The sequence below is a fragment of the Macrotis lagotis genome, chromosome 5, assembly GCF_037893015.1.
Source record: "Macrotis lagotis isolate mMagLag1 chromosome 5, bilby.v1.9.chrom.fasta, whole genome shotgun sequence".
Lineage (NCBI taxonomy): Eukaryota > Metazoa > Chordata > Mammalia > Peramelemorphia > Peramelidae > Macrotis > Macrotis lagotis.
The window spans coordinates 125054046-125126134 of NC_133662.1; positions in this window are offsets into that span (position 1 = coordinate 125054046).

The window sequence follows — 72089 nt, forward strand, 5'->3', positions numbered from 1 at the left end:
AGAAATTTAACTCCCTAAGGAAAAAAAGTCTCTAGGGCTAGTTGTATTTATATCAAACATTTAAACATTAATTTCAATACTAAATAAATTGTTTGAAGAAAAATAAGCAATGAAAGAGCACTATCAAATTCTTTTCATGACAGAAATATTGCACTTATACCTAGGCCAGAAAGAAATAAGGCCAAAAAAGAAAACTATAGACTAATTTCTCCAATGAACAGTGATGCAAAAAGTTTTAAGGAAATTGCAGCAAAGAAATTACAGCAATTTATCACCAAGATAATGAATTATGATCAGGTAGTATTTATAAGAAAATATTAAAAACAAAAATATATCATGGAGAACAGAATGTCAAGTATGTTAAGGAATTAATGAAAAATGCTTAGTTATACCAAATACAAAATTATATTTTAAAGTGGCAGTTATTCAAACTATTGGGTGCTAGCTAAGAAATAGAATGTTGGATTAATGGAATTGGTTAGTTTACAAGACAGTTGTAAATAACTATAATAATCTACTATTTGATAAACCCATATCTAGCTTCTAGGCTAAGAACTCACTATTTAACAAAAATTTCTGAAAAAAAAACTGGAAAATGCTATGGCAGAAATAAGCCATAGATCAACATCTCATATCCTTTATCAAGATAAGTTCCAAATTGGTACATAATTTTGACATAAATGTTGATACCATTAAACAATTAGAAGTGCAGTGAATTGTTTACCTATGGGATCTATGGAAAGGGGAAGTTATTATCAAAAATGGTTGATTTTGATTTTTTACATAAATAAAATCAGTTGATAAAAGTCTAATTTCTAAAATACATAAAGGCACTTAAATTTATAAGGGCACAAGTCATTTCCCAATTGATAAATGGTGAAAGGATATAAACAGGCACTTTTCAGGTAAAGAGATTAAAATTGTCTATAGTTATATGAAAAAATGCTTTCAATCCCTATTAGTAAGAAAAATGCAAATTGCTCTGAAGTACCACCTCACACCTATTAGGCCATCTAATATGATAGTAAAAGAAAATGAAAAATGATGGAACTGATAGCCATTAATGTTCAGTTGGTGAAGTTGTGAACTGATCTAAATATCCTGTAAAGCAAAGGATTAAAACCAAAGGATTAAAAGACATTGCACACCCTTTCATCCAGCAATACTACTAGGAGGTCTATTAACCAAAGATATCATTAAAAGGGGGAAAGACCTACATGTAAAACAATATTTGAAACAACTCTTTTTCAAAGTCTTTCATAATCTGGTTTTTTCTTCCTAACCACTTACCTTATACTCTGTTCCTCTCCATGTACTCTCGAATATGGTGATACTGGAACTTTGATCTTCATTAAACAGGGACCATGAAACTTGAGAAATCAGATATTGTCTTCTTGATTAAAATTGTTTAAGATATATAGTTTCTGAATAATTCAATGATTTTATTAAGGTCAGCATGTTATTTACAAAAAACATGGCCATTTAACCATCTGTCCTAGTCCAGGGACCATCATGCTCTCTGATTTAGGGTTTCTATGTTCTTTTGGAAGGGCAGTGACAATGAATTCTAATTGATTAGCCTAATAGGAAGGGAACTACATTAAAATGAAGTATATAGAGTGATGTCATGTCATCCTTGGGAGAGAAACTATATACCATAAGCATTCCATTTGGGCTTTGGACCATCTATTCAAAGAAGGTATGCCCCATCCAAGTCTGAGCAGAACACAACGAATGTTCCATCAACATGCGGTTTTAGTTCAATCTCATCAGCAATGTTCTTCTAGAGACTGTGCTTTTAAAATAAGTAGAATAAATAAAGAGGTGGGGCAGCTAAGTGGCGCAGTGGATAAAGCACTGGCCCTGGAGTCAGGAGTATCTGGGTTCAAATCTGGTCTCAGACAGTTAATAATTACCTAGCCGTGTGGCCTCGGGCAAACCACTTAACCCCATTTGCCTTGAAAAAATCTAAAAAAAAAATAAAGAGGAGGATTCTGGATCTCCCTGAACTATTGATTATTAATAATCCTTTCAGTCCAATGACAGAGTTTATATTTGAGTCTAGTAGAAAATGAGTTAATACTAAATTGGTTTTAATCTGAGGAATATTTCACTCATAGCTATTCTACAAGAATCGTCCACCAAGTCAGTGAACCTCATGACAGTGAATTTTTACTAACTGTCTCACATACTTTGAATTTTCTTTTTCCACTTGTTTACCTCCTGTTCTCTCTGGTATCCTTCAAATTTCACCTAAAAGTTCAACATCTGCTAAAAGCCTTTTCTAACCAGCCTTAATATTAATACTTCCTTTTCAAGATAATCTCCAATTTTCCAACTTTGCTTATAATCTATAATCTATTACCTCATAATCTATTGTCACCCAGGTGATAACCCCATCCCCAATTGCCTTTCATTGTATCACAGTACTTACACAGTTACTGGAATATAGTAAGTATATTAACTTACTAGTTAACTGGTTAAATTGGTGAAATTTATTTCTTTTATAAAACTAAAAATCATAATTTTTTGGTTCCTTCATGTTTGTCTTATATATTGCATGTACTGTTAGCAGTCATCAAAACAGACTGAATTATTCATTCACTTCAAGAATTCAAGACTCTGATTTAATTGGGAAGTTCATGTCAACCAATCATAAAGGTTGCAACACCTCTCAAACTTGGTGAATGATCTTCATATAATAGTTATATGTAAAAGATTCCTCACCTTGTTCCCTGCTTAGTATTGACTAATTTTGTAATTCATTCAGATATAAAATCTGTCATTAGATCAATATTCAATGCTTTTCTAGCTTAGTTGGGCCATCAAAAAATTTATAACTGCCTTGTATAACCTGCAGGAAGAGAATATCTGGTACTCAACTATGATATGGATACCAGATTCCAAATATATTACTCTTTTAAGCCCTGACAAAATTAAAAGATTTCCCTTGGAATTTAAGCTACTTGACTAACTGAAATTCATATCTGACCCATAATATGAATTCTAGATCCTTTTGGTTTCCAATTTAAAATTCAGGCCTTGTAGGAACCCTTAAAGTAAAATTTATATGGAAAGTGATAGGAAATGTATTACATTCCAAGAATGATATTTAGGTTAAAACAAAACAGCAGAATAGAATCAATATTATTCCTGCTCACTCACCTGTGACAGCATGGGAACTCTTCTCCATAAAGTAAGTTTGATTTTCAAATCAATGCACTGAGATAACTCTGAGATCATTATAATTTAAATTCATTCACACCAGTCTTTTGGGTTATATCTGTATATAAACTCAAAACAATCACCCTCATAGGTTCCTCATCAAATACACATTACTTTAATAGATGCTTTAAAAGCTTGAAGGTTAGTTTCTAACCTGTATTAGAATTAGGTGAATTGCTTTCTATTTAATTTGTGAGATTTTTGTTTCTCAAAAGTGATCTGTAATGGCATGGTAAAAATATGAAACAAGTACTTACTCTATAGGTGTTCTTTTTTTTTGGCTAAATTTCTGCAAAGAATTCACAATTATCAGAGTTTCTTCTTGAAGATAATGCCATAACAGCTACAAGTGTACTTGTAAAAGAACAAAGTAGACTCAGAAAACCACATTTTGGAAGAGTACCAGACATACTTTATTATTTTTTAGAAAGATTTTATTTGAGTTTTACAATTTTCCCCCATTCTTGTATCCCTCCACCCCTCACAGAAGGCATTCTGTTAAGTCTTTACATTGTTTCCATGGTAAGTCTTTACATGGTTTTCACTGATCCAAATTGAATGTTATGAGAGACAAATCATATCCTTAAGAAAGATACATAAACTATAAGAGATAGCAAGATCAGACAATAAGGTATTAGTTTTTTTCTAAATTAAAGGTAATAGTTCTTAGTTTTTGTTCAAACTCCACAGCTTTTTCTCTAGATGCAGATGGTATTTTCCCTTGCTGATAGTCGCAAATTGTCCTGGATTGTTGCACTGATGGAATGAGCAAGTCCTTCAAGGTTGATCATCACCCCCCGTGTTGCTGTTAGGGTGTACAATCTTTTTCTAGTTCTGCTCATCTCACTCAGCATCAGTTAATGTGAATCCTTCCAGGTTTCCCTGAATTCCTATCCCTCATGGTTTCTAATAGAACAATAGTGTTCCATGACATACATATGCCACAGTTTGTTAAGCCATTCTGCAATTGAAGGACATTTGCTTAATTTCTAATTCTTTGCCATCAAAAACAGGGCTGCTATGAATAATTTTGTACAAGTGGTGTTTTTACCCTTTTTCAAAATCTCTTCAGGCTATAGAACCAGTAGAGGTATTGCTGGATCAAAGGGTACTCACATTTTTGTTGCCTTTTGAGCCTAATTCCAAATTGCTCTCCAGAAAGGGTGGATGAGTTTATAGCTCCACCAATAATGTATTAGTGTCCCAGATTTCCCACGTCCCTTCTAATATTGATCATTGTCCTTTCTGGTCATATTGAGCAGTCTGAGAGGTGTGAGGTGGTACCTCAGAGAAGCTTTAATTTGCATTTATCTAATAAGTAATGATTTAGAGCAATTTTTCATATGACTATGGACTGCTTTGGTTTCCTCATCTGTAAATTGCCGTTGTATATCCTTTGATCATTTGTCAATTGAGGAATGGCTTGTTTTTTTTGAAAATTTGACTTAGTTGTTCTCTATATTTTAGAAATGAGTCTTTTGTCAGAAATAATAGTTATAAAAATTGTTTCCTAGTTTACTACATTTCTTTTGAAATTGTTTACAGTGGTTTTGTCTGTGCAAAAGCCTTTTAATTTAATGTAATCAAAATTATCTAGTTTGTTTTTAATGATGTTCTCCATCTCTTTCTTGGTCATAAACTACTTCCCTTTCTAGTTTTTTTAATAATATTTTTTATGTCTAGATGCTGTATCCATTTTGATCTTATCTTGGTATAGGGTGTGAAGTAATGGTTTAATCTAAGTTTCTTCCTTACTAACTTCCAATTTTTCTAATATTTTTTTATCAAAGAGAGAGTTTTTATCCCAATAGCTGGACTCTGGGTTTATAATACAGCAGATTATTATAATAACTTCCTGCTACTTCACCTAGTCTATTCCATTGATCCAGCATTTATTTCTTAGCCAGTACCAGACAGTTTTGAGGACTGATGCTTTATAGTATAATTTTAGATCTGGTAAGGCTAAGCCATCTTCTTTTGTACTTTTTTCATTGAATCCCTGGAAATTTTTTTTACTTTTTATTTCTCCAAATAAATTTATTTACAGCTTTTTTCTAACTCATTAACATAATTTTCTGGAATTTTTATTGGTAGGCCATTAAACAAGTAGTTTAGTTTTGGTAGAATTGTCATTTTTATTATTTTATCTCAGTCTATCCACGATCAGTTGATGTTTGTGCAGTTATTTAAATCTTATTTTATTTGTGTGAAAAGTGTTTTGTAATTGTTTTCAAAAAGTTTTTGATTCTGCCTTGGCAGGAAGACTCCCTGGTAATTTGTTTTGTCTGAAGTTATTTTGAATGGGATTTCTCTTTCTAGCTCTTTCTGCTGCATCTTACTCATCATATTTAGAAACATTGAGGATTTATGAGGTCTTATTTTTTATCCTATGATTTTGCTAAATTTGCTAATTATTTCTAGTTGCTTTTTAGATGACTTGTTGGGATTCTCTAGGTATACCATCATGTCATCTGCAAAGAGTGAGAGTTTTGTCTCTGCCTTCCCAATTCTTTTTCCTTCAATTTCTTTTTCTTCTCTGATTGCTGAAGCTGACATTTCTGTTTTTAAATTAATTTTTATTAAAGATATTATTTGAATTTATAATTTTCCCCCCAATCTTACTTCCCTCCCCACCCCCACACGGAAAGTAGTATGTCAGTCTATACTTCGTTTCCATGTTGCACCTTGATCCAAATTGGGTGCGAGGAGAGAGAAATCATATCTTTAGAGAAGAGACAAGAATTCTAAGAGGTAACAAGACCATACAATAGGATATCTGTTTTTTTCTAAATTAAAGGGAATAGTCCTTGAACTTTGGTCAAACTACACAGCTCCTTAACTGGATACATATGGCGCTCTCCTTTGCAGACAGCCCCAAATTGCTTCCAATTGTTGCACTGATGGAATGAGCAAGTCCTTCAAGGTTGATCATCACTCCCATGTTGCTGTTAGGGTATACAGTGTTTTTCTGGTTCTGCTCATCTCACTCAGCATCAGTTCATGCAAATCCCTCCAGGCTTCCCTGAAATCCTGTCCCTCCTGGTTTCTAATAGAACAATAGTATTCCATGACATACATATACCACAGTTTGCTAAGCCATTCCCCAATTGAAGGACATTTATTGATTTCCAGTTGTTTGCCAACACAAACAGGGCTGCTATAAATATTTTTGTACAAGTAATGTTTTTACCCTTTTTCTTAATCTCCTCAGGATATAGACCTAGCAATAGTATTGCTGGATCAAAGGGTATGCACATTTTTGTTGCCCTTTGGGCTTAGTTCCAAATAGCTCTCCAGAAAGGTTGGATGAGTTCACAGCTCCACCAACAGTGTAATAATGCCCCGGATTTCCCACATCCCTTCCAACAATGATCATTATCCTTTCTGGTCATATTGGCCAATCTGAGAGGTGTGAGGTTGTACCTCAGAGAAGCTTTAATTTCCATTTCTGTAATAATGATTTAGACCATTTTTTTTCACATGGCTATGAATTGCTTTGATCTCCTCATCTGCCTTTGCACATCCTTTGACCATTTGTCAATTGGAGAATGGCTTTTTGACTTAAAAATATGGCTCAGTTCTCTGTATATTTAAGAAATGAGGCCTTTGTCAGAATCACTACTAGTAAAGATTGTTTACCAATTTACTACATTTCTTTTGATCTTGGTTACAGTGGTTTTATCTGTGCAAAAGCCTTTTAATTTAATGTAATCAAAATCACCTTATTGGTTTTTGGTGATGTTCTCCAACTCTTCCTTAGTCATAAACTGCTCCCCTTTCCATATATCAGAAAGGTAAACTAGTCCTTGATATTCTAATTTGCTTATAGTATTGTTTTTTATGTCTAAGTTCTGTAACCATTTGGATCTAATCATTGTAAAGGGTGTCAGGTGTTGATTTAATCTTAGTTTCTTCCATACTAACTTCCAATTATTCCAGCAGTTTTTATCACAATGGCTGGACTCTTTGTGTTTATGGAACAGCAGAGTACTATAATCCTCTCCTGCTTTTACACCTAGTCTATTCCACTAGTCCACCACTCTATTTCTTAGCCAATACCAAACAGTTTTGATGACTGATGCTTTATAATATAACTTTAGATCAGGTAGGGCTAAGCCACCTTCTTTTGCACTTTTTTTTCATTAAGCTCCTGGAAATTCTTGACTTTTTATTTCTCCATATGAATTTACTTACAATTTTTTCTAACTCATTAAAGTAATTTTTTGGAATTTTGATTGGTAGGGTACTAAAAAGATAGCTTAGTTTTGGTAGAATTTTCATTTTTTATTATATTAGCCCTACCTATCCATGAGCAGTTGGTATTTGCCCAGTTATTTAAATCTGATTTAATTTGTGTGAGAAGTGTTTTATATTTGTTTTCAAAAAGATTCTTAGTCTGTCTTGGCAAATAGATTATTTTATATTGGCTGAGGTTACTTTGAATGGGATTTCTCTTTCTAACCCTTCCTGTTGTATCCTGCTAGACATATAGAAAAGTTTTGGATTCATGAGGGTTTATTTTACAACCTGTGACTTTGGTAAAATTGCTAATTGGTTCCAGTAGTTTTTTGGATGATTTCCTTCCCAATTCTAATTCCTTCAACTTATTTTTCTTCTCTAATTGCTGACACTAACATTTCTAATACAATATTGAATAGTAGTGGTGAGAATGGGCACCCTTGTTTCACCCCTGATCTTATTGGGAATGCCTCTAGCCTCTCCCCATTGAATATAATGCTTGTTGATGGTTTCAAATAGATACTGCTAATTATTTTAAGGAACATTTATTCCTACACTCTCTAGTGTTTTTTAATAGGAATGGATGCTGTATGTTGTCAAAAGCTTTTTCAGCATCTATTGATATGATCATATCATTTCTGATAGATTTGTTTTGATATAATTGAGTATACTAGAAGTTTTCCTTATACTGAACCAACCTTGCATTCCTGGAATAAATCCTACTTGATCATAATGTATTATCCTGGTGATAACTTGTAATCAGTTTGCTAATATTTTATTTAAGATTTTTGCATCTATATTCATCAAGGAAATAGGTCTATAATTTTCTTTCTCAGTTTTAACTCTTCCTGGTTTAGGTAACAGCACCATATTGGTTTCATAGAAAGAGTAAGGCAGAGTTCCATCTTTCGCTATTTTTCCAATACAGTTTATATAAAATTGGAACCAATTGTTCCTTAAATATTTGGTAGAATTCACTTGTGAATCCATCAGGCCCTGGAGATTTTTTTTAGGGAGTTCGATGATGGCTTGCTGTATTTCTTTTTCTGAGATAGGGTTATTTAGGTATTTAATCTCTTCTTCATTTAACCTGGGCAAGTTATATTTTTGTAAATATTCATTGATTTAATTTAGATTATCAAATTTATTGGCATAGAGTTGGGCAAAATAATTTTGAATTATAACTTTAATTTCCTTCTCATTGGTGGTGAGTTCATCTTTTTTGTTTATGATACTAGCAATTTGGTTTTCTTCTTTCTTTTTTTAATCAAATTGACCAGAGGTTTATCAATTTTTTTGGTTTTTTCATAATACCAAATTTGATTTTATTTATTAATTTAATAATTTTTTTGCTTTCGATTTTATTAATTTTTCCTTTAATTTTTAGAATTTCTAATTTGGTATTTAATTGGGTATTTTTGATTTGTTCTTTATCTAATTTATTTAGTTGCATGTTTAGGTCATTGATTTCCTCTTTCTCCAACTTATTCATTGCTCTTTGAAATATCTCGTTCCAGGCCCTTCTATACCTTAATGTTGGTGCAGCCAGGTCCTGCGTGATCCTTCCTGTGGCTCCTTGATATTTAAATTGTTTCTTTCTGGCTGCTTGCAGGATTTTCTCTTTTAACTGATAATTCTGGAGTTTGACCACAACATTTCTTGGTGTTTTCATTTTAGGATTTCTTTCTGGTGGGGATCAATGTACTCTTTCAATAACTACTTTGCCCTCCGATTCCATGATATCAGGGCAGTTTTCCATCACTAGATCCTTTAATATTAAGTCCAGGCTTTTTTTTTTCTCTTTAGTGTTTTCAGGAAGTCCTATAATTTTCAGGTTGCCCCTCCTCGATCTATCCTCGAGGTCAGTCGTTTTGTTGATGAGCTATTTTACATTTTCTTCTATTTTTTCATTTTGTTTAACTGATTCTTGCTGTCTCATAGAGTCATTAGTTTCTGTAGACTCAATTGTTTTTTTGGGGGAGGACTTTTCTTCATTAATCTTTTGTAACTCCTTTTTAAATTGGTCAATTATACTTTTGAAAGAGCTTTCCATTTGACCAATTGAGGTTTTGAGAGAATTATTTTCTTTTTGCATTTGCCCAATTGAGAATCTGAGAGAATTATTCTCATTTTGCATTTGTCCAATTGATGCTGTGAGAGATTTATTCTCATTTTGTATTTGTCCAATTGATGATCTGAAAGATTTATTCTCCTTTTGTATTTGTCCAATTGTACTTTCTAAGGTTTTGTTTTCTTGATGCAAGGTATTAATTTTCTCTCCCAAATTTTTAAGCTCCTTCCTTATTTCTTCAAGGAAGTCTTTCTCTGCTGAAGACCAGATCATATGCTCCTCAGAGGTTCCAGGTCCCTCTCTGAGTTAGGGTCTTTCCCTTCCAAGAATTTTTCTATAGATCCATCATTCCACTGACCCTTCTTCATTTTGCTAATACCTGAGTTGGGGAGGGGCTGGTTCACTAGAGTCTTTACTCACTGAGTGCAATTTCTCTGCCTGGCCAATAGGAGGTGTTGGTTGCTTTCTCTGGAGTGTCTTTTACCTTGATTGAGGTCTTCTCCCTTTGCTTGAAGGGAGGAGTTGGAGCTATTGAATTCTTTTGCTTTCAATCAATGGTGCTCTTTACCCTGGCCTGAGTTCATTCCTCAGCTGGGCTGGTTCTTCTGCTCACACACCTGGGCCTGAGGCAGCAGTAGTTTGCATATGTTTGCTCTGGGAGGAGGTCTGAGATGTAATGGGACTGTGTTCCTCAGAGCAGAGGAGCTCAGGGATGGTGTCCACAGCTCTCCAGCTTTGGAACTCTCCCCCCAGCCCCATCTGCTAGCTCCCAGGGGACAGCACCAACACCAGTGTCTCTGCTCCCTAGTTGATTCAAGCCCCTGCTGTCTAGCCCCACCACTGATCCAGCAGGTCCACCTCTGGGGCCCTCAGACTCCCCGGCTCCAATTAAGCTGTTAATCTGGTTCATACAGGGCTGATCCTCCCTCTGAGCCCAGACTCACCCGCCCAAATTCTACCAGTGTTGCTGCTGGAGACAAATCCTGAGGTAGATGTTCTTTCTCCTGGCTTTTCTTTCTGGGTTTTGTGGGTCAGATTTCTTTTTTAAGAGGTTTATTTCATGTGATAGATTGGGAAGACATCAGGAGACTTTAGAACTGTGCCTGTCTTCTCTTTGCCCTCTTGGCCAGAAGTCCCCTAAAGCTGACATTTCTAATACAATACTGAATAGTAGTGGTGATAATGGACATCCTTGTTTCACCCCTATTCTTATTGGAAATGCCTCTAGCCTATCCATGTTGAATATAATGCTTGTTGATGGTTTCAGATAGCTACTGCTTATTATTCTAAGGTACAGCCCATTTATTCCTATGCTCCATAGTGTATTTAGTAGGAATGGGTGCTGTATTTTGTCAAAAGCTTTTTCAGCACCTATTGATTTGATCATATGATTTCTGATAGGATTGTTATTTATTTAATTAATGTATTATCCTAATGATAATTTGTTGTAGTGATTTTGCTAAGATTTTATATAAGATTTTTGAATCTGTATTCACCAGAGAGATAGGTCTATAGTTTTCTTTCATTTTTTTAACTCTTCCTGGTTTAAGTATCAGCACCATATTGGTGTCATAGAAAGAGTTAGGCAAAGTTCCATCTTCACCTATTTTTCTAGAGTTTCTCTAGAATTGGCACCAGTTGTTCCTTAAAATGTTTGATAGAATTCCCTTATGAATCCATCTGACCATGGAGACTTTTTCTTAGGGGGTACAATAATGACTTGTTGAATTTCTTTTTCTGAGATAGTTATTTAGGTTTTTAATTTCTTCTTCATTTAATCTGGGCAACTTATATTTTTATAAATATTCATTCATTTCACTTAGATTTTCAAATTTATTAGAATAGAGTTGGGCAAAATAATTCTGAATTACTACTTTAATTTCTGCCTCATTGGTGGTGAGTTTACCTTTTTCATTTGTGATCCTAGCAATTTTGCTTTCTTTTTTCTTTTGTTAAATCAAATTGACCAGAGGTTTATCAATTTTATTGTTTTTTTTTCATAAAATAAGCCCTTGGTTTTATTTATTATTTTAATAGTTTTCTTACTTTCAATTTTATTAATTTCTCCTTTAATTTTTAGAATTTCCAATTTGGTATTTAATTGGGAGTTTTTAATTTGTTCTTTCTCTAATTTTTTAGTTGTATATTTAGTTCATTGATTTCTTCTTTCTGTAATTTTTTCATGTAAGCATTTAAAGATATGATAAATCCCCTGACAGCTGCCTTGAGTATATTGCATAGGTTTTGGTATGTTTTTTCATTATTGCCATCTGGGATGAAATAATTATTTTTTTCTATAATTTGTTGCTTGATCTACTCATTCTTTAAAATGAGATTATTTAGTTTCCAATTATTTCTAGATCTATATCTTCCTGGTCTAATATTGCATATGGTTTTTATTGCATTATGATCTGAGAAAGATGTATTCACTATTTCTGCCTTTCAGCAATTGATCAATAGTTTTTTATGCCCTTGAACATGGCCAATTTTTGTGTAAGTGACATGTACTGCTGAAAAAAAGGATATTCCTTTCTATCCCCATTCAGTTTCTTCCATAAATCTATAAGATTAAGGGTTTCTAAAAATCTGTTTACCTCCTTGCCTTCCTTCTTGTTTATTTTATGGTTAGATACATCTAAATCTGAGAGTGGGAGTTTGAGGTCTCCCACTAGTAGGGTTTTGCTTTCTTTGTCTTCCTCTAGCTCTTTCATCTTCTCCTCTTAGAAATTGGATACTATACCACTGGGTGCATACATATTTAGTATTGAAATTACATTATTGTATATGGTACCTTTTAGGAGGATATAATTTCCTATCTTGTCTCTTTTAATGCTTTCTTTTTTTTGCAGCTTGTTTTTCTGAGGTAAGGATCGCTACCCCTGTTTTTGTTCACTTCAGCTGAAGCAAAATATATTTTGCTCCTACCTTTGGCCTTTATTCTATATGTATCTCTCTTCTTCAAATGCGTTTCCTGTAAGCAGCTATTGCAGGATTCTGGTTTTTAGTCCATTTTGTTATTTGCTTATGTATTTTTTTGGTTTTTGTTTTTATAGGTTTTTGCAAGGCAAACGGGGTTAAATGGCTTGCCCAAGGCCACACATCTAGGTAATTATAAAGTGTCTGAGACCGGATTTGAACCCAGGTACTCCTGACTCCAGGGCCTGTGCTTTATCCACTATGCCACCTAGCCGCCCCTATTTGCTTATGTTTTAAGGGAGATTTCATCCCATTCACATTCATAGTTCTAATTACTAACTTTTTATTGCCCCCTATGCTATGTTCTCTCTGTATTTTCCCCTTTTCCCCTTTATCCATATTCCCCAGTGTTTTGTTTCTGCATACTACTACCTTCAGTGTGCTTGTCCTCCTATATCAACCCACCTCTTGTTTCTTTATCCTTTCCCTTTTCCCCATTCTTCCCTTCTTTCTGCTAGTTCCCCTTTTTCTCCCCCTCCCCTATTCTACTTTTAATACTTGAAACTGAGTGTATGTAAGTTAACTTCAAGTCAAGTCTGATGAGATGAAGATTCAGGTTATTCTCAACTCCTCCCTTTTTCCACCTCTATTACAATAGTTCTTTTGTACCTCTTGATATAATGAGATTTACTCCATTCAATCTCCTCCATCCTCCTATCTCCTTACTGTCCCCCTTTTTAAAGGAAGTATTATTTTTAATTCATGGAATAGACACATAATTTTTTTTTAAAAATCTGGCCTCTACCTCTTACAATGTAATTTCCATTCACTTCTTGAAAATACAGTAATTAAAGATAAAGTTGAATACATAGGAATTAGTTTTAAAGTATAGTTCACTGGGAGAGTTATGAAGGTAATATTTACTCACAATTTAGTGTGAATTGCTTTAATAGGATTTTTTCTTTCCTGTTATAACACTTAGTCTTAACTAGAGGTTCTCAAACTGTTTTGGCGTCTTAAGAATCTTAGAAAGTTGCCTAGAATAATGGTCTCAAAGTATAATCCAGAAACCTCAGAGGGTCTGGGACCCCAAAGACCCTTTTAGGAGGTCCATGAAGTCAAAGCTCTTGTCTTAATAAACTAAGATATTATAATATCTAATACAGTAAATATTGATGGGTCTAACTCACATAAAAATCTCTTTGGAGAATGGGTCTTCCTTCAATCATTTTTAAGCTTCAGAGAAGCTTATAGGTGAACTTTACATAATGAACAGACCAACAATCATTTATTACATGTTTATTATGAGCCCAAAACTATGATAAGTATAGGGCATAGACATTTTAAAAATTGGGACAGCTACTGACTTTAAGGAGTTAACATTATCTGAGCTTTATGAAAAAAATGTTCATAGTTAAATAAATTAATTAGTTAAATATGCAAAATACATGGTTCTGGGGTAGGGAGAAAAATGGAATACTTTTCTTTTTTATGGTACCCCAATAATGGTTGATGTTATTTTTAAAATTACTATTCATAATATATCATTGTCAGAATATAAATCAACCTTTTTTTAGCTGCTTTGCTTTATTGAAATTGGTTTTGAAAGTACTTCAGTTAGAATCATATTCTACCTGAGTGACTTATGAGAAATGTAAAATAGTTTTCAAAATGAATTTTTCCAGAGTAATAGTATCAGTATGAGTACAGTAGGAAAACCAATGATCTCCCTATTGATTTGAGGAGAAATTTTATTAAAGTAATGTGGTGGTTCACCTGGCAAGGGCACAGTGATAGATGTGCTGCAGTTTCTTATTGGATCTTTGTAGGTAGTGATGCCCTGTATTGGAAGGCTAGGACAAATAGCCAGACTATTGTCAATTATTTACTTGGATAAAATGAAGACAGACTTTCTATTGGTATGAGCCCCCTGAAATATATTTATTATTACTTCAAAACAGTTTTCCAAAATTAAATGTCCACTGTTGTCAATGTTATTTTGTGTTGTCTCAGGAATTACTTTCACTATTAAATTTCATATCTTCATTTATTTGTTCAATCACTTAACTCTTTCAGTGTTTTATGTTGAAAAATAAATGTTTTCTATAATTTTTAATGATTAGTTTTTGGGTTCATTTATTGAGTACTTAGGAAGAAACTAAAATAAATATTTGATCCCTTGTTAAACTTGAGACAAAATGTTCAGCATGAATTTAGGGAAAAAAGGAAAAAAACCATACCAATAGAGTTCAGAAACATTTAGTAAATACCTAATATGTACAATGCATCCTTCAAGGAAGTAAAAAAGATATACAAGATCCAGTGTCTATTCTCAAGGAACTTAGAATCTAAAAGAGAAAGAAAAGACATTTACATAGGCAAGTATAATACAATTTTGCCTTTGCTAAGTACATGACAATAAGAATTTATAATGCAAAATGCATTTCATTCTTTGTCTTATTTGAATGTCAAAATACTATGTGAGGCAGGTTACTCTTTCCCTTTTACAAATGAGGAAAATGAAGTGCAGCAAAGTTATATACCATATCCATGGTTCTATAGCTAATAAGTGTCAGAGGCAGAATTTGAATTCAGGTCTTTAAATCCAGAACTTTAGATATTATGCCAACCAGTTACTAGGATATATGCATATATATATATATATGAGTTGAGGACAGAATACATGAAAAAATTTATAAATGTCTTTAATATATTTTTCAATATGCATACATATGTCTTTATATGTAAAAATAGGAGTGAGCATATGAAATTTAGTAATTCTCTAAAGGACAATTGAGATCCTATCTAAAAGGTCAAAATACAAATCACTTCTTACCCTGAATAACTTTTGTCACCCCTATTGACTTGAGCCACATAAATTAATAAGAGCAAATTTTCCTGAGAACTCTCATCAGAGAAAAATAATTTGAAATTAGTCTCTTTAGTCAACAAATGTTTGTGGTGACTGCATACATATTGAAACATATAGAACCCTTCTTTTAGGTTACCTGAAAATAATTGAGTGTGAGAGGACAGAGATTATGTAAAAGTGAAAGGCATAACATGTACAATGAAAACAACTTAAAATTTCAAATTGATTTTATGAAAATATATACAATGTAATTCATTGGGGAATTTGTGTAGAGTTGATGTTACCTGTGGTCTATATGGTATGATTTCAAAGACCTTAAAAGAAACAAGTGTCAATGCTTTGATCTGTTTTCTATAATGCCTGATCTTCTCTTCACTTCTTGAAATAGTAATGTGAAAGGTGAGTTTAAATTCATTAGGTTTATTTTTGTTCAAGGAATATTTCACTTGGAAAATTATGGAACTATCTTTCACCTAAGATTTGTGTGAATTAGTTTGTCTTATAATACTGAGCTTCATGTGATCTTCCATTCTAGGAAATTGAGCATTATTAGTGAAGTAAGTAGAAGTAGGTGGTAGGAGTCATGGTAGAAGTAGTGCGGGTCTCAGAGGGGAGCTACTGTAATATAAAACTGACTGTTATACAACAACTGAAGGCAGTGCCAGAGTGGAAGTAGATCATGCTTCAGAGGTATTGACTGCATCTGATGCATTCTTGTCTCCATAGTTCAGTTATCTTATGATCCTAGGTGGCCTGACAGAGATAAGACTATAGATTAGGATATTGGAAGGCCCTAAATGCCCTCTTTGTGTACTAGGAAATAGAGCTTAAGGTCAATGATTAGGGATAAACAAGTAAGGGAGGTGTCAGAGTCAGCTCTATTTCCCATAATAATGAAATTAGGTTTAGGGCCCAGATATCATGTCAGTATTTTGGCAGTATTCTCTCCCTTAGAGAGCAGCTCATTAAGTATTTATTCTCCTGACTATCTTGAAATAAGTACTGACATGGAGATTTATCACTCTAATCCTGGCAATAGTCATCCTTCTGGGTGTCATGCACTTTGGCCACTGAAATATTTTTGTTAATTGAGTGCAGTAACTTCTCATTTCTAATAGATTGTCATTTTGAATTCTATTATTTCTCTATCATTTGGGGGTTTAACTCAAGAAAGCTAAAATTTTTTAAGGTTTCCTTCTTAAGAGAAGCTTGTATGTTTAATAATTAAATATTTTGAGAAATTAGCTTGTATTGACTGCATTATCCTCACTTATAATTCAATATTGCCACATCTCTCAATTTTCACTACCCTAGTTTCTTATAATTTCTACTAAAAATGGTAAAGCATCAGTACACTGAATTTAAATAAGCTCCTGAATTTCAATGATTACTTATCTCTTTGGCTGTTTGCTGGAAGCAAACACTCAATAGATTGAAGCCATTTTAAAATCATATCTTTCTGACTGGGCACCCTAGAGATAAACAATAGACCTGTGGTCTGGTGCATTTTTGCTATTAAAAATTACATATAACCCCCCAATCTCCTGCTATGAAGGAGAAGTGTACACTTTGAGACCTTAAAGGATTGTTCTATTTAAATGCAGATTACAGTTTTGCTCAGACTTACTTGAAGGTCATTAATCCTTAAACTATGGTGAAACAAGACTAGAAAGTTAGACCTTGAAGTATTTCGATGTAGTACTTTTTTGTTGCAGATATTCTCAATAGAATTGTCACTCTTGGAAAGGGTAGAAATAAAAGGAACATACAGTCTCTGGGTGAAGGCAACCAGTTTTACTGCAAATCAGGGAGGTACCAAGTCATGAAGGGAATTAAAAAAGAATTTCTAGCAAAGGAACTAAATCAACATGCCCCCAAGAGAGATGATGACTTTGCCACAATTAGGTATATTCCAATACTTTAGTTCCAGATAGAAAGACAAAAGAAAGATCCAATTCTTTTTAAAAAAAATATTATTTTTAAATTTATTTACTTTTATTTATTTATACATTACTAAAATATTCTTGTTGTAAGATTAAACATAATCCACCTCCCCACACAAAAATAGAAATAAAAATTCTCATGAGAAATAAAGTGAAAGAAAGAGAAAAAAGTGCTTCAGTCTATGTTCTAATACCATCAGCTCTGTTTGTGTATCCCATTCTTTATCATAAGTCCACCATAGAAGTTACTTTCATATTTTTCCACAGTTGCTGTTGCTGATTGTAATTCCCTCCATTCATTCCTCCCCACAACCATTTATTATATTTTCTCTCACCTTTCACTCTGTCTCTCTTCAGAAATATACTGTGAGTTAGCCGAGTAGTGCAATGGACAGAGTATTGGTCCTGGGGTCAGGAAGCCCCAAGGCCACCCCAGAGACCCAGCAACCCTTAAGCCCCTTGGTCCCAGACAGTCCACTGAATGCTACCACCTTACAAAAAGTAAAAAAGAAAATGTGTTATATCTGATTATCCTCTCCCACGATCTATTTTCTTCTCTATCACCCACATCTCCCCTCCCCTCCCCTCCCCTCCTCCCCTGTTCCCTTTCTCTTTTTCTCTCCTAGATTTCTATACTATAATATTTGGCATACACACACACACACACACACACACACACACACACACACACAAACACATACATATATATGTGTATATACATATATATATGTACTGTTTCCTCTCTGAGCCATTTCTAAAGAGAATGAAGGCTCCCTCATTCCCCCCTCATCTTCCCTTCTTCCATACCATTGCCAAAGCTATTTCTTGACTCTTTTACAAGAAATATCTTAGTTTATTCTACATCTCCTTTCTCTTTCTCCCAGTATATTTCCCTTTCACCTATTGACTATATTTTTGCCACATATTATACCTTCAAATTCAGCTTTCACCTGAGCCTTATCTACATATGCTCTTTTCAACTGCTGTAATAAATGAGAAGTTCACATGAATATTATCAGTATAATCTTCCCATGCTGGAATACAGACAGTTCATCATCATTAAATCCTTCATAATTTACCCTTCTTTTCCACTCTCTCTATGTTTCACCTGAGTCCTGTCCTTGAAAATCAAACCTGCTGTTCAGTTCTGGTCATTTCACAGGAACATTTGACTTTCCCCCCATTTCATTGAAAGTCAATCTTTTCCCCTTGAAGAGGATGCTCAATTTTTCAGGGTAGTGGATTCTTGGCTGCATTCCAAGGTCTTTTTCATTCCAGAATATTATATTTCAAGCCCTATGAGCCCTTAATATGGATGCTGCTAAGTAATGTGTGATACTAACTAGGATTACCATGATATTTGAATTGTTTCCTTCTGGCTGATTATACTATTTTCTCTTTGACTTGGGAGTTCTGGAACTTGGTTATAATATTCCTGGAGGTTATTTTTTTGCATTTCTTTCAGGAGGAGGTCTGTGGATTTTCTCAATTTCTATTTTACCCTCTGCTTCTAGAATATCAGGGCAATTTTCCTGTAGAAAAATCTTTAAAAATGAAGTCAAGTCTCTTTTCCTGATCATGACTTTCAAGTAGCCTAATAATTTTTAAATTGTCTCTTCTGGATCTCTTTTCCAGGTCAGTTCTTTTTTGCATTGAGATATTTCACATTTTTTTCTGATTTTTCATTCTTTTGATATTGTTTTATTTTGCATTAATTCCTTGCCAAGTCATCAACTTACTTTAACTCCATTCTACATTTGAAGGAATTGTTTTCCTCAGAGAGCTTTCTTATCTCTTTTTTCATCTGGCCAATTCTGTTTTTTTTTAATTTATTTTTTATTGTCATTTTGTACAAATGTTTTTCTTTACATTAATAAAATATACTTGTTTACAAGTAAACAAAATACCCCTCCCCCCATGAATATAGATAGACTTGCTTGGCCAAAAATGTAAAGGGGGGAGGAAAAAAAATTAAAATTAAAAAAATAATAGTAATAATTTGCCTGCTTCTGTTTCCTGGAATCTGGGCTACACTGAGGGCTTGAAGCATTGCTGATGAGGGCCATGCTGGCCTGGCCTTCTTGCTCACTCTGGCAGTTTTACCTGCTAATCTTCCAAGATGTACTTGGTGCTCCCTGGCTTGGCAGGTCAAGAAACTACTTCTGCTGCCAGGAGTCAGCACTTCCAGGCACCCTGCAGGCTATTCCTGGAAGGTTGGAGCTCCTTAGCTTTGCCAAGCTACTGTCCCTTCCAACCACATGGAACAGAGCATTCCTATGATTTTCAAGGTTACCTTAGGATGTAGAATTGCCTCACTGGATCTTTGTATGGGTTCTGTCTCTCAAAAATTTGGTTAGAATCATAATTTTAAGGGTTTTGAATATTTTGGAGAGACCTTCTAGGAAAGGCTGTTCTCCTGCCACCATCTTGGCCCCACCCCCTAAGTGCCAATGTTTGACTACATGAAAGACCAAAACTCTATGTTTTCTTGCAGCAACAGGACCCTATCATCTCCCAAGACAGGGCCTCTATATTAGATGATCTGAGCATGTGCAAAAATACCATTATACAAGAAAAGAAAAATCTGATAGAACTTTTAATACATCAGTGATTAAAGAAGCTAAGCTTTTGTCAGTTTCATTCAGTATTGTAAAATGATATCAGAATTCTTTTGTAAGGAAGAGGGACATACAGACTTTTGTTAATGACATTTCATTTATTCCTATATCCAAGTCCCACCTAATATCCAGAAGCCAACTAGCAACTGAAAGACTCAGCAAACAAGGTTTTGTGTTGAACCAAAGCCTTGACTAGTTTCTACAAAAGCTAAATGTCTGCTCCCAATGGAGCATGCTCTCCTTGATCCTCACAAGGAATTGGAAACAGACAAATTCTCACTCTGCTCCAAACTCTGAACCTACTACCATCTTATACTGGTTGCACAGGGACCTTATGCTCCCCAAAGTGCACTTGGTCTTGTCATATGCCCTGACAATTTTCTTGAGACTCCTAAGCATTTCAAACCTTTCTGAACCAAAGTTTCCTAAATGTATTTTCTCCTCTAGATAAGATGTAAATGTCTTGAGGACAGGGGCTGTCTGGATTTTCTATTTCTATAACCAGTGGTTAGCACAAATCATCTAATAATATCTTTTATCATTCCATTTTCTTTGTCCAGCAGATCACTTGTTTTTTGATTCTTGTTCTTTGAAGGAATGAGAGTAAGGAAGAAAATGACAATAGACCATTGTCCTTTCTCTATGGATGTTACTATCAGAATGCTTTTACTTAAGTAATAAGGGAAATGGGATTTCAGAGGATCCTATGTGGAACAAAACCTGCTGTGACTAGGGATTGATTTAGTTTGTAGAATCTATTAAGAATTAGCAGTGGACAGGCACAGCTAGGTGATACAGTGGATAGGGAACTGGCCTTGGAGTCAGGAGTCCCTGAGTTCAAATCCAGCTTCAGACACTTAATAATTACCTAGCTGTGTGGCCTTGGGCAAGCCACTTAATCCCATTTGCCTTGCAAAAACCTAAAAAAAAAAAGAATTAGCAGAGGAGGGAGATGCAGCCAAGATGAGAAAGAAAAGGTAGTAACTCACCCAGGCTCTTCCAAAATCCCTCCAATAACCTCTAAATAATACCATAAAGCAATTCCTAGAGTGGCAGAACCCATAAAAGGGTAAGATGAAATAATTTCCCATTCACAAATTTAGAAGGTTGGCAAGAAAGGTTTGTTCACCTGGGTAAGAATGGAATATAGTCCAGATTAGTCCACACCAGTACAGACCTGATCCCAGCAAATCAGGATCAGACTTTGGGAACCTTTTATTCAGCAATGGCAACAGATGCTTCTGGAGTTCTTGTCAGAAGGAGATTACAGGGGTCTCTTTGCTAGTACTTTGCCCATCTTTGGATCTGGATCACAGTGTTAGCACAGGAAGGAGGACTAGCACACCACTGTTTTTGACTACAGGGAATAGGGACCTTTGTCATACTTTGAGTCAGGAAGGAGTGTTTGTGGTCACTCACAGACCAGAACATAGGCCAGGAAAATAGTAAATACACCTCTACTTAGATCACACTACTTTGGAAGAATTGAAAATTTATAGAACCCTAAACATATCTCTAAAAACAGTTGCACAAAAACCTCCATCTTTAGCAAAAGATAAATGTCAAGAAATATCCCATCAAAATGGGCTCACAAGAGAAAATATTCTGACCAAAGAAACTTACTATGTGACAATGATGTCACTCAGTCCCAAAGATCAAAGCATACACTCAGAAGAAGGTAACAAAGACAAAATTCCAAAATACAGAGCCTGCAAGAAACATATGAATTGGTCTAAGACAATGAAATTGCTCAAAAAGGATTTTGAAAATGAAGAGAGAGAGAGAGAGAGAGAGAGAGAGAGAGAGAGAGAGAGAGGAAAAATTAGAAAGAGTAATGAAGGTGTTGTAAGAAAATCATGTAAAAAGAGTCAACACCTTGGAAAAGAACAAAGAATGCCAAAGAAAATATAGCACCTTAAAAAACACACTTGTCACTTATGGCCAAGATGGTGGGGAGAAGACAGGCACAGGTCCAAAATCTCCTGATCTTTCCCCATATATGATATGAAACAAACCTCTTAACAGAAATCCAATCAACAAAACCCAGAATGAAAAGCCAGGAGAAAGGACATCTACCTTAGGATGTGTCTTCTGCAGTCATGGATGAGTCTAAGGGCAGGAGGTAGATCAGCTGCAGATCCGCCTGATTACCAGTGGGGTTAGACTCTGGAAGCCTGAGGACCCAAGAACTAGACCTTCTTGATGAACAGTGGGGCTAGACTACGGGGACTTGGGTCAACTAGGGAGCAGAGGAATTGGTGTTGGTGATGACCTTCTGGAGCTTGCTGACAGGGCTGGGGGGGAGAGTTCCAGTGCAGGAGAGCTGCAGACATCATCCTGGGGCTCCTCTCTTCAGAAGAAACTTTAAGTCCAGTTAGGACTGAAGCCTCTTCCCAGAACAAACACAATTACAGACTGCTTCTGCCCCAGGCACAGGTGTGTGAGCAGAAGAACCAGCTCAGCTGATAATAGGGCTAGGGATGACCTCACCCCAGGGTAAAACCCACCATTGATTGAAGACGAAAGTATTTAACAACTTCAATCATTCTCTCCAGGCCAAGGGAGAAGGACTCAATTGAGGTCACAGACACTCCAGAGAAAGCAACCAGCACTCCCTACTGGCCAACTGGAGATATTGCACTCAGTGAGTAAAACCTCTAGGGATCCCAACACCAAACCTCTGTGAACCAGTCCATCCCCAATTCAAGGTCTTAGCAAAATGAAGAAAGGTCGGTGGAAAGGTGGATCCATAGAAAAATTCTTGGAAGGAAAAGACCCTAATTCAGAGAGACCTAGAACATCTGAGGAGAATATGATTTGATTTCCAACACAGAAAGTCTTCCTTGAAGAAATAAGGAAGGAGTTTAAAAATCAATTGGAAAATTCAGGAAAAGAAATCCAAAAGAATGTTAACACCTTACAACAAGAAAATAAATCAAATGGAAAGCTCTTTCAAAAATAAAATGGACCATTTGGAAAAGGAGTTGCAAAAGGTAAATGAAGAAAACTCCTCTCTAAAAAAACGAATGGAGTCCATGGAAACTATTGACTTCATGAGACAGCAAGAGCCTGTTACACAAAACCAAAAAAATAGAAGAAAATATAAAATATCTCATCAGCAAAACCACTGACATCAAGAATAGACCGAGGAGGGGAAACCTAAGAATTATTGGACTTCCTGAAAACTTTGAAGAGAATAAAAGGCTGGACTTAATATTACAGGATCTAGTGATGGAAAATTGCCCTGATATCCTGGAACCAGAGGGCAAAGTACTTATTGAAGGAATACATTGATTCCCTCTGGAAAGAGATCCTAAAATGAAAACACCAGGCAATGTTGTGTCCAAATTCCAAAACTATCAGATAAAAGAGAAAATCCTGCAAGAACTCAGAAAGAAACAATTTAAATACCAAGGAGCCATAGTAAGGATTATGCAGGACCTAGTTGCATTAATATGAAGGGAACAAAGGGCCTGGAATGGGATATTCCAAAGAGCAAGGGACCTTGGAATGCAGTCAAGAATCCACTATCCTGCAAGGATGAGCCTTCTTTTTCAGGGGGAAAAGATGGACATTTAATGAAATGGAAGAATTAAAAAAATTCCTAATTAAAAGACCAGAGCTAAATAGAAAATCTGGACATGAAACAGGGGGTTCAAGAGATACATGAAAAGTGCAAAAGATGGCTGCTGTAGGAGAAAGTTGCTTCTACATCAATGTCCAAATGCTGGTTGCCTGGTTCTCTGGTGTGTTGTTGAGGACTCTTGTTTGGGAATAAATTGGACTCCATAGACTCTGGGATTCCTTTCACTTGTCACTTGCTATAACTCTGTGAGTCTGCTCCTGCAGATTTTTTGTTCTTACCTTTGATGCTTTACTCATGTCACTTGTGATCTTGGATCTTCTAATCAATTGTTTCTATGAGATCTAGATCCTAGCAAAGCAAATGGAATTCATGTTGGAATAACTGAATATGCCTGGATCTTTCTGATCTGCAACATATTTATCTGTCTTACTAAGTGCAATTCATTAGGCATTTAATGTCCTATTAAGGGAATTCTTTATTGCTTAAAGAATTTAAATTAATTATGGACCCTACTATGAAGTCCATGCAGTACCTTTTCACAAAGTTTTCTTATTTGGACAAATACTCAGCATTAGGATAAGTATATGTAGTTATTGAATAAGGGCTGATTAAGTGCTTGTGTAAATATAAACTTAGAAACAATATTCTCTTTTTAAATGCAGAATAATTAAATAATAATTCCTTAAAACATGACATCAGTACCTGAACACATTCTTTTTAAAAAATCCAGAGTGATTTCCTTAGGTTAAACTTTAAAACATTCATGTTTCTCATTCATTACTTTAGTTACTTTATTCCAACCTACAATAACATTTTCCCTTTGCTTAATAATTTTCAAATCTAGTACCAAATAGCTTTGTTATTGAGAAAAGTAGGTCTTGTTATTCCTGTTTCTGTTATTTTTTTTTTTGTATAAGATACATTGAAGGAGACTGAATGACTCTTCTCTGATCACACCACTCCCATAGCCCACATTTTAGGAAAGCTGTTGAGAAATGAAGAAAATTTAGAAGTTGACAACCAGTATCGTAAAGGTGAACATTGGACTGATTGGGAGAATTATATATTTTTTAGAATATTCTTGAGCAGTAATTTTCCTCAATTTTATAAAGAACTTTCCCATGAAAGAAGAGTAAGAATACATTTTTTTTCTAATCTACATCTTAGAAATATACAATTTAACCTTCTCACTTATTGAATGAGTAAATGGAGACTCCACAAGTCTTAGGGACTTGTGCAAGGATTTAAAACTTAAAGGACTTAAGAAATCACTCATTCCAATCCTTTGATTTTACAAATAAAGAAGTTCAAGCACAGAGACATTAAGTGCCTGGGGCTGGATGTGAAATCAGGACATCTTGATTCTAGGATCACTACACCATGATACCCTTCAGTAAGTGAATTGGGGTTAAAACTCAGATCGTTTGAGTCTAAATTCAATTCTTTTTGCAACTTACCGCCCTACTTTCTAGATTTTTTTAAGAGGGTAGAATTTGGAATAATGGGTAAAGGATGAAGAAAAGTAAATATAGACTTGAGGTAAGAATGAAAAAAAAATACCCTGGCAAGTCAAACCATGAGGAAGTAGACTGAGTTTCTCTAGAAGGTGATGAAATACTACTCTCAGTAGAAGTCTTGAAGTGAAAACTCAATGACTGTTCAGGTGGAGGAAATGCTTTGTCAGTTACAAGTTGGACATAATGCCCCTTGTAAGATGTTTCCAACTCTGGGAGCTTGATTCTGATTTAAAAATAAAGAAACAGAAATGCTTGAAAAAAAAACTCATACAAATGGAAAAAGAAATATATATAGTTAATGAGAAGAAGCTTGCCTTGAAAAGCAGAACTGATCAAAATGAAGAGGTAAAAAAATTAAATGAAGAAGGAGTGGCTAGGTGGCACAGTGGAAAGAACACTGGCCCTGGAATCAGGAGTACCTGAGTTCAAATACAGCCTCAGACACTTAATTACCTAGCTGTGTGGCCTTGGGCAAGCCACTTAACCCAATTGCCTTGCCAAACAAACAAACAAAAAAACAAAGAAAAATTAAATGTAGAAAAAAATCTTAAAAAAAGAGAACTGACCAAATGGAAAAAAAGAAGTACAAAAGCTCGTTGAAGAAAATAATTTGTCAATACTTAGAATTAAGCAAATGGAAACTAATGACTTTTTGGGTAACCAAGAAACAATAATACAAAAACAAAAGAATGAAACAAAGAAGAAAATGTGAAATATCTCAATGGAAAAACAATTGACCTGCAAAACAGTTCCAGGAAGCATAATTTAAAAATTATTAAATTATCTGAAAGTCATCATCAAAAAAGGGCCTAGACTTCATCTTCCAAGAAATTATAAAGAAAAACTGCCTCAATATTGTACAACCAGAGGTAAAATAGAAATTGATAGAATCTACTGGTCACCTCCTGAGATTCCAAAAAGAAATCTCCCAGAAATACGTAAACAAATTCCAGTGATCCAAGATTAAGGAGAAAATATTGCAAGCAGCCAGAAAAAGCACTATATACATATATATATATATATATATATATATATATATATATATATATATATATATATATATATATATTTTTTTTTTTTTTAGGTTTTTGCCAGGCAAATGGGGTTAAGTTGCTTGCCCAAGACCACACAGCTAGGTAATTATTAACTGTATGAGACCAGAATTGAATCCAGGTTCCCCTGACTCCAAGTCCAGTGCTCTATCCACTGTGCCACCTAGCAACCCTGTAATACTTTATTATATATTCACATTTGCCGTAATTGAATTATCATAACCTTTCCCCAATGCATTCAGTAAAAGTATAAAAAAAAGACAAGAGCTTTAATAATTCACCCAAGTTATTTATTTAAAACTATTTATTGATAGAACAAGGGCTTGGATCCAGGTCTTTTGTCTATAAACCTCTTCACCCTCCCTGCTGGACAGGAGGACATGACATTTGGTACCCTTCAGGTGGGGGCAGGTATTGGAACCTGAAGTCATCCTGAGGCTGAGTCTTTCAGGAGAAGAAACCTCTTGATGAAGTTGTAATAAGTTCTGGGATGAGACAAGGTGAGGACATGACTTGATGAGAAGCCAATTAGCGGTGCAGCTTTTAGTTTAATATTCCAAGGGAGTACAGAGGTTGTAACAGGGAAGGAACTATCTAAAGAACTAAAAAAGCTAGGACAGGATCTAAATAGTTTATAGAAACTGACTAAAGGGAAGGGCTTAGAAATTATCAAAAAACAATTAGATAAGGTTTTATGGACTCTTTACAAATATTCTCTGTGGTTCCCAAGGAAAGGAAAATTGAGATTAGAAGGTACTTTGAATCTCATTTATTGTAGAAGAGTGTGTGAACAAGTAAATGAATATTAATATGATAAAATACAGTTGACTTTTTCACTTCCCTGCTTCTTCACTGTGAGTCTGCCAGAATGCTTTCCCGCATCCTCTCATCCTCTCCATGTCCATAGCTTTTCCGCTTGCAGTTCTGACTCTTCTGTCTCATCCTTGAAGTTAGCAGAAAGTGGATTTTTAGAAAAAGGACTAGCTAGTCAGAGAGAGAGAGAGAGAGAGAGAGAGAGAGAGAGAGAGAGAGAGAGAATTACTTCATGAAGACTTGGAGAAACAAGTGTTAAAAAGGGAATTTATTTGGAATTATAAGAATCAGGAAAGAGACAGTGTATATTTTCCAAATACGTCAAATAAAGAAATCATAAAAAGAAATGCTATTTTAATTGGAGAAAGTTTTGGAAAAAGGAATTTCAGAAAGACAAGAAAATCAGGTAAAATTCTAAAAGTATATAATTTGATTAGATAGCAATGCCAGAAAAAGGGAAACTAAATAGTTAATCTTTTACCAGAATGATACAGTAGCATTTTAGTTTCAGGAGTTTATCATTATAGATTCTGATCATGTTAGTTATTACAGAAAATTATGAGTCAAATAAGGATTTAAACAAACATATGATTCCCCCCACCCAGAAAAGATTTAGGACTGTCCCCTTAAAAAGAAATTATTTGATTTACTCTAGCTGAAGAAGTGGACAGGGTATATTCCAATTAGGCTGAGGGATTTTTGAGTGAGTTTGCCTCCTCAAAAATTATACCCGTTAAAATTAAGAAGGCTTAAATATTAATACCTCTGTGTAGAAAAATGTGTTGTGATAGGAATATTCTCTGGATTTTTCTCTAGTGTTAGAGCAAGGTGGGGATTTCCCTGGAGTTTGGGGGCCTCTTTGGTTCAAAGTGCTCTGACTTTATACAAGCAAAGGGAAGCCTTTAGAAGTCTCTTCATGGTCAGGCCTGCTGTCATGTCTTTGTGATCTAATTAGCCAATCCTCTTTCAATTCTCTCTTTTCAAAATTGGATCTTTTTCTTTTTCCAAAAACTCATGATTTGATGCCACAGGAGATTTTCCTGAAAATCATATTGTTTTTGGAGAAGAGGTTCTATTATTTTCTCTTACTTTCTATTGTTTCTTTTCTGATTTAATTGCCTAACAGTGTTTTACTTAATGATTTAGCAAATTATACTTATAAGAGACTAGAAGAAATTGAAATTGTCCCTAAAATTATTTTTTCTGGACTAGTCTTAATAAAAGAGTTAATGGAAAAGAATAATGGAACTATATTAGGGGAAAAATGTAATTAGTTGAGTCTGAGTAATGGTTTCTGCAGGAACTGGGGAGAGACAAAAGGTTTGGAAGGAAAAATGAAAAGGTATATAGGAACAATTGGGGGTTTTTGAACCATTTGTGAAATATGGAAGTTGGTTTAAGTGTGTAGAAAGTAAATATGACAATTATCTGTTTTTTTGTAAAAAGTGTTCTGTTGAACCATGCCTTAAATTAAGTAAAACTAATCATTCAACTCATCCAAATATTTCTAGCATGGGAGCATTTAGGACTTTAGAAATGTTATGAGTTCCATTTGTAGAAAGTACTGATGGTAGAAAAGGATTTCCTACTGAACCTTCTTCTTTAAATTTATATGCTTGGGATTTTAAACATGAATTTTTCTACCCTGCGTTACCTGCCACACCCATATAGAGCAATTTATGATCATTCAGTTTTGTAACAAGTGTGGAATTTTCATGATAGTCATTTCATGTGGTATTCCAGGCTATATTAAACTATTTAAAGACCCAGATATAGGGTTAGCTAATTCAGAGAAATGGAAGGATATGGCAGCAATATATAAGATTTATACAGTAGAATATGATGTTGGGCAAAATATCTTATGCAGAAAAGAAATTTTCTGTGACTGCTTGCCCATGAACTAATATCACTTTCATGATAGGACCTTCCAAATATCCCAATATTACTAGAGGAAAAAGAAAAGTATAGTATTAACTGTTACAATTGTATTTTTTGAGCATTTGTACATAAAGAGATCATGAATAAGGAAAAGATAGAAGCAAAATATTTTCAAGAATTGACAGAAAATGTTACTAGATCATTAAAGACTCAGGAGAGAATTTATGAAGATCCTTATCATTTGATTAATGCATTACAAACTTCTGTAATGAACATTTTGTGTTAGGCAAGAAAATATAGATTTGAGAAAGAAATTGTATGATTGGTTGTCTTCTCCACCTGTAAATGGTACATGGTTACATGGTAGTATTTCTGCTTTCAGCTTTGTTGTAATTATGATATTGATCATTTGCTGTTTGCCTCTCATTTTAAAAACTATCTTTGCTCTAAGAGTTTGGGTTTCACATTTAAGATGTTAAAAGCCAGAATGGTGCATATTGAGGAAGGCTTGTAATTTCCTATGATGTACAAAGATCTGCTAAGAATGTTTTGAAGTCAGATAAGATGTCTGACACACTTACTGTTCAGTATATTTAAGGTCTTTTATAATATATTGAAGTTACAACATTTTGATAACACAAGTTATGAACCAGATTGTATAGATTGAAGGGTTGAAGGCCAATTCATGCAATTTTGGGTTATTTTGTTGAAACAGAAAAAGGAGAAGTGGTGAGAGCTGCTTGAGAAGTCTGGAGAATGTCAGCTATGACTAAATTCTGGGCTTACATGATCCTCAGGCAAAAGGATTTCCACAGAAGTCTGCTGTGATAACACAACTGCATCTATGCATGACTTCACTTGGGTGATAGCCTTGTACTGAAACTTTCTGAACCAAGTTACATCCTGTGCAAGTCTGAGAAATGTCATTTACTTGTTTTTTTCTTGATTACTAATGTGGTTTTCTGCTATAAAAATAATCTGATACTGTGAATAAATGGCTCTGCTCGTTGTCCTGCTAGCAACTCACCCAAGTGTACACATATTTTATTTCATTCCTGAGCTGTGTCACTCTCTGTGCTGGACAGGAGGACACAACAGTGTATTAGATCACAAACCTGCTGAGAAAAGTTAAGTCATTCATAATTGTGAAAAATAACTCTAGTCCTAGATTATGTTATAAACAAAGTAAACACCTATCAGGTTTAGGATGAATCTCCTGAGAACTGTGCCTTATCTGTTGAAATGAATCACTCAGTCTCAGGATCATCCTACAATATTCCTGTTACTTTGTATACAGTACATTTCACATTGCATCTGCTCATTTAAGTCCTTCTAGGTTTTACTGAAAGTGTCCTGTTCATTGCTTCTTTGGGCAGAATAGATTTCCATCATAATGAAATACCACAGTTGGCTGAGTCATCAATTTCCAATTCCCTGCCCCTTGAAAAGAAATATTATAAATATCCTTATACATATAGTTTTTTTTTCTTTCCCCCTTTTTTCATCTCTTCTGGAACAAAAACCTTGGCATTACTAGGTCAAAAGATAGGCATGGTTTTATAGCCCTTAAGTCACAGTTCTAAATTTTTCAACAGAATGGTTGTCATTTAAAAATTCCTCCAAAGTTAATAACTCATTTTCTCTACATCCACTCCAAGATTTGTCATTTTCCCTTTCTATCCTAACAGTCAATTCAACAAATATAAGGAAATAGCTCAGAATTGTTCTAATTTGCATTTCTCCAAACAATAGTGCATTAAAACATTTCTTCTAATGTGATCTTTAATAATATTGATAATTTCATCCAAAAATGTTCCTATGTTTTGATCATTTATCAATTGGATAATCTCTCTCTTTTTTAAAATAAATCTTACTCAGTTATCTTTGTCTGAGAAATGAAAGTTTTATCAGAGAAACTTGATTTAGTATTTTCCCCCACAGTTACTATTACTTTAATATGATCATTAATAGTATTGATAATTTCATCCAAAAATGTACCTGTCTTTTGATCATTTATCAGTTGGATAATCTCTCCATTTTTAAAATAAATTTTACTCAGTTATCTTTAAGAAATGAAAGTTTTTCAGAGGAACTTGTTTTAGTATTCCCCCAGTTACTATTGCTTACTATTGCTCTCCAACCTATTTTTTCCCACCTCACTATGGTCCTCCTCAAAGTGTTTTGATTAATCTACCTTCCCTTCCATCACCCTCCCTCTTTCTTGTTACCCTTCTCCTTCTACTTTCCTGTTGGGTAAGAGAGTTATATCCCCAATTAATTCCCTTCCTGGGCCAAATCCAATGATAGTAAGGCTTATTCACTCTCCTTCAAATCCTCCCTCTTCCACTCCCTTGCAAAAGTTTTTTTTTTACTGCCTCTTTTTTGTAAAGTAACTTCTTCCATTCCATTTCCTGCTTTCCCTTTCTACCAGAACATTCTTCTCTCAGCCCTTAACTCCATCTTTTCAATATATTATATCTTCAGATTCAATTCTCATTTGTGCTATACTATGTTCTTTCTAACTTTCCTAATAAATGATAAAATCCATAAGAGCTATCAGTATCATCCACTCATGTAAGAATATAAACAATTCAACATCATTATGTTCCTCATAATTTTCCTTTCCTGCTTATCTTTTTATGCTTCACATGGGTCTTTTATTTAAAGATCAAATTTTCTGTATAATTCTGATCCCTTTATCAGGAGAGTTTGAAAATTCCCTATTTCATTATAGTTCCATCCCCAGAAAGAGTATGCTCCGTTTTGCTGAGAAGTTGATTCTTGGTTGTAATATAAGCTATTTTACCTTCCTAATAGCATATATTCCAAGTTCCATGATCCTATAACGTAGAAGATGCTAAATTTTGTGTTATTCAGACTTTGGTTCCACAATACATGAATTGTCTCTTTATTGCAGCTTGTGATTTTTCTCCTTGACCTGGGAGGTCTGGAATTTGGCTATAATATTCTTGGCTTTTTTCCTTTTGGGATATCTTTCAAGAAGTGGATTTTTAAAATTTATGTTTTATTCTCTGGTTCTGGAATAACTGGAATGATGAAGAATGATGATTTCTAAGGTTCTTTAGTTGATCATGAGTTTCATGAAATCCAATTATTTTATAATTGTCTCTCCTGGATGTATTTTCTAGTTCAGTTGTTTTTCCAATGAGATATTTCACATTGTCTTCTAATTTTTTTTAAAATTTTATTTTATTGCTTCTTGATTTCTCATTTCTGCTTTTTTAGGGCATTCTCCTCATTGACTTTTTAAAAAAATTAAAAGAATTTTTTTTTTAGGTTTTTGTAAGGCAATGGGGTAAAGTGGCTCACCCAAAGCCACATAGCTAAGTAATTATTATGTGTCTGAGCCTGGATTTGAACTCAGGTACTCCTGAGTCCAAGGCCAGTGCTCTATTCACTGTGCCACCTAGTCACCCCTTCTTCATTGACTTTTTCAGTCTCTTTTTCCATTTGGTCTACTCTAATTTTTAAGATTTCATTTTCTTCAATATTTTTTGAATCTTCTTCACCAGGACTCAGTTTTCATGATTTTCTTACTAAATGGTTTGTTTTTATTGCTTTAATTTTCTCTTCATTATAGGTATTCATTCTTTTCATTTTTGATACTGATAATTGATATTTGAAAATCAAATCAATGAAATGTTTATAGATTTTATTGATTTTTCTCAAAACTACCTCTTATTTTTTATTATTTCAATAATTTCCTTATTTCAATTTCATTATTCTTTCCTTTGAATTTCAGAATTTCTAATGTGGTATTTAATTAGGCATTTAAAATTTGTTCTGCTTTTTAAATTTCATTCCTAATCCATTAATCTGCCTTTTCTCTATTTTATTTATTTAATCTTTAGAGATGTAAAATTTACCCTAAGAACTACTTTTGCTACATCACAGAAATGTGGATATGCTGCCTCTTTATTGTTTTTATTGAAATTTTTCTTTCTATTATCAGCTGTTTGACCATTTTTTTAGGATTAGATTATTTACTTTACAATTTATTTTTAATCTTTCTTTCCATATCCATTCATTACAAATAATTATTAGTACACCATAATCTGAAAAGTATGCATTTAATAGTTCTGTTTTTCTATATTTGAATATGAGGTTTTTATGGTCTAATACATTGTCAATTTTTTGTGCAGGTACCATGTACCACTGAGGAAAAAGGTATATCTTTGCTAGGTATATCAATTTTCTAGGTATATCAAAAGATAAATCAATTTTCCTTTTTTAAAATTTATTTTATTAAAGATATTATTTGAGTTTTACAATTTCCCCCCCAATCTTGCTTCCCTACCCCCACCCCCCCACAGAAAGCACTCTGTCAGTCTTTACTTTATTTCCATGTTATACATTGATCCAAATTGGGTGTGAGATCAGACAATAAGATATCTGTTTTTTTTTTCACTAAATTAAAGGGAATAGTCCTTGCACTTTGTTCAAACTCCACAGCTCCTTATCTGGATACAGATGGCACTCTCCTTTGCAGACAGCCCAAAAATTGTTCCTGATTGTTGCACTGATGGAATGAGCAAGTTCTTCAAGGTTGAACATCACTCCCATGTTGCTGTTAGGGTGTACAACATTCTTCTGGTTCTGCTCATCTCACTCAATATCAGTTCATGCAAATCCCTCCAGGCTTCCCGGAAATCCCATCCCTCCTGGTTTCTAATAGAACAATAGTGTTCCATGACATACATGTACCACAGTTTGTTAAGCCATTCCCCAATTGAAGGACATTTACTTGATTTTCAATTGTTTGCTACCACAAACAGGGCTGCTATAAATATTTTTGTACAAGTAACATTTTTACCCTTTTTCATCATCTCTTCAGGGTATAGACCCAGTAGTGGTATTGCTGGATCAAAAGGTATGCACATTTTTGTTGCCCTTTGGGAATAGTTACAAATAGCTCTCCAGAAGGGTTGGATGAGTTCACAGCTCCACCAACAGTGGAATAGTGTCCCAGATTTCCCACAACCCTTCCAACAATGATCAGTATCCTTCCCGGTCATATTGGCCAATCTGAGAGGTGTGAGGTGGTACCCCAGAAAAGCTTTAATTTCTATTTCTCTAATAATTAATGATTTAGAGAATATTTTTCATATGGCTATGGATTACTCTGATCTCCTCATCTGTAAATTGCCTTTGCATATCCTTTGACCACTTGTCAATTGGGGAATGGCTTTTTGTTTTAAAAATATGACTCAGTTCTCTGTATATTTTAGAAATGAGTTCTTTGTCAGAATAATTAGTTGTAAAGATTGTTTCCCAATTAACTACATTTCTTTTGATCTTGGTTACATTGGTTTTATCTGTGCAAAAGCTTTTTAATTTAATGTAATTGAAATCATGTAATTGCTTTTCGGTGATGTTCTCCAACTCTTCTTTAGTCATAAACTGCTCCCCTTTCCATAGATCTGACAAGTAGACTAGTCCTTGATGTTCTAATTTGCTTATAGTATTGTTTTTTATGTCTAAGTCCTGTAACCATTTGGATCTTATCTTGGTAAAGGGTGTGAGGTGTTGGTCTAATCTAAGTTTCTTCCATACTAACTTCCAATTATCCCAGCTATTTTTATGAAAGAGGGAGTTTTTATCCCAATGGCCGGACTCTTTGGGTTTATCAAACAGCAGATTACTATAATCATCTCCTGCTTTTACACCTAGTCTATTCCACTGGTCCACCACTCTATTTCTTAGCCAATACCAAACAGTTTTGATGACTGATGCTTTATAATATAATTTTAGATCAGGTAGGGCTAAACCACCTTCTTTTGCATTTTTTTTTCATTAAGCTCCTGGAAATTCTTGACTTTTTTTTTCTCCATATGAATTTACTTACAATTTTTTCTAACTCGTTAAAGTAATTTTTTGGAATTTTGATTGGTAGGGCACTAAACACATAGTTTAGTTTTGGGAGACTTGTCATTTTTATTATATTAGCTCTACCTATCCATGCGTAGTTGATATTTTCCCAGTTATTTAAATTTGATTTAATTTGTGTGAGAAGTGTTTAATATTTGTTTTCAAAAAGATTCTGAGTCTGTCTTGACAAATAGACTCCCAAATATTTTATATTGTCTGAGGTTACTTTGAATGGGATTTCTCTTTCTAGCTCTTCCTGCTGTTTCTTGCTAGACATATATGAAAAGTTGAGGATTTATGAGGGTTTATTTTATAACCTGCAACTTTGCTAAAATTGCTAATTGTTTCCAGTATTTTTTTTGGATGATTTCTTGGGATTCTCTAGGTAGACCATAATGTCATCTGCAAAGAGTGAAAGTTTTGTCTCTTCCTTCTCCATTCTAATTCCTTCAATTTCTTTTTCTTCTCTAATTGGTGATGCTAACATTTCTAATATAATATTGAATAGTAGTGGTGATAACGGGCACCCTTGTTTCACCCCTGATCTTATTGAGAATGCCTCTAGCCTCTCCTCATTTAATATAATGCTTGTTGATGGTTTCAAATAGATACTGCTAATTATTTTAAGGAATGGTCAATTTATTCCTACACTCTCTAGTATTTTTAATAGGAATGGATCCTGTATGTTGTCAAAAGCTTTTTCAGCATCTATTGATATGATCATATGGTTTCTTATAGGTTTGTTGTTGATATAATTGAGTATACTAACAGTTTTCTTAATATTGAATGAATACTGCATTCCTGGAATAAATCCTACCTGATCATAATTTATTATCCTAGTGATGACTTGTAATCATTTTGCTAAGATTTTATTTAGGATTTTGCATCTATATTCATCAGGGAAATAGGTCTATCATTTTCTTTCTCTGTTTTAACTCTTCCTGGTTTAGGTAACAGTACCATATTGGTTTCACAGAAAGAGTTAGGTAGAGTTCCATCTTTCCCTATTTTTCCAAATCGTTTATATAGGATTGGAACCAATTGTTCCTTAAATGTTTGGCAGAATTCACTTGTGAATACATCAGGCCCCAGAGATTTTTTTTTAGGGAGTGCAATAATGGCTTGTTGAATTTCTTTTTCTGAGATAGGGTTGTTTAGGTATTTAATCTTTTCTTCATTTAACCTGGGCAACTTATATTTTTGTAAATATTCATCCATTTAACTTAGATTATCAAATTTATTGGCATAGAGTTGGGCAAAATAATTTCAAATTATTATTTTAATTTCCTCCTCATTGGTGGTGAGTTCACCTTTTTTGTTTATGATACTAGCAATTTGGTTTTCTTCTTTCTTTTTTTAATCAAATTGACCAGAGGTTTATGAATTTTACTGGTTTTTTCATAATACCAACTTTTGATTTTATTTATTAATTCAATAGTTTTTTGCTTTCAATTTTATTAATTTCTCCTTTAATTTCTAGATTTTCTAGTTTGGTATTTAATTGGAGATTTTTGATTTGTTCTTTATCTAATTTTTTTTAGTTGCATGTTTATTTCATTAATTTCCTCTTTCTCCAATTTATTCATGTAAGCATTTAGAGCTATAATATATCCCCTGAGAGTTGCTTTGAATGAATCCCATAGGTTTTGGTATGTTGTTTCATTATTATCATTATCTAGGATAAAATGGTTAATTGTTTCTATAATTTGTTTTTTGGTCCACTCATTTTTAAAATGAGGTTATCCAGTTTCCAATTTGTTCTGGGTCTATAGCGCCTTGGCCCAGTATTGCATATGACTTTTATTGCATTGTGATCTGAGAAAGATGTATTCACTATTTCTGCCTTTCTGCAGTTGATCATTAGGTTTTTATGTCCTAGTACATGGTCAATTTTTGTATAAGTTCCATGTACTGCAGAGAAAAAGGTATATTCCTTTCTATCCCCATTCAGTTTCCTCCATAAGTCTACCATATCTAATTTTTTTAGCAATCTATTTACCTCCTTAAATTGTTTCTTGTTTATTTTATGATTCTATTTATCTAGATCTGATAGTGGGAGGTTGAGTTCTCCCACTAGTAAAGTTTTGCTGTCTATGTCTTCCTGTAGTTCTTTCAGCTTCTCCTCTAAGAATTTGGGTGCTGTCCCACTGGTTGCATATATATTTAATATTGAAATGACTTTATTTTCTATGGTACCTTTTAGGAGGATAAAGTTTTGTTCCTTATCTCTTTTAACATTATCTATTTTTGCTGCTGCCTTGTCTGAGATAAAGATTGCTTGCTACCCCTGCTTTTTTTTACTTCAGCTGAAGCAAAATATGTTTTGCTCCAACCTTTTACCTTTACTCTATATATATCTCTCTACTTCAAATGAGTTTCTTGTAAGAAGCATATTGTAGGATTCTGTTTTTTAATCCACTCTGCTGTTTGCTTACATTTTAAGGGAGAGTTCATCCAATTCACATTCAAGGTTATGATTACTAATTCTTTATTGCCCTCCATGCTATCTTCCCTCTGTTTGTATTTTTCCCCCTCCCCCCTTATCCACATTCCCCAGTATTTTGTTTCTGAATACCACCCCTTCAGTGTGTTTGCCCTCCTATATTACACCCTCCCCTTTCTTTCCCCTTTCCCTTTTTCCCTTTTCCTTTCCCTTCCTTTTGTTATTTCCCCTTCCCCTCCATTCCCCTTCCCATTCTCCATCCCCCCTCCCCTTTTCCCCTTTTAATACTTGATAGGTTAGATGTTTTATAAGTTAACTGAGTATGTGTAGGTTGACTTTAAGCCAAGTGTGATGAGCAGAAGATTCAGATGTTTCTTCTATACTCCCTTCTTTCCCTCTATTACCGTAGGTTTTTTGTACCTCTTTGTGTAATGACGTTCACCACATTCAATCCCCTCCCTCCTCCTGTCTCTTTCCTGTCCCCTTTTTTAAGGAGGTAGATTTTTTAGATCATTCTATCTAAGTCATAGAAAATTCTGAGTGTTCCTTCTAGTTCAGTATATTCTATCAAATAGAGTCAAAATTCCCGGGAGTTGTTGGAGTCTTTCTCCCAAGTGGGGTTAAAGCCAGTTACATCCCATTAGATAGCAGTCTCATGGTTAGGTCATGAATGTCCATCATTTCTGGCTAGGTGTATTCTCTCTGTTAGAGTTACAATTCTCAAGATTTATGAGAATCTTTTTTCCCCCCCATGCTGGGATATAGCCAGTTTCAACTTACTGGATTGAATTTTTTTTCCTTTTACCTCCCCCTCTTTTTTTTTTTTTTTTACCTTTTCATGTGTCTCTTGAACCTCCTGTTTGATGTCCAAATTTTCTGTTTAGCTCTGGTTTTTTCATCAGAAATTTTTGGGATTCTTCCATTTCGTTAAATGTCCATTTTTTCCCTGGAAGAGAAGGCTCAGCTTTGCAGGAAAGTAGATTCTTGGCTGCATTCCAAGCTCCCTTGCTCTTTGAGATATCTCATTCCAGGTCCTTTGATCCCTTAATGTTGATGCAGCCAGGTCCTGCCTGATCCTTACTGTGGCTCCTTGATATTTAAATCGTTTCTTTCTGGCTGCTTGCCGGATTTTCTCTTTTATCTGATAATTCTGGAATTTGGCCACAACATTCCTTGGTATTTTCATTTTAGCATCTTTTTCTGGTGGGGATCGATGTACTCTTTCAATAACTACTTTGCCCCCCGATTCCAGGATATCAGGGCAGTTTTCCATCACTAGATCCTGTAATATTAAGTCCAGGCTTTTTTTTCTCTTCAATGTTTTCAGGAAGTCCTATAATTTTCAGGTTGCCCCTCCTCGATGTATTCTCACAGTCAGTGGTTTTGTTGATGAGGTATTTTACATTTGATTCTATTTTTTCTATTTTTTTATTTTGTTTAACTGAGTCTTGCTGTCTCATGGAGTCATTAGTTTCTGTAGACTCCATTCTTTTTTGGGGGGAGGAGTTTTCTTCATTAACCTTTTGCACCTCCTTTTCCAATTGGTCAAATATACTTTTGAAAGAGCTTTCCATTTGACCAATTGAGGTTTTGAGAGAATTAATTTCTTTTTGCATTTGCCCAATTGAGGATATGAGAGATTTATTCTCCTTTTATGTTCGTCCAATTGTCCTTTCTAAGGTTTTGTTTTCTTGTTGCAAGGTATTAATTGTCTCTCCCAAATTTTTAAGCTCCTCCCTTATTTCTTCAAGGAAGTCTTTCTGTGCTGGAGACCAGATTGTATTCTCCTCAGAGGTTCCAGTCTGAGTTAGGGTCTTTCTCTTCCAGGAATTTTTCTATGGATCCACCTTTCCGCTGACCATTCTTCATTTTGCTAAGACCTTGAGTTGGGGGGGCAGGCTGGTTCACCAGGGCTTGGGATCACCAGAGGCTTTACTCACTGAGTGCAGTTTCACTGGCTGGCCAGTAGGAGTTGTTGCTTGCTTTTTCTGGTGTGTCTGTGACCTTCCTTGAGGACTTCTACCTTTGCTTGAAGGGAGGAGTTGGAGCTGTTGAATTCTTTTGCCTTCAGTCAATGGTGGGCTTTACCCTGGCCTGGGTAAACCAGCTGGGCTGGTTCTTCTGCTCACACACTTGGGCCTGAGGCAAAAGCAGTTTGCATTTGTTTGTTTGGGAGGAGGTCTGAGATGCAATGGAGGCATGGACTCAGAGTTCCTCAGACCTAATGAGCCCAGGGATGGTGTCCACAGCTCTCCTGCACCAGAACTCTGCCCCCAGCCCTGTCCCCAAGCTCCAGGGGTCAGCACCAACATCAGCACCTCTGCTTCTCCGCGGACCCAAGCCCCTGTCGTCCAGCCCCACCACTGATCCAACACGTCTGGCTCTCAGGCCCTCAGATTCCTGGTTCCAATTCAGCTGTTAATCTGTCTGATCTGGGGCTAATCCTCCCTCTGAGCCCAGACTCACCCACCCCAAATTCGGCCAAAGCTGCTGCCGAGACAAATACTGAGGTAGATAATCTTTCTCCTGGCTTTCCTTTCTGGGTTTTGTGTGTCAGATTCTATTAAGAGGTTTGTTTCATGTGATAGATGGGGAAGAGATCATGAGACTTTAGAACTATGTCTGTCTTCTCTCCGCCATCTTGGCTGGAAGTCCCAATATATCAATTTTCTCCAGAGATCTATTATATCTAACTTTTTTTAAAAATTCCTTTTGACTGCTTCACTTCTGTCTTTAAATTTTCTGTTTAAATTTAGGAAGAGGCAAGTTCCTAATGAATATTTTGCCATCTATTTCTCCCTAAATCTAACACAATTAAGTTTGTGGATCATTTATGTGTTTATGTTTAATATTGATATTACTCCATTCTAACGTACTTTTAGCAAGATGCAGTTTCCTTCCTTTTCTCTTTTTAATAGATCTCTTTTTTCCCCTTTGCTTTACCTGAGCTCAGGGTGGAAAGCAGTTTTTTTCCTTTTCTTTTTTTTATTTCAACTGAAGCATAACTTATTTTGCTCCAAAATTTTATTTTTATTCTGTATCTCTCTTTGTGAACAATGTATTGTAGGATTCGAGTTTTTAATACACTCTGTTAATCCTTTCCATTTTATGGAAGAGTACATCCCATTCATTTTCACTCTGATGATTACTGTGAGGTTCTCTCAATCCCATTTCTCCCTATTTATGCTTTTATCTCTCTCCCCTTTCACCCTGTCTCTCCTAAGCACAATTTGTTTCTGATCATAATCTTCCTCAGTATCCCCTCCTTTCAATACTTACCCCCCTTTTCTTTTCTCTTTTCCCTACAATTTTCCTATGAAGTAGGCACCAGTCACTCAAAATTCAAGAAATCTAGATTAATAGAGGTGAATTACTTAAATGTTTGACCAAATATTGGAGATGACTGATATCATACAAATCTAAATGGCCCTGTGTTGAAACTGTTCACCACTCAAACTGTGTGTAAGTTTTTCTCTCAAAGAACCAAATCTTTTGAAATGTTTTTCAAGACTCTTCATGTGATATATTTTACGTTAGTCTTCCTCTGTCTTTCCTTCTCTTCCAGAATAATCCTTTATTATCTCTTAATTATTTTTATCATTTTATCATTCCATCAAATTCAATTTATATCCATACCCTCTAAGTATACTCCTAATTTTTTTTTTTACTTTTTGCAAGGTAATGGAATTAAGTGGTTTGCCCAAGTCCACACAACTAGGTCATTCTTAAGTGTATGAGGCTGGATTTGAACTCAGGTCCTCCTGACTCCAGAGCCGGTGCTCTATCCACTGTGCAACCTAGCCACCCCTAAATTTCTAATAGAGATAGAATTCTCAAATATTACAGGTATCATCTTCCCATGTGGGTATTTTAAAACTATTTCACTTTTACATACCCACATGGGAAGGCTGAAAGTTCCCTATTTCATTGAATATCCATCTTTTACCTTGGCATGTTATGCTCATTTTGCATAAATGACTTCTGGAATATCATATTCTATGTTTTCTGATCCTTTAATATTGAAGCTGCTAAATCCTGTATAATCTTGGTTGTATCTCCTTGATATTCAAATTGCTTCCTTCTGGAGGCTTATAGTATTTTTTTTTTGACCTGATAATTTTGGAATTTAGTTATAATATTCTGTGGAGTTGTTATTTTAGGATCTCTTTCAGGAGGTGGACCATTTCAATGACTTTTACTCTCTGATTCTAGGATTGAAATTTAATAATTTCTAGAAAGACATTCTCTGGGTTTCTTTTTAATCACAGTTTTCAGATAGTTCAATAATTCTTTTTTTGTGTGAAAGGCAATGATATTAAGTGACTTGTTCAAGGTAGCAAAATTATTAAGTGTCTGAGGCTAGATTTAAGTTCATGTCCTCCTGACTCCAGGGATAGTGCTCTATCCACTGTGCTATATAGCTGCCGAGATTTAACAATTCTTCAATGTTCTCTCCCTGATATGTTTTCTGAGTAAGTTGTTTTTTTTTCCAAAGGGATAGTTAAGATTTTTTTACTAATTTTTTACTAATTTTGATTTTGTTTCACTGATTCTTCATTTCTTATTGACTCATTAGCTTTTTAAGCAATAATTTTATTCAGTCAGCCTTTGTGTCTCCTTTTTCATTTTACCAGTTCTAATTTTTTTTATTTCATTTCTTTAGTTAATTCTTATGCTTTCTTTTCTAAGCTCTCAATTCTTTTTTAACATAATTCTCTTATGTAACTTTCATTTCTTCCCCATTTTTTCTGTATCTCTTAACTTGATTTCAAAATTCACTTTTAGCTCTTCCAAGAGGAATTTGTAGTCTTCAGATCAATTCATATCCCTTTGCCATTTTGCACACAAGCATTTTTACATCATTATCCTCTTCTGAATTTGAGTTTTGCTCTTTCCTCTCACCATAGGAGCTTTCTATGATTTTTCTTTTTGCTATTTATTTAGAATTTAGTTATGCTCCTGAGGTGCATAGCTACTACTCCAAACTTCTTGCACTGAGGGTGCAGGGTTTACTCTCTGGATTTTTGCACTGGGGCCTCTGTGGCTTGCAGCTTTCGCCCTAAACAAAAGTGATTCAACTTCATTTTACCTGATGTGTCCTGGGTTCAGGGTCTGGCAATTCCTGCGGTGCTGGCACTGAAAAACTCACAGCCTACCTGCTTACCAATAGTTTGCTGTGCCAGGACCACAAGTTTTGAGTATTGATGAGTGTTGTGTCTAAGAACCTTCTTTTCAGGTACTATATTGGGAAAGTGAGACAGACTTTTCTTGAGATCATTTTAACTTATATTGGACTGGAAAATTGCTTCATTCCATTCTTTTGTATAATCTGTCCCTCCAGGATTTACCAGTGTTTCTGAGGAAAACTGGGTAGGACTCAGGTAACTTTCTGACTTGTCTTCAGCATCTACTAAATGCCCTTTTGTTTAAGGTTCACACTCATATATGCTACATCAATAAAAACTCTGGTATTCATCTACTCTACCCTCAAGGTACCTCTCTAGAGAAAGATGAAATGGTTTAATTATTTATAGTTATAAAATGACTGTGCGGTCATTTAAAAAATATGCCCCTTTGAGTAAGCACCTTTAGAGATCTACCCTGGAGGAAAGTTAGCTCCTCATCAGTACTTAAGGCATTCCTACTGTGCAATGTCTTTGTTAAATATTTGTGATCAGCATGTTTGAATCCTTTGTTCATAAGAGTGTGTCTTAATTCAGAAACTTTAAAAGCTCTAAGCCTGAGGGCAGAAGCAGAAGGGAGGGACAGTCAAAAAATTTCTGGTAACAAGGAAAAAGTACATGGCAACTCTTAAATTACATCTCCATTAGACTATCAATAAGTAGTTTATTGCATCTTCATCATAATCACCACTGCCAACAACTTTTTATTAATTTTCTAGTCATGTCTAAGCCATTGTATTAGGTGTTAGGTATCAAAAGAAAAATACAATAAGGTCTCTACTCTCAAGGGATTTAGATTTCCATTTTCAATATTGTCACCAAATAAAATAGTTTCTTATATAAATAATTGTACTAGATGATCATAATTAGTATACAGCAAAATTGTTAGATTCATTGTCTAGAGAGAAACAAAATCTAGGGTGACTGGAATCAATTAAAAAGATAATTGTGAAATGTCAACAGAATAAAGAATAATAATACCACATTGGTACCATTAATTTGTTCTTTTCTAAGTTAATATGTGGCCCAGGGATCTCTTAACTTTCTGTTTGATACCACCAATGCAGTATGTATCACAGAATATTTCCTAATTATAGTAATGAGAAAGTGATTAGAGAATTGTTATTGTTTAAGATTCTTAAGGATAACTAATTAATGAAAAAGTCACATGGTAGAATCAAGGTGTATTTAACTTAATTTAACTTAAACATTACTTATAGTACTCCCTTGTCATAGTTGACTTTGGAAATGTAGTAAAGTGGGGTTGGGGAGATTCTATTTTAATAAGGTTATGCACTCATGTATATGGAATTCTGTTATCCTGGGGAAGCCGAGATTTTGAGTTGTCAGTCTTTTTGTCACTAATTACCTCTGGTTTATTACATCCCTACATCAAAGCCTCAAAGAATCTTCTTTAAAGATTAGTTTGATTCATGTCTAGGATTTCTTCCACTGAAGTTATCTGGATCCATTTAGAAGAGTAATCTGTACAAAGTAGTTTTGGTTCAGGAAAGAATAATGCATAATTCTTATATTCTCCTGGAAAATATAAAATAATATATAAAATGTAAAAAAGTGACATATTTTTGTGAAATTCCTGATCCATTTCACCATTTCCTCAACTCTGAAATGTTCAAGGAAATCTGAAAAGATCCATATCTTTTGAAAAGTCAAAAGTGATTTCAAATCATTTTACTTTTAGTGGTCATCATCTTTCAGTTACTACAGACAAATCTAGTACATAATTAAGCTTTTCAGGTCAGAAAAGGCAATCTTAGAACAATGTTTTTGTCACCTGGGGTTAGGGAAAGAAAATTTTTTAAATAAATAATCTGGGGGGGGGCATTTAGGGAGGCACAGTGGACAGAACACTGGCACTGGAGTCAGGAGGACATGAGTTCAAATTTGTTCTCAAACACTTAATAATTGCCTAGTGGTGTGATGTTTGGCAAGTCACTTTAAAACTCCACAAGAAGAGAGAGAGAGAATGAAAGTTACCTTTCTTTAAGCTATTACTTTTTTTAGCAACGGTTCTTCATTAACAATCTTATTCAAGAGTACCTCACATCATGATCAAGACATACAGGACCCAAATAGAAATTTCTGGTTTTGAATATCATTCAGCAATTGGTCTACCCTGGAAAACAATAGAATGCAAACTAGGAATACATAAATGTCTCACACAATGTACGAACATAAGGTGAAAATGGGTGCATGATTTAGAAATAAACGATGACACCAGAAGCAAATTAGGAAAAATACAAGGAATAGTTCACCTCTAAGATCTATGGAAAGGGAAATAATTCATGGCAAAGCATGAAATAGAGAGCATTACAAAATATAAATTAGAAAATTTTGATTCTATTAAAGTAAAAAAAAAGGTTTTGTACAAACAAAAACAATGCAGCCAAGATTAGAAGAAAACTAGAACACTAGAAAACAATATGTATAGCAAATGTCTCTAATATAAGCTTCATTTTTAAAATATTTAGTCAAATTTACAGGAACACAAGCCATCCCCTAATTGAAAATGGATGTGAACATGAAATTTTCATTTGAAGAAATCTAGACTAGGTAAAGCATATGAAGAAATGCTCCAAATTACATTTGATTGGAGAAATGAAGATTACTTTGAGATATAATATATATATATATGTATATATATATATGTATATTTAAAATAATTTTGAGATGCTACTTCACACTTATCAGATTAGTTAATATGACAGAAAATCCAACTGATAAAATTTGTAGAGGCTGTGGGAAATCTGTGATATGAATGTATCTTACTGGGAATTTTGAACTGACCCAATCATTCTGGAGAACAATTTTGAACTATGCCCAAATGTTTATAAAATTGTACATACTCTATGATCTAGCAATACCATTACAAGTTCTGAATCCCAATGAAATTATTAAAAATGGAAAAAAAGGTTCTGCCTATGCAAAAATATTTATAATTGTCCTGTTCATGGTGGAAATATATTGGAAAGTTAGAGAATGCTCATCAATTGTGAAATGGATGAACAAGCAGTGGTATATGAATGCAGTGGAATACTATTGTGCAGTAAGAAAAGATGAGCAGGTAGATATCAGAAAAACCTAGAAAGACTTGTATGAACTGAAGCAAAGTGAAATGAACAGAATCAAGAAACCAATGTACACAGTATCAGTGACACTGGTGCTGAACAATTTTGAATGACCCAGTTCCTTTTAGCAAGACAATGATTCAAGACACTACAAAGGACTTTTGAAGGAAAATGCTCTCTATATCAAAAAAATACCCAAAAAGTGATGGACTCTGAATGCTGACTGAAGCATATTTTCTTCAATCATTTTATTCTTTCTCATTTTTATCTGTTTTTTCTTCTACACACTGAGACTAATATGGAAATATGCAATACATGATAGCTTCTCTATGAATTAAATCAAATTACCTATCATTTTCAGAAGAGGAGAGAGGAGGAACAGACTGAGAAAAATTTGGAATTCAAAATCTTGTAAAAATGAATGCATAAATTTTCACAATATGTAACTGGGGAAAATTAAAATAGCATTAAAATAATTGATTCTCCCACCTGAAAAGCAAGGGTGGATATTTAACATTAAAGTTATTTTTTCTAAAAAAAAGTTGAATGTAATCTTTATTTCCCTGTAACAAGGAGATAAGAATTGGATTTAAATATGAACTTCATATGCATTCACATACAGGTACATAAAAATACACATTTAAGATGAAATATTTGATTAAGTTAATACTTCAATCTATGTTCCAGCTGTGATCTCTCAAATGTTATAACCACAGGGTAATCTAGAGAGCATCTGGGAATTTTGAGAAGCCTTATCCACACTAATCTGATAAATATTTTTAAGTACCTATCTTGTGCAAAATATGGTACGAGGTATTAAGAATGCGAACATGTAGCTAAGATCCTACTGGAGCTAAATTTCTTTACTGAAGCACATTGTAACTATGACCTAGATCTGTGGAGTTGATAACTATATCAAGTAAAGCCTAGATTCCTGAATTATTTTTAAAAAAATTGCTTTTCCATGAAAATAGATCCTCTGAAATTATTTACAAGATCAGTTTTTAATGGGATTATGATATTTTAAATTCATTTTTACTCAAATGATATCTTCATATTTAAATATTTTTCTTTTCCAGGTGTTCATCTGTAATAGCTATCAATAAATATACTGTGAATTTCATAAAGGGCAGTTTTATTATGATTTTCTTACAGGTTTTAATATATTCAACATATGCAAATCTTGTCTAATAATCAACCAATGATCACTGATTAATACTTTTCAATTTGGAAGTTAAAATAGATGAATTGAACAAATCCTATCCCAAAATATTGAAGCAAAAAAAAAAAAAAACTGGAACCTGGGAAAAGAAACATGTAGATTGATGCATGAAAATTACATATTTGTGGGCAGAAAGGAGACTATAATGAAGCACAAGGTCATACTCTTCAGCCAGAGGGTCCAATTAAAGAGACAGAGGTACTGAAGTGAGTAACACCCAGATTCAACTTTGGAGAATAATAAGATTTCTCAGTGAAGAGCTTCAAGGGGAAAGAAGAAATGATAAAGAAATCCAAAGAAGTCCAACAGCAAAGGTGCTAGTAAGATATTGGAGGAAATATAATCAAAATACTAAAAAAAATGTTCACTCTAGGTATAGAATAATCCAGCAATTTTGCAAAAGATAAAATATATTGGGTAGATGAGGGCAGGGAATGAATAACTATTGGGCCTACTACATAGCTGGCATAGTCTGAAAATATAAGTTCTACAATGGAAAGACTAACAGAATGCCTTCTGTGGGGGGTGGGGGGAGGGAAGCAAGAATGGGGGAAATTGTAATACTCAAAATAAATAAAATATTTCTTAAAAATAAATTAATAAATGAAAGAAAATATCACTTCTGTCCTTTTTCTAATTTAGTAGTTGTTCTTTGCTCTTTGTCCCTTGTAATTTTTATTTTATTTTTTCCAATTTCTTACAAGAAAAGTTTCAACATTCATTTTTGTAAAATTTTGAGTTCTTTAAATTTCTCATCTCCTGCTCCTATCTCCCCCACTCCCCTTGACCCTGAATAATCTGATATAGGTTATATATATATATATATATATATATATATATATATATATATATATATGTACAATCATATTAAACAAAATTACATGTGAGTTATATTGTGAAAGAAGAATCAAAACATAAGGGAAAATATGAGGAAGGGGAAAAAAGCAATAGAAATTTTAAAAATTGATAATAGTGTGCTTTCATCTGCATTCAGACTTCATTATTCTTGATCTGGATGTGGATAACATTTTCCATCACAAGTTTTTTTTTATTGTTTCTTTTTTCTTTCTTTTCAAAATTACTTATTTTCATCCATAGGCACATGTATATTTTTAAGTTTCAAAATTTCCTTCCACCCTCGCTCCCCACTCCCCCTCCCTTTATATCCCCCCTCCCCTCAGCAGTGAACAGTCAGGTTAGCAATAGTATTTTTCGGCATGAGGAATTAGGATTAAAGGAAAGAAATACATAAGAGATAAATTTTATAAAGTATTCATTACCTTGTGAAGGGTTGTTTGTGTGTGTGTGTGTGTGTGTGTGTGTGTGTGTGTGTGTGTGTATGTGCTTTGTTTTGTTTTGTTTTTCTTTCTCTGGATGATAATATAGGCCATAGTCAGTCTAATATAGTTGTCCTAGCTCTCTGGACTGCTGAGAGGAGCTGCTTTCTTCAAGGTTGTTCATCTCACAATGTTGTTGTTGATGTGTACATTGTTTTCTTGGTTCTACTCCCCTTGCTCAGCATTAGATCCCATACTTCTCTAGAGTCCAATCATTTATAGTTTCTTATAGAATAATAGTATTCCATAGAAATAATATACCATAATTTGTTTAGTCATTCCCCAATTGATGAGCATCCTCTCCATTTCCAATTTTTTGCAACTGAAAAAAGAGCTTCTATGAATATTTTGGAATATATAGTACTTTTCCCTTTTTCTATAACTTCTTCTGGATATAGACCTAGAATTTGAATTGCTAGGTCAAAAGGTGTTATTGCTCTTTGGGCATAGTTCCACATTGCTCTCCAGAAAGGTTGGATCCATTCACAACTCAACCAGCAATTCACCAATGTCCTAGTCCTTACACGACTCTCCAGTGTTGATCATTTTCCCTTTTACTCAGTTTGGACAATCTAATAGGTGTAAGATGAGATACCTCATTGTTATTTTAATTTACATTTCTCTAATCAATAATGATTTGGAGCATTTTTTCATATGATTATATATAGCTTTAATTTCTTCATTTGATAACTCTCTGTTCATATCCTTTGATCATTTATTAATTGGGGAATGACTTGTAACCTTATAAATTTGATGCAATTCTCTATATATTTTAGAAATGACACCTTTATCAGAACTCCAGTTTGTGAAGATTGTTCCCCAGCTTTCTGCCTTCCTTGTAATGTTGACAATGATTTTATTAGTGAAAAACATTTTAATTCAATATAATCAAAGTCATTTATTTAGCAGCTTATAATGTGCTCTAATTCTTTTTTTGATCAAAAATTTATTTCCTTTCCATAGATCTGATAGAGTATTTCATGGTTTATTAATTAATCTATGGTTTCACTCTTTATGTATAAGTCCTGTACCCATTTTGACCTTATTTTGGTATAGGGTGTGAGATGTGGATCTATGCCTAGTTTTTGCCATACTATTTTCCCGTTTTCCCAACAATTTTTGTCAAATAGTGAGTTCTTATCCAAGAAGCTGATATCTTTGGATTTGTCAAATAGTAGATTTCTGTAGTCATTTACTGTGACTTCTTTTGAATCTATCCTAATCATTGATCCATTACACTATTTCCTAACCAGTACCAGGCAGTTTTGATGATTGCCACTTTATAGTCTTAGATCTGGTAGAGCTAGGCCACCTTCCTTTAGATTTTTTTTAATCAGTTCCCTTGCTATTCTTGCCCTTTTGTTGCTCCATATGAATTTTGTTATTATTTTTTTTACCTTGGTGAAGTAGTTATTTGGTAGTTTGATTGGTATGGCACTGAATAAGTAATTTAATTTTGTGTAGAATTGTCATTTTTATTATATTAACTTGACTTAACCATGAGCATTTGAGATTTTTCCCATTACTTAGATGTGACTTTATTTGGATGAGAAGTGATTTATTATTTTATTATATAGTTTCTGGGTTTATTTAATGTTGTCTATAGTTAGTTAAATGGAATTTCTCTTTCTATCTCTTGCTCTTGGGCTATCTCATTCATATATAGAAGTGCTGATCATTTATGTGGGTTTATTTTACATCCTGCTACTTTACTGAATTTGTTAATTGTTTCAAGGAGTTCTTAACATGATTTTCTCATGTTCTCTAAGTGTAATATCATGTCATCTACAGAGTGAAATTTTGCTTCCTCATTGCCAATTCTGAGTCCTTCACATTCTTTTTCTTCTCTTTTTTGCTAAAGGTTACATTTCTGATATTTTATTGACTAGAATTGGTGATAATGGCATCCTTGTTTCATCTTTATTTTATTGGAAGTGCTCTGATTTTTCCCCATTACATATAATATTTGTTGATGGTTTTAGATAGTTACTATTTATTATTCTATTTATTTCTACATTTTCTAATGTTTTTAATAGGAATGGATTTATATTTTATCAAAGACTTTCTCAGCATACATTGAGATCCTCATATGACTTTTGTTGGTTATGCTATTGATATGTTTAATTATGTTGAGTTTTCCTAAAGTTGAACCATCCCTGTTTCCCTGGTATAAATCCTACCTGATCATGGTATTTTATCCTAGTAATAACTTGCTGTAGTCTCATTGCTTAAATCTTATTTAAGATTTTTGCATTAATACTCATTAGGGAGATGTGTCTTTAATTTTCCTTGTCTGTTTCTGTTCTTCATGGTTTAGGTATCAGCACCACGTTTGTGTCATAAAAGGAGAGTTTAGCAGAACTCCTTCCTTTTCTAGTTTTTCGAAAATAGTTCACATAGATTAGGAATTAATTATTCCTTTAATATTTGGTAGAATTCACTTGTAAATCCATCTGGACCTGGAGACTTTTTCTTAGGGAGTTAATTGATGGTTTCTTCAACTGCTTTTTCTGAAATGGGATGATTTAAGTACTTTATTTCCTCTTCTGTTAATCTGCGCAGTTTGTATTTTTGTAAATAGTCATCCACTTCACTCAGGTTATCCAATACATTGGCATACAGTTCAGCAAAGTAACTCCATATTTTCTCTTTAAATTTCCACTCATTGGTGGTTAGTTCATATTTTCATTTTTCTTTTAGATTTTGCAAGACAAGTGGGGTTAAGTGGCTTTCCCAAGGCTACATAGCTAGGTAATAATTAAGTGTCTGAGGCCAGATTTGAACTCAGGTATTCCTGACTCCAGGATCAGTGCTCTATCCACTGCATCACCTTGCCACCCTACATTTTTTCATTTTTGATTCTGGTAATTTGATTATTTTCTTTCTTTTTTTAACTAAATTAGCCAAAGGTTTGTCTATTTTATCATTTTTTTTTAATAAAACCAACTCTTAGTTTAATTATGAGATTGATGGTTTTCTTGCTTTCAGATTTATTGAGCTCTCCATTGATTTTCAGAATTTCTAATTTGGTATTTAATTGGGGATCTTTAGTTTGTTCTTTTTCTAGCTTTTTTTAATTTGCATACCCACTTCATTGATTTCCTTCTTCTCTAGTTTATTCATATAGGCATTTAGAGATATAATGTTTCCCTTCAAAACTGCCTTACTTACATCTCATCAATTTTGGTGTGATTTCTCATTATTCTCATTTTCTTGGATATGATTATTGATTATTTTATATTTTTTCTGTTTGATCCATCCATTATTTAAGATAGATATTTAACTTCCAATTAGTTCTTGGTTTATCTTTCCATATCCTTTTATCACATGTTAAGTTTTATTGTATCATGGTCTGAGAAATATTTATAAATTATTTCTGCCTTTCTGCATTTGATTATAAGTTTTTTTTGTGCCTTAGTACACGGTCAGTTTTGATGTAGATGCCATATACTGTCGAGAAAAATTTATATTATTTTCTATACCCATTACGTTTTCTCCAGAGGTCTATCATATATAAGTTTTCTAAGATTTCATTCACCTTGTTAACTTTCTTCTTATTTTGTTGTTAGTCTAGTTCTGAGAGAAGGAGATTGTAGTCTCCTATTATTACAATTTTGCTGTCTATGTCTCCTTGTAATTCACTACACTTTTCCTGAAGGAATTTGGATGTTATACCACTAGGTGCATATATGTTTATTAATGATACAGCTTCATTACCAGTGGTGCCTTTTAAGAACATGTAGTTCTTTACAGGTTTTTTAGAATTTTTTTTGATTACTGTTTTCTGAATAGATCAATCATAGTTATTCATCATACAATATTGTTGGTACTGTGGACAATCTTCTCCCGGTTCTTCTCAGCATCAGTTCCTTTAAGTTTTTCCAGATTTTTCTGAAATTCACCTCTTGATGATTTATTAAAGATCAAAGAGTATGTAGAAAAACTGGGATACTAGTGTACTATTGCTATAGTTGTAAATTGATCCAAGCATTCTAGAGATTGATCTGGATTTTAAATTGGTATTATGTTCAAATAGCTATAAACCGGCTAGTAGACAGCAATACCACTACAAAATCTCTATCCCAAAGAGATCATTAAAAGGGGGGGAACTCACCTGTACAAAAATAAGTATAGCAAATCTTTTTTTTTAGTGTTAAAGAAATGAAAATTGAGAGGGTGGCTAGGTGGCACAGTGGATAAAGCACTGGCCCTGGAGTCAGGAGTACCTGGGTTCAAATCCAGTCACAGACACTTAATAATTACCTAGCTGTGTGGCCTTGGGCAAGCCACTTAACCCCATTTGCCTTGCAAAACCTTAAAAAAAAGAAATGAAAATTGAGGGCATGTACATCAAATGGGGAAAGGTCGAACAAATTGTGGTATACAGATTTTACCACTTTTTGTTCTTATTCTTCTTACTTAACATGACTTGCTATCAAGGGAGGAGGAAAAAAGAGGGCAATAGAAAAATGTGAAACAAAATCTTACCAAAATGTAATTTTGATAACTATTTTAACATGAAATTGGAAAAAAAATTAAAAATACATCAGATTCTATAATTAATATCTACATTGTGCTATAGTCTTTTATATTTTAGTAATGGGAAAACATCATGTGCTTGCCTCAGTCACTATAACACCTGGTATCATAAATCATTGGATCTGTTGGAAGAAATTAATACCAGTTGATAATTTTCTAGTTACAAAAGTTTCTTTGATGAGGTGGAAGCTTCTCTTTTCCTGAGGTACAAGGGAAACAACTAATATTTGAAAATAAATCCAAAAATATAGATTCTTCTGAACTTTTGTGAGAGATTTTCTTAAGCCACATAAACCATAAATGAAGCAGAAGTTAGTAATCCATTAATGGATTTAATTTTACTGAACTTTCTTCCAAACAGATGGTTATTGTAGATAAAAAATCAATAGTTTAAAAAATATTTTAAAAGAAGGAAAAATATAGACCAAGAAGCAGCATGGAACAGTGAAACTATAATAGAACTAAGGGGATTTATTTTTTGTTCTGTTTCTATGATTAATCAACCATATCAATTTATTTAAGGAAATTATTCTTTCTAGTCCTCAAGTTCTTCCCTGAAAAATGACATATTTTATATTAAAAAGAAGTCCCTTCCAACTATAAAAATATGTGATGGCTAAAAATTTTGAGATGAAACTTGGTGTATAATTGGGTAATATTTGGAAAGGGCAGCTAAGTGACACAATGTAAAGAGTATTGCTCCCAAAATTAGGAAAAATTGAATTGAAATATGACCATTGACATTTACTAGTTGTGTGATCTCGGTTGTGCCTCAGTTTTCTCATCGGTAGCATAAGATGCAGAAGCAAATAGCAAAACATTTCAATATCTTTATCAAATATACCTAAAATGGAATCAAGAAGGGTCTGTGACTGAACAACATTGGCAAATCTCATAGAATGTCAGGAACATCATTCTTTTAGCCTTAAAATAAAGTGATTGATTTAAATACGTAAAATAGTGTGAAATAAAGTAGTGTCAAATACATGGTCTGAATGCAACTTAAAGCAGATTAGGATATGAATGGAAAATGTTCAGCAAAAGAAAATAAAAACACAGTAAAACATGGATAATGTTAATATGTGGATTTCTTAGTCAATATGTGATTTAGAGGGATTGCTATGTATTTTGTTGTGGACCCTTTTTTATTTTGGTTTTAACATCACTCAGTTACAAGATCACTAAAATCTCTTCTGGTTACAATAAAATAAATATTTTACTTTTTCAATGTGTATAATTCTTCCTGTATCCCTCCCTCCTCTAAGAGAACTGTTAAATACAATTGAAGATATTTTGAGGAAAAGATGGAAAATTTAGCTAAAGTTATCAATAGATAAAAGAAATCTGAAATCATGCTTTATGCTTCACATCTATGTACCTCACACCTTTTCAAAGGAAAAAGGGGAATTGACTTCTCATATTTCTTCTTTGTAGATGCTTTTCTTTGTTCTTTGTAATATTACAGCATTCACTTTGTATGCAATTTTTTAAAAAAATAGATTATAGTGATCATTAATAATTTGTTTTCTTGGTCCTATCACTAATAGTTTGTGTAAGTCTTTTCATGTATTTATTTTTCTGTATTTATTATTCATTATTTTATAGCACAGTAATATCCCATTACATTCATGCATCAACACTATAAAAAACCAATTCCCAATCAAATAACAGTTATTTTAAAAAATTCTTTGTCATATCAAAAATTGTTACTATAAGGATATTATTACATTCAAGGAATTTCTTTTTATCAATGAGCTCCTTGAAATACATTAATCCATGATTCATTTAAATATAATTCACCCTCAAGTTATCCCTATCACATCATGATGTCATCAGCCCTCTTCAAAAAGGAAGGCTGAACAAGGAATCTGTTCCTATAGTTTTGAAACATTTACTAGGTGAGAATAGATTGTAAGCTTCTTGAGAGCAGATGTTTTCTATTTTATATATATTTTTTAATTTTTTAGATTTTTTTCTCTTATCCTCCCACTTTCTCTGCCTCACACAAAGCAGGTGATTATGAAATATGAATTGGTTGATTAGCTAAGTATCCAGAAAAAGAAAGTCAAGAAAGCTACTGGAAACTTAGTTCTCTCTAAGGACACTCTCTCTAAGTTGAGCTAAGTTACTTACTCCCAATAGGAAAACTTCTTTTTACTGTAATGTAAGGTGTATATTATCCTATGCATCCTTTCTCTAATGTCTGTGTTCCTGTTGATTTGGGTAAAAGTGATTTTTTAGCTAAATACTATATGTGTTCATTGTGGAACTGGTATTTGGTAGAAAGGGGGATCCAGACTTGTCTATAAAGCTTGGGATCCTCAGTCCTCCCCAAATCCCTAACAATCAGAAGTTTGATTGAATTGGATCATAACTTCTAGAATAAGAATATTTAAGGGAGGAAATAGATAAAATTCTAATGTAATGCACACTATCTCTGAAAAGAGCATGGTGGGCAACTACTGCCATCCTTGTTCTGCTTCCTTCCTAGTAGGAATTAGTCTCCCTTGGATAAGGATTGCAGGGAAGAAATTAGACATGTTTCTTCTGCCTTTTTTTGAACCATACAACAAAGCCCCAATGATGCAGGGGCTTGCACTCACTGTTCACAGAACCTCACCACATTCATTTTCTGCATCTGAAATTATTATTATTATTATGAGAAGGGTTTCAGAGGCTTTGTTATACTTACAAAGGGATCCATGCCAAAAAAAAAGTCAAGGACATACAATTTAAGTAGTAATCACCAAATCATTTAGATTTAGCTTCACTTTGTTTTTTTTTTTCCTTAAATTTTTATTTATTTAAGGCAATGGGGTTAAGTAACTTGTCCAAGGTCACACAGCTAGGCAAGGCCAGATTTGAACTCAGGTACTCCTAATTTTCAGGACTATGATCTATCCACTGCACCACCTAGCTACCCCTAGATTTAGCTTCACTTTAGATCATGCTTTCAATCTTTATGTTAGCCATGTTTGATGTTCTCCAAAATTCTCCCATGCTGAGTACATGTTAATGGGAGGTGAATTTAAAGAATGCTAGAGAAATTGAAGTGGCTCTGCCATAAAATATACCATGTTTCTGTATGAGTATGTTAGTAACTAATTTCTTAGTATCTTACTAAGTAAATTCTTAAATCTGTAACTAAGACTTAAAACATGTTTATGTTTACACAGATACACACACACACACATACACACACACACACACACCGCATATCCATACCAAAAAAAAAACAAATTCTGCCTTATAGTTCTGAAGAACCCCAAATTCTCTGCCATATATTCCCTTGTTCCTGTCTGAGCCTACAGTCTCTGTAACTATTTTTTCCTAATTTTTAGATTCAACTGGATTCTGTCTGACCCTAAATAGGAATGTTCCAATATGTGCAATGTAAGACTATTGACAGAGAAGTAAGACTTAGATTATCTATAATCTTGTTCCATCAGAAATGATACTACAAAGACTACAGTTCTGGGCTGTTGGAAGTTCTTATAGCTTGATATGTATAAGCAACTTCATTTTTATCAAGAAACTCTTGAACGTACTTTATTCTATCAACTGATCTAGGAATTAAAATTTTCTCCTGGAGAGTGAGTCATTTGCCTCTACTTGCTTCTACAAATATTCCTTCACTCTTTATAAGGACTTGATATATCCCCATTGAATCTAGATTTCCCAGAATTCTTTGTAAAGGCAATACATGACCCAGAATCCCAAGTCCTGAACTCTGATAGATTTTTGAATCATGGGAAAATATTCAGAGTTCATTATGGTATACTCAGAACTCATAGACATGTACCTGAAACTATATTTCAGAGATCTCAGGCTAATAGTCTGACTTTGTCATATTATAGATGAGGAAACTGAGACCCAAAAGATTGAATGATTTTCATAAGATTAATGGATTTGAAAGACAGAATTTGAATTCAGATTCTTCAGCTTCAGGGTGAGAGCTTCCCCCCATTACATCATACTGCCTCTAATATTCCTCTAATATAAATAAAAGGTTACTCAAATTTCACGAAAAGAGAAGATAGCAATGCAAAATCCAAACACACACACACAGATAAATGTACTATGTAGAGACTATAAAGGAATTTATACAGTTGATAATTCACATATTTTTAAGGTAAATATAAAATAAACCTATGTTGAAATATGTGTTTGTGTGGATATAAAACAATTTACCTTGTTATGTTGGAATGAATGTCAACTTTTAATTCAGAAAACATGACTTCAAATCTTGACTGTGACTTTTTTCCTTTTTTCTTCTTCTCTCTATCTCTGTTACTCTCAGGTTATTGAAAATCCATCAATTCAAAGTTGGCTTTTTTAATGATATAAAAACTTTCTTCTCCTCCACAGGCTGAAAGTGGATATGTCCAAATTTAGAGATGTTGTCAGTAAACTTCAACTTATCCTGATTACAACTGATGGATGGGATGGTTTAGTCATCTTAAAGATCTTTTCATTAATTGCTCTGTAAGGTGGTAGGCAATCTGACCAGCCCAAGCCACAGAAAAGACCATGAGAGCAGGATGCTAGCTCCAATATAGGTTGCATTATGCAGGCCCTGATGGGTTTGAGGATGGCGGGGATTATTATGCCCTTGGTCATCCTTCCCAAACACAGTGGACACAGAGAGCTGCTGCACCAGATTCATGTGGATCTCATCTAGTTTTTCAAATATGCTGTCACCATTTACTTGGATCTCCATTAAGTGAAACTTTGTCTTTTTTTCAGAGGAAGCAAGCACGTCTGGTTGTGGACAATGATTTGGTCCACTTGGAAATCTTTCTTCATGCTTTTGAGGCCTTTTTCCAACTGCTTCTTGTCACTTCTTGGATTATTTGGAGTACTTCTTTTCTGGACTTTTTCCAGTTCTTGTGGAATTGCCTCTTACACTTATCATTGATGCACCCAGCAAAAATGGTTTTAAAGGGATGGAGATCTTAGGGAGCTTGCAAATAGTCAAGACAAGGAGTACTTCCTTTTTCTATATCATTGAGTCAAGCTTGTCTACCTCTCAAACAATGTGGGTCATATCTACCTTTTAGCCTAGAAAAGTGGTCAGGTATTTGGACTTGGTGAGGTAAACTTTGGGGAAGCTCTTCCCCTTTCCATGATGGCTATTGCTTTGCTTTCAAGGCAGGAAGTCAAGAGACCAATGCCTAGGTTTGGAGAACTGCTGGTTGGTTATACTGCTACTAATGCCACTGTTGCTAAGATAAGCTAGGAAAGTATGATTTACTCTCTTTGTGAGCATACATGCCACTACAATAATATTTATATTTCTATTCTTATAGAACTTTCTCAGGACTTGGACTTTCCTTTTAAGGGAAATGAACTTACTCTTTAGAAGGGTAATACTCTCCTCACTGCTCTTGCATGTTTTTTTGATTAACTCTTAGTTGAAAAGAGTAAATCCTCATGTTTTTTGCTTCTTCATATCATGATTCAGACTTTTTTTTACTCTTCTAACTTTGAAACTTTATTCAGAATTTTTTCTTCCAAGTTATTTCTATTGTTGAAAAATTCTTACCTTTTCTCTACAGAGGACTAAATACCTGAAATCTCAATGTCTCTCCAGAAATCTGTAGGTAGGAATCCTTATAATGTGGTCACATAGATCCCTCTTCTAGGGTCATTGTTTGTAAACAAGAAAAACTGCAACATACCAATAATATTTCTATTCCATGTCTGGGGTCAATATGCAGAAATATGAAAGAGATTGTTAAATCATTTTATGGTAAGATCTCACTTTTCACGATCCTATGTGGCATTTTTCTTGGCAAAAATATGACAATAGTTTGCCATTTCTTTCTCCATCTCATTTTATAGATGTGAAAACTGAGGCAAAGAGGGTTAAATGACTTGCCTAGGGTTACCCAACTAGCAAATGACTGAGCCAGATTAAACCGAGGAGGCTGAATATTACAATTCCAGGAGCAACACAATCCACTATTCATCTAGTCCCCCCAACATGAAATAAAGTTCTGATCTTGATGTCTCATCTATGTTTAGGACTCTCCCACCCTTAATCTCAGGGAAGAAAAGTGGATGCTTTTGCAGTTATGATTCTAATTGCAGTCTGTATAAGTCAATAAATACATCACAAAGACTCATTGATTCATTCAGCCTGAAATGCTAATGGAGTCAACATAGTTGCTAAAAATAGTATATGTCTTTAATCCACTCAAGGAAGAATCAATGGATGTGTCTTTTCCCTTGAAATAAGAGTTGTATAGATGGACTAGGTTTTCTTACAAATTCTAAAATTACTTGATATAAAGATACCATAAAATAAAAGGTTAATTCATCAAGGTGATCATGATGTTACTGATCAATATCTAACTATAGGAATATAATGGCTGGGGTAATTGAATTTTCTAATTCTTTTATACCCAGAACCTTGGCTATTTGTTGAATGGTAATAAATAGTTACACCATTTTTAGGAGGAAGAATGTGTGTGTATATGCCTGTGTGTATGTATTGTGCGTGTGTGTGCGTGTGTGTGTGTGTGTGTATGTAGATCAAGTCATGTGGTTATGATGGAGAAAATGTTAGATTTGGAAATATAAGATGTGAATTCAAATCCTGACCCTCTGACTTACTTTTTATCTTAGTTAAATCACTTAATTTCTCTGGAACTTTTTTCCTCATTTGAAAAATGAAGAATTTGAAAAAAGGAAACTATTAAGTTCTCTTGCAGCTGTTTCTATAATGATCCTATAATCTTGTGATTTATCTTCCTTTACTCTGAAAGGGAAATAACTAATATTATTGTGTAGAAACAATGACAAGGAATGAGGTCCTATTCTAGGGATCAAAGAAAATAATGAATCAAAACAGAGACTTTCAGGTATAACAAAGATGATGGTAAAAAGCTAGAGCTTTTCCCAAAACATAAATTTGAAAGAAATCTCTAAGCAGATCCTAAAGTAACAGAATCCAAAAAAAAAGCAAAACAAAACAAAAAACATGTGAAACAACTTTACAACAAGATAACTTTAAAGGAACTTCAAGGAAAAGTCTGTCTCCTGAGTAAAAGGACAGTATAATTTATGGAGGCAGGAGAGGTGGGAAACCAGCAAGAATATTTTAGCCACAGTGCAGTTCAAATCCCTGTACAACTCAGGTCCTAGCTAAGAGGACAGCAGTGAAGATTCCAAACCAAAGTTGGAGAGCATAATTTGACCATGGAATGCTGGTGCAGCTTTGGGCTTCCCAAGCACATGGGGCAAAAAAAATGAATTCTGAAAATTCCAGAGTGGAAGAGTTAAGTGTGAGAAAATGTCTACATGTGAAGCCTCAAAAAAAGTTGACAAATTGCTCACAAACCCAAAAAGATCTTTTGTAATAGCTCAAAAAAGATTGTTTAAAAACCAAATAAGAGGGGCGGCTAGGTGGCGCAGTGGATAAAGCACCAGTCCTGGAGTCAGAAGCACCTGGATTCAAATCTGGTCTCAGACACTTAATAATGACCTAGCTGTGTGGCCTTGGACAAGCCACTTAACCCCATTGCCTTGAAAAAAAGCTAAAAAAAATATAAAGTTGTTGGGGTGACTAGGTGGCGAAGTGGATAGAGCACCGGCCCTGGAGTCAGGAATACCTGAGTTCAAATCCGGCCTCAGACACTAAATAATTACCTAGCTGTGTGGCATTGGGCAAGCCACTTTGCCCCATTGCCTTGCAAAAAAACAAACAACTAAAAACAAAAAACCTGGGGCAGATAGGTGGTGCAGTGGATAGAACACCGGCCCTGGAGTCAGGAGTACCTGAGCTCAAATCCAGCCTCAGACACAATAGTTACCTAGCTGTGTGGCCTTGTGGAAGCCACTTAACCCCATTTGCCTTGCAAAAACCTAAAAAAAACCCAAATAAGACAGGAAAAAGAAAAATTGAGAAGACAAATGATTGTCATACAGATGAATTATTAAAATGGACTGAAATAATCAGTTCCTTTAAAAGTAAAAAACAATGGAAAATAAAATTCACCAAATGTAAGAAGAAAACATTTCAACTAAAAGTAAAAACCAAGTGGAAAAGAAAACACAAAAATTAACTAAAGAAAATAAAAACCTAAAAATTATAATTGCACAAAAGGAAATAAATATTCAATGAGACACCAAACTTCCATTAAAACCAAAATGCTAAAACAATTGAATGTAAAGAAACTCTCTGGGCAAATACTGACCTAAAAAAGATCCAGAAAAAAATATGAATATTTTACTCTACTTGAAAGTGAAAATTAGAATAAATAGCTTGAACAATATCTTTTTTAAAATGAGAAAATGGGATTACCTAACTTGCTTAAGGCCACACAGCTAGCAAGTATCAAGTATCAGAGGCCAGATTTGTACTCAGGTACTCCTGACTCCATAGCCTGTGCTACAGGTCCCTAGCTAAATAACATCATTCAGGAAAATATCATGGAAAACTGCCCTAATATACTTGAACAAGAAAATAAAACAGTCCTTGTAAAAATCCATCAATGGCCCTCAGAAAGAGATTCCAAAATAAAAACTCTTAAGGAATATTGTAGTTAAATTTCAGAACTCATAACTAAAGGAGAAAAAAATTACAAGCAGCCAGAAAGGAATAATTTACATACCAGGGCATATAGTCAGAATTGCATAGGACATATAAGTTTCACCATTAAAGGATCAGAGTCCTAGAAAATGATATTTGAGAGGGCAAATGACCTTGTATTACAAGCTTTAATCAACTACCGAGCAAAATTCAGGGGAAATGATAGATTTTCAGTGAAATAAAACTTTCAAATTTACCTGATAAAAAGATCAGAAAAGAACAGAAAATTTCATCTTCAAATACAAGAAGCAAGAGATGCATAAAAAGGTAAATGGAAAGGGGGGGTAGGGGGGGTGGGGAATGTTAGTCAATAAGACTGAACTGTCTACATCCCTACATGGGAAGATAAGATGTAGTTAATAGTTATGTGTGCATATGAATGGGAAGAACTCTTCCATAAAATAGAAACAGATAGCAGAGTGGATTATTAACCAATATACTACACTATGTTTGTTGCTACAAAAAACTTTAAAACAAGAGGCTATAGCAATACTGCCCTTTGATTCAGTAATAGCACTACAAGGAAATGAAAATATTTATGGTTGCTCTTTTCACGGTGCCAAGGAATTGGAAATTGAGGGAATGCTTATCAATTGGGGAATGGCCGAACAAATTGTAGTATACAAATGTGATACAGTGCTGTTGTTCTATAAAAAATAATGAGGGGTGGGACTTCATAAAAGCCTGGAAAGACTTATATGAACTGAGACTGAGTGGGGTTAGCTGAACCAGAAGCACATCATACATGATAACATCAACATTGTGTGATGAACAACTGTATTGGATTTGATCATCTCAGCAATACATTAACCAAAGACAATTCAAGAAGTCTTGTGATGGAGAATGCGATCTGCAACCAGTGCAGGAACTGTGGAGTCTGAATGCAAACCAAAGTTTACTATTTTGAATTTTTAAGTTTTGTTTTATGTTTTATGTTTTTATCTCTCATGTTTATTTCCCTTTTTGACTTGACTCTTCTTTTGTAATATGACTAGTGAGTATATTTGTTTAGTATAACTTTATGTGTAGCCTATATTGGATTACTTTCTGTCAGGGAGAGGGGGAATGAGAAAGATGTGAAACTCAAAATCTTTCCAAAAATTATTGCTGGGAACTGTCTTTGCATATAATTGAAATAATAATTAATTAATTAATTAATGAAAAATAAAGATACACACAGAACAAAGGTAAAAGAAAGGCGCAGAATATATTAAGCTACAGATGAAGTAAAAAAAATAGCAGAGGTAGCAATCATGATCTCAGAGAAAGAAAAAGCAAAAAGAGAGCAAATTAAAATGGATAAGGAAAAGAAAAACTAGAACCTTCTAAAAGATACCATAGAAATGAGATATCAGTATTGAAGTTTTATGTACCAAGTGATATGGCAGGCAAAGTTTAAGAAAAGAAGATAAAGAGTTAGAGGAAGGCAAAGAAAACCGAACAATTTAAGTGGGAAACCTTAATCTCCCTCTCTCTCAGAATTAGATAAATCTAACTGTAAAATAACCAAGAAGGTCGTTAAGGAGGTGAATAGAATTTTAGAAAAGTGGAGCAAACTGAATGAGAATAGGAAGGAAAAAAGTTTCTACTCTAAGGCATTTGGAACTTAAACAAAAATTGACCACATACTAAGACATAAAAACTTCACAATCACATGCAGAAAGGCAGAAATATTAAATTCATCCTTCTCAGATTATGAGAATTACATGAAATAAAGGAAATAAATAAAAATAAATAAATTGAATAAATAAATAAAATTAAAAAATAAATAAAAGGAAATAAAATAAAGGAGAAGGGAAAGGATAAACTAAAATTAAATAACAAATTAAATAACATTAAATAAATAAATAAATTTAAATAAAATTAAATAACAAATGGATCAAAAATAATAGATAATTAGCAATTTTTTCCAAGACAATGACCAAGATGAGACATCAAACCAAAACTTCTGTGATGCAGTCAAAACAGTTTTCACAGGAAATTTTGCATTTCTAAATTCTTATATTAATAAAGTAGAGAAAAGGGAAGTCAATGAATTAGTCATGCAGTTAAAATGTTTGAAAAAGAACAAAATAAAAATTAGCTAAATATAAAGAAAATTAAGAATTCTGATACTGAAAAGGAAAATTGATGACATTTTAAAAAAGCTAAAAATAAAACTGAGTTGTTTTTAATATCAATAAACCTTTGGTTGAATTAATTTTAAAAAGGAATATGAAAATGTGATTACAGTATCAAAAATGAAAAGGGTAATAAATTCACTACCAATGAAGAGGAAATTAAAGTAATCATTTGAGCAATTTTGCCCAACAGTATGCCAATAAATCTGACAATCTATGTGAAATAGATTAATATTTACAAAAATATAAAATTCCCAGATTGGCATAAGAGGAAATGGTTCTTGTCCTTCATTATTGAAGAGGACCAACATGACATTAATATGTTTGGGATAAATTATAATGTGTCTGACTGTGATTGGTCAGACCAATATGAGATTGAATTTCCCTACCACAAGTCAGGCATAAATGGAAGGTCTTCTAAACTTATGGATGTCACATTTCCTTTCTGCCTTCCTCATAATTTGTAGCACCTTTACTGATGAGGATGCTTGACAATCCTGTCCCAGTGTCTCCCATGCTATACACATACAGTTCTAAGGTTCTTAAGAGATTTCTTCAGGATACTCTGATATCACTTCTTCTGACCCCCTTCTAAGTGCTTGTCCTGTGTGAGCTCTCTATAAAAGTCTTTTTTGGCAAATGTACTTCTGACATTCTTACTATATGCCCTATTCATTATAGTTGTATTCTCTATAGTCATGTTGAAATGCTTGGAAGTTTGGCTTGAAAAAAGGACTTCAAGGGCTGGTATCTTCTACTGCAAGTTGATCTTCAAAATATTCCTAACACAATTTAAATGGAAACAATTCAGTTTCCTGACATGGCACTGATAGATTATCCAGGTTTTACAGGCCTATAACAATGAGGTCAGCACAGTGGCCTCCAGGAAAATGCCATGCCACCATCATCAGTGTCTATGCTCCCACCATGATGAACCCTGATGAAATCAAAGAAAAATTTTATGAAGACTCAAAGTCCCTTATCATCAATGCCAAAAGAGGATTAGCACATAATTTTGGGTGACTTTAATGCTAGAGTAGGCTCAGATCATCAGACAAGGCAGGGAGTCTATTGGAGGATTGGAATAGGAAACAGCAACAATAATGTTCCCATAATACTGAAGACTTGGATTTCTCATGACCTTCTCATCAACACTGTCTTCCATTTATCTAACTGCATTAAAATTTTCTGGATGCACCCTCCTAGCAAACATTGGCATCTAATAGACTATGTGATTGTAAGGAGAAGAGACAGGCAAGATGTGAGAATGACAAAGGCAATGTGTGGTGCTGAGTGCTGGACTGATCACAGACTCATCATCTCTAAGTTAAATATTAATATTCAACCAAAGTGGTGATTCCCAAGGCAAAATGACCACTAGAAGAATTATTGTCAAGAGATTAGAGTACCTCTCTGAGTAGGAAAAGTTTGTTGTTAACTTGGAGGGAAAACTGAGCCAACATACAGTTGCCAATAGTGGAGCAGGAAAAGAGTGGGTAACTTTCAGAGATTTGTTATACAATATTGCATTATTAGTATACAATATTGTTTATCCGGTTCAGAATACTCACAAACATCAAGACTGGTTTGATGAAAATGATGGAGAAATACAGAAACTGTTAAATAAAAAAGTGAGAACTCCACAGGGTTTACCAGTAGGATAGTTCATCCATTTCTAAGAAGGCAATATTTAATTCCCTTAAAAATAAAGTATAAGTGAATCTTAGAGAGATACAAGACTCCTGGCACAATAAGAAGGTAGATGAAATTCAGTTTTATGCAAACGGTAACAAACTAAAGTGCTTTTATGATATCCTGAGGCTATTTAGGGGCCAAAGACCTATGGTACATCTCAGCCACTAAATGCTGATGGATCCACAGTGATTAATGATAGAGATGTGATCCTAAAGAGATGGGATGAACATTCAAATAGTATTCTTAACAGACCATCATCAATCAATGCAGAAACCATTGTTTCCTTCAAGTTAGAGTCAATCAATCCCTAGCTGATGTTCCAAAGGAAGAAAAGGTTTTGAATGCCATTAGGATCTTTTCAAGAGGTAAATCACCCAGTGGTGACTGTATTTAGTTGAAATCAATAATGTGGGGGTCCATTGCCCATCCAAAGCTGACTGAAATTTTCCAAGTTATATGGCATGAAGAGGTTATCCCCCCAGGAATTCAATGATGCCTCCATTGTCCATCACTTTAAAGGTAAAGGGAACAGATTGTTCTGTGACAATCACAAGGGTATTTCTCTTTTAGTCATTGTTGGCAAAATTCTTGCCAGAGGCCTTCTCAATAGGCTGATCCATTAACTTGAAAGATTGTCACCTCCCTGAGAGCCAGTGTGGCTTCAGAAAGGATCAAGGTATAGTAGATATGGTGATTGCTGCCTAACAACTTCTGGAAAAATGCCAGGAATAGAACAATATTTGTAGATCTGACGAAGGTCTTTGATACCATCAGTCATGAGGGTTCATAGAAAGTTATGCCAAGATTTGTTTGCCTGCAGAAGATCATAAATATTTCACATCAATTTCATGATGCCATGATTGTCTGAGTTCTGGATAGTGGACAATGCTCTCAAAATTTCCCAGTCAGCAATGAGAAAAAGAAGGATGTGCTCTTGCTCCCCTGCTTTTATCATGATGTTTGCAGTTATGTTATCAAGTGTCTTAACTGAGGGTGGACATGGACTCAAAATTATGATGACAAAGAAGAAATAAATACTTTAAAAAGCACTTAAATAAACCATATCAAAACCAGTAATTGAACAAACCATCAATGAGCTCCAGGGCAGATGGATTAATTCTGTCAAACATTTAAAGACTAACTGACTCCAATTCTATATAAACTGTTTAGAAAAAAATAGGTGAAAATGGAGTTCTGCCAAATTCCTTTTGTGACACCAACATTGTGCTGATACCTAAACCAGGAAGAGACAAAAATGACAAAGAAAATTATAGATCCATCTTTCTAATGAATTTTGATGCAAAAATTTTAAACAAAATTTTAGTAGAGTTTATAGCTAATTATTATTAGGATATACACTATGATCAGGTATGTATACCAGGTATACAGGGATAGTTCAATATTAGAAAAATAATCAGCATAACTGATCATATTAATAAAAAATTAACAGAAATTATATGATAATTTCAATATATGTTGAAGAAACATTTGACAAAAGAAATATCCTTTGCTATTAAAAACACTAGAGAATAATGGAACAAATGGAGTTTTCCTTAAAATGATCATCAGAATCTAAAACCTAGCAAGTATTTTTATGTAATGGGGATATGCATTCCCAGTAAAATGAGGGGTGAAACAAAGATTGCTGTTATCATCACTATCATTCTATATTGTTTTAGAAATGCTAGCTTTAGCAATGAGAAGAAAAAGAAATTAAAGCAATTAGAAAAGCAATGAATAAAGAAAAATTTCTCTTTTTGCAGATGATATAATGCTGTACAAAGAGAATGCTAGGAAATCACCTAAAAACTACTTGAAACAATTAACCAATTTAGGAAAGTTGAACCAAATAAAATAAATCCACATAAATCATAAGCTAGAAAGAGAAATTCCATTTAAAATAACTATGGACAACATAAAATACTTGGGAATCTACCTCCCAAAATAAACCAGGAATCTATATGAACACAATTACAAAACTCTTTTCAAATAAATTCAGACTAAAACATTTTGAAAAATGTCAATTGTTCTTGGTTAGGTTATGCTAATAGAAAAAAGTGGCAATTCTGTCTAAATTAAATTATTCATTATTATTACTCAGTATCATGTCAAACTACCAAAAATATTTTAAAGAGCTAGGAAAAATAATATCAAAATTCATTGGGAGGAGAAAAAAGGTCAGGAATATCAAGGGAATTAATGAAAAAAAAAATTCCAAACAAGGTGAGCCACTATACTGAATCGAAAAGTATAATATACAGAGACAGTCATCAAAATTGTCTCATAAAGACTAAGAAATAGAGAAGTGGATAAATTTTATATAAAAGAAAGTGTTGTAAATGATCATGGTAATCTACTATTTGATAAATCCAAAGACACTAGCTTCTTGCCTAAGAACTCACTTTTTGACAAAAACTATTGGGAAAACTGGATAATAATATGTCTAAAACTAGGCATAGACCAACATCTCACACCCTATACCAAGGTAAAGTGGAAACAGATTTGGAAATGGATCAAAGGTGACACCATTAGCCAATTAGGAGAATGATGAATAGTATATATTTTAGTTTTATAGAGAGGGGAGGAATTATTGACCAAAGAGAACATAGTAAGTTATAGCATGTATAACAATTTCTATTACATATTTTTTTAAATTGCACAAATAAAACCAATGCAACCAAGATTAGAAATTCAGAAAGATGTGAAACAAGTTTCAACACTACAATTTCTGATAACAGACTCATTTCTAAAATATATAAAGAACTGAGTCAAATGTATAAGAATACAAGTCATTCTCCAATTGATAAATGAAATTATTTTTCTCTCTTGCATTTCTTTTCCCAATTTGATATTTAAATTCTTCTATGATCTATTCTAAGAAAGCTTTTTTGGGCTGGAGACCAAATTATATTCAACTCTGAAGCTTCACCCCTTTTGACCTCCTTTTCTGAACCTGTATCCTTATGTCCAAGATAATATTCAATAGATCTTATTTTTTGCTGGCCTTTCTTCATTTTGGACCCTTTCCCTAGGGTCTTGTATTGGGGAAAGGGCTGATTTGCAGACCTTTAGTGCTAAGGTTCCTAGAGGCCTTATTTACTGGGATTAGGAACTCTAGGAAGTTACTCAGTGAGTCCACCAATAAGGAACCAGAAGCTTTCTCTGGATTGTTAGTGTTGGCAGTATCATTGACCCATTCCCTAGGCCTAGGGCTAGATTACTCAATCTGGCCTAAGACCTCAGGCTAAAAAAAGCCATAGGCTCTCTGTGGATAATCAGTTCTGGAGAAGATCTGCTATCCATACCTAGACCTTGGAGTAAGATGTGAACACTTGGGGTTTCTTCTGTTTCTATGCTGGAGAAAGTCACATCTTCGCATGGGAATAAGGTGAGGTGGGGCTCAGCTGGGAATATGGGGACTACTAGGTTGGGTGTTCCAGAGCTGGACAGATAGGTGTCCTGGGCCACTGCCCTAGAGCTCTCCTTATCCACCCATTATGTACACAAAATACTTGGAGCAGTCGTTCTCATGTAACTCCTGGGCCTTACCCCACAGCCCCTGCATTGGGACTCTGTTCTCTGCCCTGGTCATGCCCTCTCTTCTCTGAGTGACCTACCTTGCTGGGATTTGTTCCCCTCTGTTCTTCTGTAGGTGTTGTAGATCCAAAATATGTTAAGAGATTTTATTCATTTTTGGTTCTGAAGGAAAGCCAGGAGAGCTTAAGAGAGCACCTGACTTCTCTCTGTCATCTTGTTGAAAGTTCGAGGAATGAAAATTAAAAGAAGTCTGAGGTGTCACCACATATGTATCATATTGGCTCAAATGATGACAGAGAAAGAGGTTCAATGTTGAAGAGGATATGGAAAAATTGGGATATTATTACACTGTTGGTGGAGTTGTAAACTAATCCACCTATTCTAGAAATCAATTTGGAACTGTGCCCAAAAGGCAATACATCTGTGCATACACTTTGATAAGCAACATCATCAATCTCAAGCAACATCATTATCTCAAAAAGATAATAAAAAATGGGAAAAGACCACACAGTATAAAAATATTTATAGCAGTTCTTTTAGTAGCAGAAAAGAATTGGAAATTGAGGAGATACCCATCAGTTAGAGAATGGTTGAGCAAGCTATAGTTTGGGAGTGTTATGAGTACTATTGTTTTCTAAGAAACCTTGTGGCCTTTCTTTTCATGTATTGTCATTAAAAATAAATTTAAAGGTAAAAATGAATGAAAACCATAAATTCATAAAATAATAGATTTATAAAGCCTATCAGGAATAGATGCACTTATGAACAGCAGGTCCAAGGTCAAGGAAAATTCTGAATAATAAAGGGTCTGAACAAAAAAAGAAAAGGAAATGAAAGAGGGCATTTTTTGTGGGAATTTTTCATCCTCATTAAACTCATTATCTCTTCTTAAATTCTATATTAAATTTGGACAAAGTTAAAGTAATTAATTATTTGGGCAAACTTATTAAAAAATTAATTCATAAATATGGGAAGTCATTATTATTTAATTAACCATATCACAATATAAATGTAATACCCTAATGGTCAGTGATCAGAGCTATAATCATATTGCATAATGGAGCATAAGCACACCTTCAGAGAAGTAGGATCAGAGTACCCTTCTACTTTTTAGGATTAGCCTAACAAACATGAATACAAACGCTAGGTAAATTACCATAGACTTTATCATTATCAGCTATTTTATCACCATCAGCTATTTTATCACCATTATCATTATCATTCTCCAGGAATAAATTACTAGAACCAAAATCAGTTTTAGGATACTCAGGCTTCATTGCCTTCATTGTACAGATGAAGAAATTGAGACTCAGAATTGCATAGATTATACATTGTCACATTGTTAAATCTGTGACAGAGATGGATGTAAGATATGTTTGCCTGACTCTTCAACCTGCATTAAACTGTACTCAAACTTTTCTGATTGCCATTGCTCTAGTCAGAGTGGTTGCAGTTGCTTCTTTCATTTTATAAATAAGAGATTGCAGTATTGGTGCTTTCCTACTTCACTGAAAGGACTTTTCTGTCCCCATCATAAGTGAAGAAAAAAATCTGCGTATGAATATTGTCTATCTTCAGTGAAAATGTGTGAATTATGCAGATGTTCAGAATAGCAGCAACTATCAAGTTTCTTTGAATGACCTTACTTTTACTAAAATAATTTGAAGGAAAGTATAGAGTAACAATGAAAAATGTGCCCAAAACACTCACAAGGACAAAGGTGAGGAATTTTTTTTGACTAAAACTTTCTTAACTATATTTTCAGTAAATTCCATTACAGTAAATATTAGCCTTCATGATGATGTTGTGTATTTTTTTTCTGTCTGTCAAGATTACTGGATAAACAAGATATGATCAATTATAGAACAATGTTTCTTTCATCTTTCTTCTTCCTTTTACCACATCTCAAAAATGTGTTTATATTAATATCTATATCTTTCTTGTGGGAAGGGGACAAGGATTATCCAGAAGGTGAAAAGATATGAGAGCAGAAAAAAAAAACAACACCCCAAACTTGAAGAAATATCATTATTCAGTCGTGTGTGTGTGTGTGTGTGTGTGTGTGTGTGTGTTTATGGCCTCCCTTCAACTTATTTGCATTTGTATATGCTTGTGGTATGAAGATGACTTTAATAAGCTCATACAACTTTGAAGATATAAACTACCTTCATCTTTTCACTACTCTAGTTAATGTGTATGCTTTCAACTATAACATCCTCATGTTTCAAAATAAATTAAAGCAACAACTAGTATCTTGAAAATGCATATTTGATGGACTATGATTTTAATAGACTTTTTCTGGTAAAGTTGTCATAATTTTCTCTGTGATATTCTCAATTATTTTGTTCATGTACATTTTTTTCTCTTCACCTACCAATTGTTTCTTTAATGTCAGCTGCTATAAATTTACAAAAAACATATTTTTCTTTCATACTTTTTTCATTCTCTTTCCAGCACCAACCAGCTAAATATTGCATGCACTGTCTAGATTTATGTCTTAATTCATGAATAGATTTCTTTAAATTGTATCCAATAATGAAAAGAGGGAGGATAGGCATCTTACCTCAATCTGTGACTAGCTTTGTGAGGCCCAAGACTAAACTTTTCCCTCTTCCTTTTTGATGAATTCTTTTTTACATAGGGAATACCTGAAACCTCGGAATTCAGAAAACTTTAATACTATGCTCCATTGAGTTATTGAAAATAAAAGGTTTTTTTGAGTAAAATACACTTTAATTTTATCTTAAGAGTATTTAATGGGGACACTTGGGTGAAGACAAGATGAGAGTCTGAGCTAGGAAGATCCGGTAGTTTTTCCCAAAACAACTTTAAATGAAGGTTCTACAAAATCCTAAAGATATTGTGGAGGAATTTCAGTAAAGGTCATACTTACCTGTGTAAAAAGGTGAGTATATCCCACCATAGACAGGATATCTGGAAAGTCAGTGGGAGGCTCTTAGACTCAGTGCAGTTCAGGTCAAGGCTCAGCAAGCCAGCTTTATAGCAAGTCAGAAATGCAGGTCCAAAACCCAAATAGAAAAACAAAGTTTGATTCATGAGAATGCCAGTGAAACAGGCAGGATTGGGTTATGTACCCTAACACAAGAATAAATCACTACATAGAAAATATCATAGACAAAAATAAACGAGGGTTACACTAAATCAGGGAAGAAATCACTGCATAGGCAATTTTATAGGCAAGTAGTAAGTTAGAAGTCAGATCCTAGTTCAAGTACAAAAAAGTTTGAAACTATACCTCCTATATCCCAGGAACAGAGTTCAACTGTCAAAATGAGCAGAAAAACCCATAAAAGTGTTCATCATGGATAGCCATTTTTTCCTGTGAGGGACAATAAAAATGTCATCTCAGAAGAGGAAAGTAGTAATAAAATGCCTATATTTGAAGTCTCAAAGGAGTTATGAATTGACCTCAAATTCAAAAAGACTCCTTGGAAGAGCACAAAGAGGATTTTTAAAACCATACAAGAGAAAAAGAAGTAAAATGGAGTAAAGAAGTAAGAGTCATGCAGGAGAATTAGGAAAACATTAACTGAAGAAATCAATTGTTTTAAAAGTAAATTAATCAAATAAAAAGGAATATAGCTCATCAAAAATTAAAATTGACCTACTGGAAAAGAAAACCCAAAAGATAACTAAAGAAAATAAAATCACAAAACTTAGAATTGGACAAATGGAAACTAAGGGCTCC